Raw genomic sequence first — 72,089 nt, 5'->3', positions numbered from 1 at the left:
GTTGTTTCCAAATAATCCTAAAATTTTGATATTTATACTTTTGAATGCAAAGGATCTGATCTCAAAAGCTTATCTAGAATAAAACAGCAGAATCCATATTTCTTACATTTTTCCTTTTTTAAGTAGAAATAATGATTGGTATTGGACTTGCTAGAATTTTTTCAGAAACTAACTCCAGCTAGGCCATACCTCATACATATATATAAAATTTCCCTTTACATAATGAAGCATTTCTTTAATATAGGACAGGGAAGTTTGTAATATGTTAAGAGCTTTGAATGTTTTAAGTTAGGAACTTCCATAAAAATTTTCTGTAAAAGGAAAACTAATTACTGTAGATTCAAAAAACAGCTTGTTATTTAATGCATAATTTGAGTATCCATCATGCTCTTTTTACTTACTTGATAAAAGAGGATTCAAATGAAATTACAATAAATAATTCATAACTGAGTGTATTGAATGACTGAATACTGCCCCTGCTGCTGCTGCTGCTGCTGCTGCTGCTAAGTCAATTCAGTTGTGTCCGACTCTGGGTGACCCCATAGACGGCAGCCCAACAGTTTCCCCTGTCCCTGGGATTCTCCAGGCAAGAATACTGGAGTGGGTTGCCATTTCCTTCTCCAATGCATGAAAGTGAAAAGTGAAAGTGAAGTCGCTCAGTCGTGTCCGACTCCTAGCGACCCCATGGACTGCAGCCTACCAGGCTCCTCCATCCATGGGATTTTCCAGGCAAGAGTACCGGAGTGGGGTGCCATTGCCTTAAACTTTTAGCTCTGTTTCTTTAGCTTTTATATTTTATGTATAGAAATTCTCAAAAGAATGTTGGTGTTTTGGCAGTGGTGGTTAAATAGTGAGTAATCTATGAACAAAGGAATCAATTGAAGTTGTCAAGCACATTTATTCAACAAATATATAAAAATCACTGGAAGCTTAAATTGTGAGTTCAAATAAATTATAATGCTCAGCTATGTGTGAGTGGATACTATATCACTCCCTTATGTATACATATTCAGAAAAGAGAGCCCTGTTACCAGGTACAAAGCTAACTACTGAAATAATCAAACTCGTGGCAATACAATCTTCATTCCTCTTTTTTGTTTTATTGATGATGGAGCTGTTAGAGATATCACAAAGGGAATATTTCAGAGTTGCAGATGAATAATAAATGTTATCAGTTTGTTGAATATCTCACAACGTGACCAAACTTTATAGGACTTTATATTTAATGTTATTGGAGTTTAAGATAATAGATAATAGATACTTAATGATACAGAATATGCCACCCTAAAATATCCCACTACTTTCTCTTTCAGACATGCTAGAAATATAACCTTGGGTGAATCATTTAATGGCTATTCTATCTGTAAACTGAACATATTGATAGCACTTCTTTGATGAAGCTGTGATGAAGAATAACTCAATAATATAATATTAACATAGTTAGCATATTACAATACAAACATTAAATCTAATATTTTCTATATGTTTTTAACCTACAAGTTTGAGAATGACTTATGAGCAATATAATATACATACACATATAACAAATGTGTATACATGTATAACTGCATGCAGTAAAATAGTTTAGATCTGTTTCTTAATTTATCATTGTGAAAAAGAAAATTGAAGTATTATTATTTATTCTGACTATATTTTAATTCTTTCATTCCAAAGAGATCTCTAGATGTAATTTTTGGGTTCCCTGATCTCTTTGAATATTCCTCGATAGTCTTTCTTCCTTTTTTTTTTAAAACAATTTCATTGAGATATACATCATAAAACTCTCTAAAGCATACAATTTAGAGAGTTTTTCTTATATGTTCAAAGAATTGTGCAACTATCATGTGCTCAGTTGCTAAGTCTTGTCCAACTCTTTGTGACCCCATGGACTGTAAGCCAAACAGGCTCCTCTGTCCATAGTTTTTTTCAGACAAGAATACTAGAGTGGATTACTCTTTCCTCCTCCAGGAATATTTCTGATTCAGGGATCGAACCCATGTCTTCTGCACCTTCTACATTGACAGAGAGATTCTTTACCAATGTATTTTAGAACATTTCATAACTTGAAAAAATAATTCCACTAGAAGTCACTCCTCATCTGTCTCCCTTCTGATTTCAGCACTCAGAATATTATGTTTTAAAGAAATTTTCAAGGTCCAATAATTATAGGATAGTTTCAGGAGGATTTGAGATAACAAATATTGTTCATTTTAAAATTTCATTTTCCTAAGAAGGGATGAGAAAAAGTTATTTATGGGAAATATCTTTCATTTTTATTTCAATTGTTGATTTACAATGTGTTAGTTACTGCTGTACACAAAGTGATTCAGTTATATATATGAATATATATATATATATATGTTCTTGGTTATATTCTTTTCTATTATGGTTTATCATAGGATTTTTTAAAATTTAAACTTATTTCTTTTAATTGGAGGCTAATTATAATATTGTATTGGTTTTGCCATACATCAACATGAATCTGCCACAGGTGTACACGTGTTCCCCATCCTGAACCCCCCTCCCACCTCCCTCCCCGTACTATCCCTCTGGTTCATCCCAGTACACCAGCCTCAGGCATCCTGTATCCTGTATCGAACCTGGACTGGCGATTTGCTTCTTATATGATATTATACATGTTTCAATGCAATTCTCCCAAATCATCGCACCCTCTCCCTCTCCCACAGAGTCCAAAAGACTGTTCTATACATCTGTGTCTCAATTGTTCTCTCGCATACAGGGTTATCATTACCGTCTTTCTAAATTCCATATATATGCATTAGTATACTGTATTGGTGTTTTTCTTTCTGGCTTACTTTACTCTGTATAATAGGCTCCAGTTTCATCCACCTCATTAGAACTGATTCAAATGTATTCTTTTTAATGGATGAATAATACTCCATTGTGTATATGTACCACAGCTTTCTTATCCATTTGTCTGCTGATGGACATCTAGGTTGCTTTTATGTCCTGGCTATTATAAACAGTGCTGTGATAAATATTGCAGTACACGTGTCTCTTTCAATTCTGGTTTCCTCGGTGTGTATGCACAGCAGTGGGATTGCTGAGTCATAAGGCAGTTCTATGTCCAGGTTTTTAAGGACTCTCCACACTGTTCTCCATAGTGGCTGTACTAGTTTGCATTCTCACCAACAGTGTAAGAGGGTTCCTTTTTCTCCACACCCTCTCCAGCATTTATTGCTTGTAGACTTTTGGATCAAAGCCATTCTGACTGGCTTGAAATGGTACTTCATTGTGGTTTTGATTTGCATTTCTCTGATAATGAGTGATGTTGAGCATTTTTTCATGTGTTTGCTAGCCATCTGTATGTCTTCTTTGGAGAAATGTCTATTTAGTTCTTTGGCCCATTTTTTGATTGGGTCGTTTATTTTTCTGGAATTGAGCTGCAGGAGTTGCTTGTATATGTATATATATTTTTTATATAAATTTATTTATTTTAATTGGAGGTTAATTACTTTACAATATTGTATTAGTTTTGCCATATGTCAACATGATTCCATCACAGGTATACACGTGTTCTCCATCCCGAACCCACCTCCCTCCTCCCTCCCCGCAACATCTCTCTGGGTAGTCCCAGTGCACCAGCCCCAAGCAACCAGTATCATGCATTGAACTTGGACTCACGATTCGTTTCATATATGATATTATACATGTTTCAATGCCATTCTCCCAAATCATCCCACCCTCTCCCTCTCCTACAGAGTCCAAATAGTTGCTTGTATATTTTTGATATTAGTTGTGTGTCAGTTGCTTCATTTGCTATTATTTTCTCCCATTCTGAAAGCTGTCTTTTCACCTTGCTTATAGTTTCCTTTGTTGTGCATAAGCTTTTACTTTTAATTAGGTCCCATTTGTTTATTTTTGCTTTCATTTTCAATCTTCTGGGAGGTGGGTCATAGAGGATCCTGCTGTGATGTATGTCAGAGAGTGTTTTGCCTATGTTCTCCTCTAGGAGTTTTATAGTTTCTGGTCTTACGTTTAGATCTTTAATCCATTTTGAGTTTATTTTTGTGTATGGTGTTAGAAAGTGTTCTAGTTTCATTCTTTTACAAGTGGTTGTCCAGTTTTCCCAGCAACACTTGTTAAAGAGATTGCCTTTAATCCATTGTATATTCTTGCCTCCTTTGTCAAAGATAAGGTGTCCATAGGTGCATGGATTTATCTCTGGGCTTTCTATTTTGTTCCATTAATCTATATTTCTATATTTGTGCCAGTACCATACTGTCTTGATGACTGTGGCTTTGTAGTAGAGCCTGAAGTCAGGCATGTTGATTCCTCCAGTTCCATTCTTCTTTCTCAAGGTTGCTTTGGTTATTTGAGGTTTTTTGTCTTTCCTTACAAATTGTGAAATTATTTGTTCTAGCTCTGTGAAAAATACCATTGGTAGCTTGATAGTGATTGCATTGAATCTATAGATTGCTTTGGGTAGTATACTCATTTTCACTATAGTGATTCTTCCAATCCATGAACATGGTATATTTCTGTATCTATTAGTGTCCTCTTTCATTTCTTTCACCAGTGTTTTATAGTTTTCTATATATAGGTCTTTAGTTTCTTTAGGTAGATATATTCCTAAGTATTTTATTCTTTCCGTTGCAATGGTGAATGGAATTGTTGCCTTAATTTCTCTATTTTCTCATTATTAGTGTATAGGAATTCAAGGGATTTCTGTGTGTTGATTTTATATCCTGCAACTCTGCTATATTCATTGATTAGCTCTAGTAATTTTCTGGTGGAGTCTTGAGGGTTTTCTATGTAGAGGATCATGTCATCTGCAAACAGTGAGAGTTTTACTTCTTTTCCAATTTGAATTCCTTTTATTTCTTTTTCTGCTCTGATTGCTGTGGACAAAGCTTCCAAAACTATGTTGAATAGTATTGGTAAAAGTGGGCACCCTTGTCTTGTTCCTGATTTTAGGGGAAATGCTTTGAATTTTTCACCATTGTGGATAATGTTTGCTGTGGGTTTGTCATATACAGCTTTTATTTTGTTGAGGTATGTTCCTTCTATTCCTGCCTTCTGGAGAGTTTTTACCATAAACGGATGTTGAATTTTGTCAAAGTCTTTCTCTGCATCTATTGAGATAATCATATGGCTTTTATTTTTCAATTTGTTAACATGGTGTATTACATTGATTTGCGGATATTGAAGAATCCTTGCATCCCTGGGATAAAGCCCGCTTGGTCATGGTGTATAATCTTTTTAATGTGTTGTTGCATTCTGATTGCTAGAATTTTGTTAAGGACTTTTGCATCTATGTTCATCAGCCTGTAATTTGTGTGTGTGTGTGTGTGTGTGTGTGTATGTGTGTGTGTGTGATCTTTGTCACGTTTTGTTACTAGGTTGATAGTGGCCTCATACAATGAGTTTGGAAGTTTACCTTCCTCTGCAAATTTCTGGAAGAGTTTGCGTAGGATAGGCGTTAGCTCTTCTCTAAATTTTGGGAGAATTCAGCTGTGAAGCCATCTGGACTTGTTTTTTTTTTTTTTTTGCTGGAGGATTTCTGATTACAGTTTCAATTTCCGTGCTTGTGATGGGTCTGTTAAGATTTTATATTTCTTCCTGGTTCAGTTTTGGAAAGTTGTACTTTTCTAAGAATTTGTCCATTTTTTCCACATTGTCCATTTTATTGGCATTTAATTGCTGATAGTAGTCTCTTAAGATCCTTTGTATTTGTGTGTTGTCTATTGTGATCTCTCCATTTTCATTTCTAACTTTATTGATTTGAGTTTTCTCCCTTTGTTTCTTGATGAGTCTGGCTAATGGTTTGTCAATTTTACTTATCCTTTCAAAGAACAGACTTTTGGCTTTGTTGATTTTTGCTATGGTCTCTCTTTTTTTTTTGCATTTATTTCTGCCCAAATTTTTAAGATTTCTTTCCTTCTACTAACCCTGGGGTTCTTCATTTCTTCCTTTTCTAGTTGCTTTAGGTGTAGAGTTAGGTTATTTGTTTGATTTTTTTCTTGTTTCTTGAGGTATGCCTGTATTGCTATGAACTTTCCCCTTAGCACTGCGTTTACAGTGTCCCACAGGTTTTGGGTTATTGTGTTTTCATTTTCATTCATTTCTATGCATATTTTTATTTCTTTTTTCATTTATTCTATGATTTGTTGGTTATTCAGCAGCCTGTTGTTCAGCCTCCATATGCTGGAATTTTTAACAGTTTTTCTCCTGTAATTGAAATCTAATCTTACTCCATTGTGGTCAGAAAAGATGCTTGGAATGATTTCAATTTTTGTGAATTTACCAAGGCTAGATATGGCCCAGGATGTGATCTATCCTGGAGAAGGTTCCGTGTGCACCCGAGAAAAAGGTGAAATTCATTGTTTTGGGGTGAAATGTCCTATAGATACCAATTAGGTCTAACTGGTCTACTTTATCATTTAAAGTTTGTATTTCCTTGTTAATTTTCTGTTTAGTTGATCTGTCCATAGGTGTGAGTGGGGTATTAAAGTCTCCCACTATTATTGTGTTATTGTTAATTTCCCCTTACATACTTGTTAGCATTTGTCTTACATATTGCGGTGCTCCTATGTTGGGTGCATTTATATTTATAATTGTTATATCTTCCCCTTGAATTGATTGTTTGATCATTATATAGTGTTCTTCTTTGTCTCTATTCACAGCCTTTGTTTTAAAGTCTGTTTTATCTGATATGACTATTGCTATTCCTGCTTTCTTTTGGTCTCTATTTGCATGGAATATCTTTTTCCATCCCTTCACTTTAAGTCTGTATGTGTCCCCTGTTTTGTGGTGGATCTCTTGTAGACAACATATATAGGGGTCTTTTTTTTTATTCATTCATCCAGTTTTTGTCTTTTGGTTGGGGCATTCAACCCATTTATGTTTAAGGTGATTTTTGATAAGTATGATCCCATTGCCATTTACTTTATTGTTTTGGGTTCAAGTATATACACCCTTTTTGTGTTTCCTATCTAAAGAAGATCCTTTAGCATTTGTTGGAGAGCTGGTTTGGTGGTGCTTAATTCTCTCAGCTTTTGCTTGTCTGTAAAGCTTTTGATTTCTCCTTCATATTTGAATGAGATCCTTGCTGTGTACAGCAATCTGGGCTGTAGGTAATTTTCTTTCATCACTTTAAGTATATCTTGCCATTCCTTCCTGGCCTGAAGAGTTTCTTTTGAAAGATCAGCTGTTATCCTTATGGGAATCCCGTTGTGTGTTATTTGTTGTTTTTCCCTTGCTGCTTTTAATATTTGTTCTTTGTGTTTGATTTTTGTTAATTTGATTAATATGTGTCTTGGCGTGTTTTGTCTTGGGTTTATCCAGTTTTGGACTCTCTGGGATTCTTGGACTTGGGTTATTATCTCTTTCCCCATTTTAGGGAATTTTTCAACTATTATCTCCTCAAGTATTTTCTCATGGTCTTTCTTTCTGTCTTCTTCTTCTGGGACTCCTATGATTCGAATGTTGGGGAATTTAATATTGTCCTGGAGGTCTCTGAGATTGTCCTCATTTCTTTTAATTCGTTTTTCTTTTTTCCTCTCTGATTCATTTATTTCTACCTTTTTATCTTCTACTTCACTAATCCTATCTTCTGCCTCTGTTATTCTACTATTTGTTGCCTCCAGAGTGTTTTTGATCTCATTTATTGCATTATTCATTATATACTGACTCATTTTTATTTCTTCTAGGTCCTTGTTAAACCTTTCTTGCATCTTCTCAATCCTTGTCTCCAGGCTATTTATCTGTGATTCCATTTTGATTTCAAGATTTTGGATCATTTTCACTGTCATTATTCGAAATTCTTTATCAGGTAGATTCACCCTCTCTTCCTCTTTTTTTTTGGTTTGATGGGCATTTATCCTGTTCCTTTACTTGCTGGGTATTTGTCTGTCTCTTCATCTTGTTTATATTGCTGAGTTTTGGGTGGCCTTTCTATATTCTGGCAGTTTGTGAAGTTCTTTTTATTGTGGAGTTTCCTCACTGTGGGTGGGGTTGTACAGATGACTTGTCAAGGTTTCTTGGTTAGGGAAGCTTGTGTCAGTGTTCTGATGGGTGGAGCTGTATGTCTTCTCTCTGGAGTGCAATGAAGTGTCTAGTAACGAGTTATGAGATGTCAATGTTTTTGGAGTAACTTTGGGCAGCCTGTATATTGAAGCTCAGGGCTGTGTCCCTGTGTTGCTGGAGAATTTGTGTGGTATGTCTTGTTCTGGAACTTGTTGGCCCTTGGGTGGTGCTTGGTTTCTGTGTAGGTATGGACGGGTTTGATGAGCTCCTATTGATTAATGTTCCCTTGAGTCAGGTGTTCTCTGATGTTCTCAGGATTTGGACTTAAGCCTCCTGCTTCTGGTTTTCAGTCTTATTTTTACAGTAGTCTCAAGACTTCTCCTTCTATACAGCATCATTGATAAAATATCTAGGTTAAAGATGAAAAGTTTCTCCACAATGAGGGACACCCAGAGAGGTTCACAGAGTTACATGGAAAAGAGAAGAGGGAGGAGGGAGTTATAGGTGACCCATATGAGATGAGGTGGGATCAAAATAGGAGAGAGCAAGCTAGCCAGTAATCACTTCCTTATGTGTGCTACACAGTCTGGACCACTCAGAGATGTTCATGGAGTTATACAGAGAAGAGAAGAGGGAGAAAAGAGACAGAGGTGGCCAGGAGGATAAAAGGGGAGAATGAAAAGGAGAGAGACAGATCCAGCCAGTAATCAGTTCCCTAAGTGTTCTCCACCGTCTGGAACACACAGAGATTCAGAAAGCTGGGTAGAGAAGAGAAGGGGGAGGGAGGAGACAGAGGCGACCTGGTGGAGAAAAAGGAGAGTCCAAAAGGGGAGAGAGCAGTCAAGCCAGTAATCTCACTCCCAAGTAAAAATTGGTACTAAAGATTGGGTTCCTAAAGGTACAAAATTGATAACAAATACCAAAACCAAAGATTAAAATTCTAGAGTAGAGGTTGGATTTTCAAAAATACAATATTAAAGAAAAGAAAGGAAAAAAAAGTCACAAGTTGCTTAAAAAATAGGGTCTTTTCTTTTTTGCAAAGTAATAGTAGGTTATGAAAATGAAAATTAAAGGAGTAATAGAGGACTTAAAAATTAAAAAACATTAAAAAAAGAATCATCATAAAAATAGTAAAAATACCTCTAGGACTTTGGTGGTGTTGTGGGCAGTGTGGGGTCAGTTTATTTTCGGATAGTTCCTTGGTCTGGCTTATATTTCTCATGATCTATAGGCCTCTTCTTATGTAGTCGGTACTAACTACAGAGTTTTAATTTATTGCACCTGTCACTTCCAAGGCTGTTCACTCTGTTTTAGCTTCTTCTGTTTGCTGGTCTCTTCAGTGTCTGATTTCCTCCCTGACACAAGGGGGGATGGTGGTGGACACTTTTTTAGGCTCACTTGTTCAGTTGCACTGTGGGGAGGGAGGGACTCTGCAAGCAAATAACACTGGTGTGTGCGCGCAGTGTCTCAGTCACACTGGGCCTGCCCCTGCTCATGGCGCATGTGTCCTCCCTGCCCACACTGCTCAGGCTCTGGGTTGCTCTGCAGGGAACTGTCCGAGGCTGGCCCTGGGATGCCTGCACTTCCCCGGTCTAAACCGCTCAGGTTTAGGCACTTTAGTAGTCCTCAGAGGTGCAGCCTCCATTGGGCCTGTGTTTTGTCCCCTTCCCAGGTCCAAGTTGCTCAGGTGATGAGGTGTTTGGCGAGCACTGTCACTGTGACTTATTGCCTCCCCCATCCCTGCTGCTCGGTTTTCTGGGTGTACAACAGGCGCACCTTCTCAGGCAGATGTTGCCGGTCCAGAACCCCAAGAAGTCTTAGTTAGCAAAGAAGCCTGCTTGCAGTTTGGTAGATAATGTCTCTCTGGGGCTGTGATTGCCTCCTTCTGGCTCTGGCTGCCTGTCACCGGAGGGGGATGCTCTGCAGCCGGCTATCTCTGTTCAGTCATTTGTTCTGTGTGTGGGCCTGGCAGTGTCTTAGGTTAGGGCTGGCTTTTAGCGTGGTAGCTATCACAAAGTCTGGTTTGCTAGCCCAAGTGAGTTCGCTCAGAGTTGCCCTCTGGGCATTCAGGCCTGTTCCTTACTCTAAGCAATGCAGCCCGAGCCTCCCTGCCCAGCCCCTGCTTGTTAGTTGTGGGTGCAGGTGTCTGTGCTGCTTCTTTGCTGGGGGAATTACCGTTGGGCTCGTAATCTGTGGGTTTTAATTATTTATTTATTTTTCCTCCCTGTTACGTTGCCCTCTGTGCTTCTAAGGCTCACCACAGACTCAGCAGTGAGAGTGTTTCCTGGTGTTTAGAAACTTCTCTCTTTTTAAGACTCCCCTCCTAGGACAGAGCTCCGTCCCTACCTCTTTTGTCTCTTTTTTTGTCTTTTATATTTTTTCCTACCTCCTTTCAAAGACAATAGGCTGCTTTTCTGGGTGCCTGATGTCCTCTGCCAGCATTCAGAAGTTGTTTTGTGGCATTTACTCAGCGTTTAAATGTTCTTTTGATGAATTTGAGGGGAGAAAGTAGTCTCCCCGTCCTATTCCTCCGCCATCTTAGGACTGCCCCCTGGATATCTATCATAGGATATTAAATATAGTTCACTGTGGTATACATTAAGACCTTGTTTTTGTATCCATTGTACATATAAAAGCTTACATCTACTCACCCCAACCTCTCATTTGTAAGAAACTATTTTTGGTGTGATTAAAAATAAATGATTTCTGTACAATCACACATATTGATATCTTACAACTATAAAGAAAATTATTTTTGCGTTAATATACTTTCATTATTCAAAATTGAAGTACAGTTAATTTTTTACAGGCAGGCAAAGTGAATAGCAATCATATAAATCATATGACTCATGTCTATAACTGATAAGCATCTGTTATCCTTAATATCCAGTAGTGTGATTTTTCCCCATTTACAATAATTTCCTTATAGTAAATTTTGTAATTTACCCAATAATCTTTTATGCTGATGAATTATATTTAAAATTATTAATATATAAATAGCTGTACTTGGGCATATGTGTTTTTAGATATATGATATGCATATGTATCATAGTGGAATAGAAAATCTTGTTTCAATAATTGAGTATGAAGTGTATAATGTATATGCTGCAGTACTTAATATTTATTTTGTAGGTTTGGCATTAATAAGCTATTTTAAATATGCTAGAGTTCTAAAAATTGAATAATCTAATTCTCAATGGTTTCTATATAAGTCACATATTTGTGTGTTTCTTTCCACATGATTAAATGCAAATGTGAATTAATTGTAAAATACTTTTTCCAAGCCACTACAACCAAATAAAAATTCTATGGAAAAGAGAATCAATGAATACAGGAGTGTAAGTTTAAACAGGCAGTCTATTTTCTTGTAAACACACTTCTGAAAATTATTTTTACAGTACTATTCACTTTTGGTCAAGTAATTCAAATGAATAAACACCCGAGTCACTTCATCTCTGATGTGAGAAGAAGCCTTGCCAGAAAATTAGAATAATGGTTCTTTATCAGTCCTGAGAAGGAAGCCTGTGCTAGAAGAGTTTCCCAACTACAGTGTATTGTTAGGTCCAAAATGTTTTCCCTCATCTATATCCACAGTCATTCTCTAAGCCAGAGTAGGAGAAAGTGTTGAAATTTAGCCTGTGGGAATTTGACCCAGTGGCAATCAGTTAAAATAATTTGGTTTAAGGTGTCATGAATGTAACAAAACCAAATCTTGGAAACAAAGTTTTTTTCTTCAAGATTCAAATGGTTCCCACATTAATACATGTATAAGTGTACACGTATGCCCCCCCACACACATCTCCTTTTGGGGAAAAAAAAAAAAAATATATATATATATATATGGCCAAATAGCCAGTAAATATCTCTTCACAAATAGATTGTTTACAAAATGAAGCAATATTTGACTTGCAATTTTTCTTTATCAAGCTCTATAACAGTAAGTTCAAATGCATAATCTACTAATAATTTTCGGGCTCTGTCTAAAGCAAATTTACACACTGGTATTTTTTTTTTTTTTTTCGTTTTATGGACCAAACCCAAACCATTAACAAAAGTATTAACTCTAATTGTTATTCAAAACTATTTGTTAAAATTCCACATATTATACTGTGAAACAAAGCTAACATATAAAATAGTTTCTTACATAACAATATCAGAATAGACTGTAACAATAAGAATATTTAAACCAATATTTCAGTTTTGTATTCATACTTTGACAGTGAATTTTTCAACTAATTAAATATTTATATAAGTCTATAAAGAACATGTTCGATTGCATTTAAATATCCAAATATAAATTATTAGATGAAATACTGATTTTTATATGATAATAGCTTACCTGATAGCTCAGTTCATAAAGAATCCACCTGCAATACAGGAGACTCTGGTTCAATTCCTGGGTTGGGAAGATCCGCTGGAGAAGGGATAGGCTACCCACTCCAATATTCTGGCCTGGAGAATTCCAGGTACTGTATAGTACATGGGGTCACAAAGGGTCGGACACGACTGAGTCACTTTCAGAAAAAAAATAAATAAATAAATAAAAAAGTCATCTTTGGGCTTCCCTGGTGGCTCAGACACTAAAGAACCTGTCTCCAATGCAGAAGATATGGGTTTGATCCCTGAGTCAGGAAGATGCCCTGGAGGAGGAAACAGCAATCCACTCCGGTATTCTTGCCTAGAGAAGTCCATGGACAGAGGTGCCTAGGTGCCTACTGTCCATGGTGTCACAAAGAGTCAGACATGACTGAGTGACTAACACACACACACGGTCATCTTTATTGGGTATAACTGAAAGGCAAAACAGTTATATACACAATTCTGGATAAAAGTTTTAAGGCTAGTGTATCTCTCACTCTATGGTTATGAATATATAGCTGTCCAAATTGGCTTCTAAAAAACCAAGTGCTTAAAATTCTCAGGCCTTGCTATTTTCTTAATGACTCAGGTCATTCAACAAACTTTTCTTTAGGGCAGGTACTTGTGGTGGGATTTTTGTAGTTCTTACTAACCAGTTTCGCCAACAAATATTAACTGTGAAATACTTCTGCAACCATAAAATTTCCACTATAAATGCCAATTGGAAACTTGTATTTGATCTGTTTTAAAGCATTTATGTAATCAAGGAGGGTACATTATGTGTTTTAAAAACATTGCTAACTATAATGTTATTAGTGGGTGAATTTAGCTTTCAATCACTGGTACATCAGGATTGTTTTTACTCCATGACAGCAATATATAAGCATCATAAAATTTAACTTTTATATTTTCAGAAGCAAATATAGGAAAGATGATTTTTAAAGAAAACTTTTGGTGTCTGGTTTCCCTGGCTTCCCTGGTGGCTCAGATGTTACAAAATCTGTCAGCAGTATAGGGGACCCGGGTTTAATTCCTGGGTCAAGAAGATCCTCTGGAGAAGGGAATAACTACCCACTCTAGTATTCTTGTTTGGAAAACTCCATGGACAAAGGAGGCTGTTAGGCCACAGTCCATGGGATCACAAAAAGTCAGACAGGACTGAATGTTTTGCCTTGGAAATGAACCAAGATCATTCTGTCATTTTTGAAACTGCATTTCAGACTTTTTTGAGGACTCTATACATTTCTGACTCTATGAGGGCTACTCCATTTCTTATAAGGAATTCTTGCTCATAGTAGTATATATAATATTCATCTATATTAAATTTGCCCATTCCCATCCATTTTAGTTCATTGATCTTAAAATGTCAATGTTCACTCTTGCCATCGCCTGTTTGACCATTTCCAGTTTACCTTCATTCGTGGGCCTAACATTCCAGGTTCTTATTTAATATTGTGCTTTATAGTACTGGACTTTACTTTCACCACCAGACACATCCACAACTTGGCATTGTTTCCATTTTGGTTCAGCTTCCTCATTCTTTCTGGAGCTATTTCTCCACTCTTCCCCAGTAGCATTTTGGACACTTACTGACCAGGAGGTTTCTCTTTCAGTGTAATATCTTTTTGCCTTTTCATACTGTTCATGGGGTTCTCCAAGCAAGAATGCTGAAGTGGTTTGCCATTCCCTTTCTCCAGTGGACCACGTTTTGTCAGAACTCTCCACCACGACCTGTTTGTCTTGGGTTAGTAAATAAAAAAAGAATTAAAAAATAGTATATTTTTACCTTAACAACTTTGCAATATCTCATGACACTGTAGTGATAAAATGCTTGCTGGAAATTCAACTAATACTCCCTGGTAAAAGACATTTTAACCTGGGTGAGCTTCTGTGTCAGTTGCAAATGAAGTCTTTGAGGGAATTCCCATAGAGGTAGAATAATGACAAGTCACTGGAAATCAGATGTTAAACAAACTTTAGCACTGTTGCTCTTCCTCCTGTCTCTTTCAGGCTGCTAGAGGAATGTAGCATGTTAATTTCCAAGGCTGGAGAATAAAATGGGGCTAGGATCAGTTAAAATGCCACAGAACTCACTGTTATTACTGATATTCAGCCATTTTTCATATATATCCATGCTCCCTAGCTTTCTTTGAGCCTTTGGTTTGTTTCCACAGTAGTACTGAGAAAATTGATCTGACAACTTTTGCCAAGGTGGGTTTTCTGGTGGGTTGCTTTTATAGAAAAGGTAATTAATATTATATTCTCACTTTCCCAGTTTTACTGACAGTATCTTGGTGGTTGACGCTTACTCTATTTTCTCTCCTATAATCTCTGTTGTCTCCTGGTGTGTTTAGAACTTTCACATTTATTGTGATTAATTATATGATTGAATGAAACCATATCATCTTGCTAATTGTTTCCTACTTGTTACATTTGGTCAATATTATCTTGGGTGGCCTTGGCCTGATGCAGCTTGAAGCAGGGTTTTGCTTCCTGGCCAGAGATTGAAGTCAAGCCACAGCAGTAAGAGCATTGAATCCTAGACACTATATGACCAGGAAAAGTGGCTAGTGACAAAACCCCAGCCTGTTAGCTATATAGAAATGAATTTCCACATTGAGATGGAAAATAGTGAAACAAAGTGTTTATTAGGAGGGAAAAGTTAAAGTACATGGGTAGCCTTAGAAAGAGTCTTTTGACCTCGTGATAGCTTGAATCACTTTTATGGATCATTTCTTATGAGTTTCCTTTAACAAATCATTTTGCATTTCCTGGTTCTGAGCTCATATTTGTTATGTCTCAGTATCCCCACATGCATGCACATCTTTTAGTTAAGATGGATTCTGGTGAAAAGGTCTATGGGTAGTTGACATCACTTGCCATGAAGTAGAACCCCTTCTCTTTTTGACCTCCAAAGAGCCTTTCTGCGCATGCATAATTGAGGATGTCTCCTTGACTTTGAGAATGAGGAATATGTGGTCTTTTCTCTCTTATCTCTTAGTAGGATCCAGCCTCCTCCATCATCCTGCTTTTATAGGACTTCTGCTATTATGACGGTTTTGTCCAGAGGGGAGAAACTGTTCAGACTGAAGCCCATCTATCTTCTGCCTCAATTGCTTTTCTTTTATTTATGTTAATGAAGTAAGTTTATGTTTCCTATTTTTTTCATCTATTGGATCTTTCATTCTTCCTCTTTTTTTTAAGTTTTAATTCTGGTTGTCTTAAGATTTTTCAATGCACCATTGTTAAATAGTTGAAATTTACTATCAAATAATGTTTCACAATATCTGGTGTAGTGTAAGGGCTTTAAAACATTATGTTCATATTGCCTCTCTACCATTTTTTTGTGTTATTATTTTTAGAAATTTATCTTTCACATGTAGTTTAAACCCACAACATACGAACTCACTCTGTTCTATAAAATGAGTTCTACTTTATATTAATTAAAAGTAGGAAAACTAATTTATATTTACCTTCATTTATGCCATTTCTAGGGCTCTTCTCTGTGTGTATGTGTGTGTCTGGGTGTGTGTTGATCCAAGCTTTTGCTTGGTATTTTGTGTTTTACTATGTGCTAAAGCTGAAGGTCCAATACTTTGGCCACTTGATGTAAAGAGCTGATTCATTGGAAAAGACCCTGATGCTAGGAAAGATTGAAGGCAAGATGAGAAGGGGGTGACAGAAGATGAGATGGTTAGATGGCATCACTGACTCAATAGACAAGAGTTTGAGTAAATTCCGGGAGATAGTGAAGGACAGGGAAACCTGGTATGCTACAGTCCATGAGGTCTCAAAGAGTAGTGACTGAACAACAACAACAAAATTACCTTTAACATTTCTAGTAGTGCTGACCACCTAGCTATGCATTTTCTTTCTTCTTTTTAAAAATCTATCTTTATTTCTCCTTATTTTGAAGCATATTTCATTACATGCAGAAATTTTGTTTGATAGCTTTTAAAAAATTTTAACCTCCAGCTCTTTAAATTATTATTCTATTTTCTTCTCTTTTGTATGCTTTCTGATGTCAAATCTTCTGCAGTTCATACCCTTTTTCCTATGTATATATTCATTTTTTGAGGTTTTCTTTTCAATTTTAGTTTTGTCTTTGGGATTCAGTATTTCAAATATGATCTTTCTGGTTACAGTTTTATTGGTGAGAAAACTTAACCTAATTTGTGTTTTCTGAGTTTCTTGCATTTGCAGTTTGTTAATTATCAAGTTTTAGAAATCCTCGATCATTGTTTATTTACATATTTATTATGTTACATTCTCTTTCAGATATTCCAATAACACTTTGCCAACTGTAAAAAATGGACAGTGTGAGAGATCTGAGTTAAGTTTTACTTGGGGCCATATGAGGACTGCAGCCCAGGAGACATTAACTCAGATAGGTCTGAGAAATCACTCCAAATAGATAAGGGAGAGGGTCAGTATATATGTGATTTTGATGAAGGGAGAGTACATGCGGGCATGTGTTTTTTCCCCAAAACGTTTCTGCTAGTCTAATGAAGCTCATGAGGAACAGTCATCCCCATTAAGTATTTTAGTATTTTTCTAAATATGAGAAGATACAAGAATTAAGCTCATAAAATTTGCTCCTGAAAATATCTAACTATCTGAAAACCTGTCATGCCAATTATTCTCTGAACACAGAGTGCCTCATTTCTGCTCTCTACTCTGAACTCCTTTCAGGAGGTATGAAAATCAGTAGCTACAGAAGCACATGATTTCATCCTTGCAGAGGTAGATGGCAAGTGCCCATGGCAAGTTCCACTTTGTAGGTGACAAGATATATTAAACTGCAGACTCCTTGTTGCCAAATTCAGACTTAAGTTGAAGAAAGTAGGGAAAACCACTAGAGCATTCAGGTATGCCAAAATCAAATCCCTTATGATTATACAGTGGAAGTGACAAATAGATTCAAGGGATTAGATCTGATAGAGGGCCTGAAAATATATGGACAGAGGTTCATGTCATTGTACAGGAGGCAGCGATCAAGACCATGCCCAAGAAAAAGAAATGCAAAAAGGCAAAATGGTTGTCTGAGGAGGCCTAACAAATAGCTGAGAAAAGGAGAAGCAAAAGGCAGAGGAGAAAAGGAAAGATATACCTATTTGAATGCAGAGTTCTAAAGAATAGCAAAGGGAGATAAGAAAGCCTTCCTCAGTGATCAATGCAAAGAAATAGAGGGGGGGAAATAGAATGGAAAAGACTACAGATGTCTTCAAAAAAATTAGAGATAACAAGGGAAAATTTCATGCAAAGATGGGCACAATAAAGGACAGAAATGGTATGGCCCTAACAGAAGCAGAACATATTAAGAAGAGGTGGCAAGAATACACAGAAGAACTATACAAAAAAGATTTTCATGACCCAGATAATCATGATGGTGTGATAACTCACCTAAAGCCAGATATCCTGGAATGCGAAGTCAAGTGGGCCTTATGAACAAAGCTAGTGAAGGTGATTGAATTTCAATTGAGCTGTTGCAAATCTTAAAAGATGATGCTGTGAACGTGCTGCATGCAATATGCCAGCGAATCTGCAAAATTAAGCAGTGATCACAGGACTGGAAAAGGTCAGTTTTCATTACAATCCCAAAGAAAGGCAATGCCAAATAATGTTCAGCCTACCACACAATTGCGCTCATCTCACAAGCTGGCAACATAATACTCAAAATTATCCAAGCCAGGTTTCAACAGTACATGAACCATGAACTTCCAGATGTTCAAACTAGATTTAGAAAAGGTGGAGGAACCAGATATTAAATTGCCAACTTCTGCTGGATCATTGAAATAGCAAGAGAGTTTCAGAAAAACATGTGCTTTTTATTTATTGACTATGCCAAAGCCTTTGACTGTATGGATCACAACAAGCTGTGGAAAATTCTTAAAGAGACGAGAATATGAGACCACTTTACCTGCATCATGAGAAATCTGTTTGCAGTTCAAGAAGCAGAAGTTAGAACTGGACATGGGAAAACAGACTTGTCCCAAATTGGAAAAGGAGTATGTCAAGGCTGTATATTGTCACCCTGCTTATTTAACTTATATGCAGAATACATCATGAGAAATGCCAAGCTGGATGAAGCACAAGCTGGAATCAATGCAGATGACACCACCCTTATGGCAGAAAGTGAAGAGGAACTAAAGAGCATCTTGGTGAAATTGAAAGAGGGTAGTGAAAAAGTTGGCTTAAAACTCAACATTTAGAAAATTAAGATCATGGCATCTGATCTCATAACTTCATGGCAAATAGGTGGGGAAAGAATGGAAACAGTGAGAGACTTTACTTTGGGGGGCTCCAAAATCATTGCAGGTGGTGACTGCAGCCATGAAATTAAAACATGCTTCCTCCTTAGAAGAAAACCTACGACCAACCTGGACAGCATATTACAAAGCAGAGACATTACTTTACCAACAAAGTTCCATCTAGTCAAAGCTATGTTTTTCCAGTAGTCATGTATAGATGTGAGAATTGGACTATAAAGAAAGCTGTGAAGTGTTACCTCATTATGGTTTTGATTTGCATTTCTCTGATAAAGAGTGATGTTGAGCATCTTTTCATGTGGTACATATACACAATGGAGTATTACTCAGCCATTAAAAAGAATACATTTGAATTAGCTCTAATGAGATGGATGAAACTGGAGTATATTATACACAGTGAAGTAAGCCAGAAAGAAAAACACCAATACAGTACACTAACACATACATATGGAATTTAGAAAGATGGTAATGATAACCCTGTATGCGAGACAGCAAAAGAGATGCAGATGTATAGAACAGTCTTCTGGACTCTGTGGGGGAGGGCGAGGGTGGATGATTTGGGAGAATGGCATTGAAACATGTATATTATCATATGTGAAACGAATCGCCAGTCCAGGTTCGATGCATGATACAGGATGCTCGGGGCTGGTGCACTGGGATGACCTAGAGGGATGGTATCGGGAAGGAAGTGGGATGGAGGTTCAGGATGGGGAACACAAGTACACCCATGGTGGATTCATGTTGATGTATGGCAAAACCAAAACAATATTGTAAAGTAATTAGCCTCCAATTAAATTAAATAAATTTTAAAAAAGAACTATACACTAAAAAAGAAGAAGAAGAAGAAAGCTGTGAGCCAAAGAATTGATGCTTTTGAACTGTGGTGTTGGAGAAGACTCTTGAGAGTCCCTTGGACTGCAAGGAGATCCATCCTGTTAATCCTCAAGGAAATCAGTCCTGATTATTCATTGGAAGGACTGATGCTGAAGCTGAAGCTCCAATACTTTGGCCACCTGATGCCAAAATCTGACTCATTGGAACAAACTCTGATGCTGGGAAATGTTAAAGGCAGGAGGAGAAGGGGACAATAGAGGATGACATGGTTGGATGGCATCACCAATGCATCACCAATGTGATAGATATGAGTTTGAACAGGCTCTGAGAGTTGGTGATGAACAGGAAAGCCTGGTGTGCTGAAGTCCATGGGATCACAAGGAGTCAGACACAACTGAGCAACTGAACTGAACTGAATATTGTATCATTAAACTAATATTGTACTATGTATCTTGAAAACACTGCTAATTATTTTATTATTTTTCTTGTTTTCTTTAGCTAATTTCTATTTATTTGTCGTCAAGTTCAATTATCCTTTATTTAGACATGTTGATTCCACTGAGGAACCCAATATAGACATACTTTATTTAATATCATAACTCTCATTTCTTAGGAATTTTTTTTGATTCTTTCTTATTGGTCCCTTTAATTTATCAGATGTACCCATGTGAATTTGTATATTGATTATCTTTTCAAGTAATACCATTAACATGTTAGTCACACTTATTTAAAATGTCCTTTTTGATTATTTCAACAGTATGTCATACTGTTACTGCATTAAGTAGTATGGACCCTGTTCAGGCCCTAGGATAATGCACAAAGAAATAAAATCACAACTTGTGTTTACACCCTTCCCATCCTATTATTCTATCGTATATAGCTTGTCCCACACTTTCCCAAATCACTATTTATTTTTTTCATTCAAGATAGTGTCCAAACCTCTACAGCTTTATCCATCACCAGTTTTCCGTCTCTAGCTCTTTCATACTATGTCAATGCAATGGATACCATTATTCTTACTTTTGTGTTTTCCCCCCCCCCCTCAATTTTCCTAACTATTGTTAAAAGTTTAACTAAGGCATGTTAATTTTTTTAAAAAAGTTTATTTGAGCACAAATTGATTCAAATCAGACCGCATCCAATCTACCAGATAGAAAGCTGCTCCAAAGAGCTATAAAACAAGGCAAACTTTAAAGGGCAGAGGAAGCAGAATAAGGAAGCAATATTAGGGAAAAACAAGTACATTTGTTACTACAATTTTTGTTTCCTTTAGTGGATAGTAGGAGCCTATCAGGCAGATTACTTAACTAGTGCTGGTGAAGCAGTTTTTGATTGACTGGTTTAAGATTCCATTTCTGTGAGCACTGAAATTATAGTTAAGTCTTGGTTTGATGATGGGGAGCTTAGCATAAGCAGCTCCATTTGGGGCTTATTTTCTTGATTTAACAATTAATTTCTGGCTTATGCTTGCTTATTCTTTAAGTTTTAATTTAAATATCATCTCCTATAGAAAGTTTCCTTTCCCCCCCTGAGTATATATGAAACAAACTAGGTACTTAATCAGCATTTCTTGAATACTTGAAAAAAAATACAGAACAAGCTTGTAGATATCATGTGTGAAAAATCCAAGTACAGGTATAGAGACCCACTGCAGTACTCTTGCCTAGAACATCCCATGGATGGAGGAGGCTGGTGTCCATGGGGTCACAAAGAATTGGACACGACTGAGCGACTTCACCTTCACTTTCACTTATGAAGGTTTAAGCAAAATTATTCTGTTTTTCCCATTAATGTGGGTTGCTTGTTGAAAGCTTTTGTAAGGTTCAACATGGAAAAACACATTCATACCTTCCCCCACAAAAAAAAAAAAAAAAAATGAAGAAGAACCAACCTCTATCCAGTTCCAGCAAGAGGATCCCATCAATTTAGTTTTGAAAAGCCTACACATGACCCAGTGTGATTCTCCTGAGGTCATGTGGTTAAGGGGTAAAGGAAGTTATTGATTTGTTCAGACTTGTTTAGTTGGGTCCTCTGCTAATCCATTCAGTTCAGTTCAGTTCAGTTCAGCTGCTCAGTCGTGTCCGACTCTTTGCGACCCCATGAATAGCAACATGCCAGGACTCCCTGTCCATCACCAACTCCCAGAGTTCACTCAGACTCACGTCCATCGAGTCAATGATGCCATCCAGCCATCTCATCCTCTGTCATCCCCTTCTCCTCCTGCCCCCAATCCCTCCAAGCATCAGAGTATTTTCCAATGAGTCAACTCTTCGCATGAGGTGGCCAAAGTACTGGAGTTTCAGCTTTAGCATCATTCCTTCCAAAGAAATCCCAGGGATGATCTCCTTCAGAATGGACTGGTTGGATCTCCTTGCAGTCCAAGGGACTCTCAAGAGTCTTCTCCAACACCACAGTTCAAAAGCATCAATTCTTCGGCACTCAGCCTTCTTCACAGTTCAGCTCTCACATCCATACATGACCACAGGAAAAACCATAGCCTTGACTAGACGAACCTTTGTTGGCAAAGTAATGTCTCTGCTTTTGAATATGCTATCTAGGTTTGACATAACTTTCCTTCCAAGGAGTAAGTGTCTTTTAATTTCATGGCTGCAATTACCATCTGCAGTGATTTTGGAGCCCCCAAAAATAAAGTCTGGCACTGTTTCCACTGTTTCCCCATCTATTTCCCATGAAGTGATGGGCCCAGATGCCATGATCTTCATTTTGAGAATGTTGAGCTTTAAGCCAACTTTTTCACTCTCCACTTTCACTTTCATCAAGAGGCTTTTTAGTTCCTCTTCACTTTCTTCCATAAGGGTGGTGTCATCTGCATATCTGAGGTGATTGATATTTCTCCTGGCAGTCTTGATTCCAGCTTGTGTTTCTTCCAGTCCAGCGTTTCTCATGACGTACTCTGCATATAAGTTAAATAAGCAAGGTGACAATATACAGTCTTGATGTACTCCTTTTCCTATTTGGAACCAGTCTGTTGTTCCATTTCCAGTTCTAACTGTTCTTTCCTGACCTGCATACAGATTTCTCAAGAGGCAGGTCAGGTGGTCTGGTATGCCCATCTCTTTCACAATTTCCCATAGTTTATTGTGATCCACACAGTCAAAGGGTTGGCATGGTCAATACAGCAGAAATAGATGATTTTCTGGAACTCTCTTGCTTTTTCCATGATCCAGCAGATGTTGGGAATTTGATCTCTGGTTCCTCTGCCTTTTCTAAAACCAGCTTGAATATCAGGAAGTTCACGGTTCACATGTTGCTGAAGCCTGGCTTATACAATTTTGAGCATTACTTTACTACCATGCAAGATGAGTGCAGTTGTGCAGTAATTTGAGCATTCTTTGGCATTGCCTTTCTTTGGGATTGGAATGAAAACTGACCTTTTCAAGTCCTGTGGCCACTGCTGAGTTTTCCACGTTTGCTGGCATATCGAGTTCAGCACTTTCACACTGTCATCTTTCAGGATTTGAAATAGCTCAACTGGAATTCCATCACCTCCACTAGCTTTGTTCATAGTGATGCTTTCTAAGGCTTACTTGACTTCACATTCCAGGATGTCTGGCTCTAGGTCAGTGATCACACCATCGTGAATATCTGGGACATGAAGATCTTTTTTGTACAGTTCTTCTGTGTATTCTTGCCACCTCTTCTTCATATCTTCTGCTTCTCTTAGGTCCATACAATTTCTGTTCTTTATCGAGCCCCATCTTTGCATGAAATATTTCCTTGGTATCTCTAATTTTCTTGATGAGATCTCTAGTCTTTCCCATTCTGTTGTTTTCTTCTATTTCTTTGCGTTGATCGCTGAGGAAGGCTTTCTTATCTCTTCTGCTATTCTTTGGAACTCTGCATTCAGATGTTTTTATCTTTCCTTTTCTCCTTTGCTTTTCACTTCTCTTCTTTTCACAGCTATTTGTAAGGCCTCCCCAGACAGCCATTTTGCTGTTTCGCATTTCTTTTCCATGGGGATAGTCTTGATCCCTGTCTCCTGTACAATGTCACAAACCTCATTCCATAGTTCCTCAGGCACTCTATCTGTCAGATCTAGTCCCTTAAATCTATTTCTCACTTCCACTGTATAATCATAAGGGATTTGATTTAGGTCATACCTGAATGGTCTATTGGTTTTCCCTACTTTCTTCAATTTAAGTCTGAATTTGGCAATAATTAGTTCATGATCTGAGTCACAGTCATCTCCTGGTCTTATTTTTGTTGACTGTATAGAGCTTCTCCATCTTTGACTGCAAAGAATATAATCAATCTGATTTTGGTGTTGACCATCTGGTGATGTCCATGTGTAGAGTCTTCTCTTGTGTTGTTGGAAGAGGGTGTTTGCTATGACCAGTGTATTTTCTTGGCAAAACTCTATTAGTCTTTTCCCTGCTAATCCATTAAGCAAGTGCAAATCCCCTTAGGGCTAGATGATTCTTGCTTCTTGCATTTTCAACTAAATTACTCTGTTTTCTCACCTTGGTGGCTATGTTTGCCTGCTTAGCAACATGAATTATTACTTGTTATTTATGTACCATGTGCAAATGATGAATGCAGCTCTATGTGAACACTCATTAGTGCACAGCTCTTTTGTGTCTGCCACACTTTAACTCATTTTGCCACAGTATAGGCACACAAAAAGCTGAGTTGAACAACGTTCTGAAATACACTTAACATTGACCAAATATAATTTTGTCATTCATTCAGAAATGTAAAATATACTTTTAAAAGTTTATGAAATTAATATATTTTCCTAAATAAATCATGATGGTTAACTATGCCTATGTATGGGGTACATGGTTTGTATGGTAAAACATGCACATTACAAACTTGCTTTGAATTTCTAGGTACTTCTATTACCATAACTGCCCCAGAGCTGCAGGTGCACAGGATATTACACCAAAAGCAAGAATAATGTATGAATTATTCCCTCTTCTAGCTACTTCCCCTCTTTACTTCACAGCCTGATAGTCTGAGAGTAAATAGGACTATGTTCAGAAAAGGACAAGAAAGAAACTTTACAGTTTGTGCCAAATTATTTTAATCCATCTAGAAAGGGGATAAATTATTCCTCTCATCCCCTCCTCCACCTCTGAGCATGAAGCTAGACACAGTTTTTGTGCCTTGGTCTTTAGGAGCTATTTTTCACAAATAAACAGAATGACTTTTGCTGATTTCAACCACTAATTGGTTCAATTTATTAACAATATATTTTTATGGTTCTCTTCCCTTTTTAACATAAACTTAGTGAAATACCCCAGTTTATGTGTTGCTTTCCCACAAAGTGGAAATCTGTTCAGAATTCTCTGTGCATTAGACAAAACAAAACAGATAAATAACACCTAGGCATATTTCAAAAAGCTTCATGGTTTGTTAATGCCAGGCGAGTGTATTCTCCTCTGTTCTGTCTCATCACAACAAAGATTTGGAATGACGGACATTAAAGTCCTCAGTGTGTCACAGCTCTCGGGTCTTGGACAGATCGTGTTATAGCTCTCAGGTCTCAGACAGACAGTGTTATAGCTCTTAGACAAATCAGTGTTACAGATCCGTATTACAGCTTTATTTTATTTAGAAAATAGCAGGAAAATCCATCCTCGAGGTGTGAGGGCATGCCAATGCAAAGACGTGAAGAGAAGAGTGCCCCACCGCATGGGAGAGAGAGACAGAGACAGAGAGCGCACACATGCAGGAGAAACCTCTGGTCCTTTGGCTCCTGTTTGTATATGTTTTTTTTTTTTTTTTGCTCTGCCTGGAACGGTCGTATGTAATTTGGGCTAGCCAGGAGTGCTGTTTGTTCTACTGAGGTCCTCACTCCGGTCCTCGGACCTTCCTGTGACCTTCCTTTGTTCCATTTTCGCAGGCTTTTCCCTTCCTTGTCTTTTAGCCACCACTATTTTGGACTCGTGTTTCTTATTCTAACTACCTAACATTCCCCCTCAAGAGATGGGAGGCCCAATTTTGGGGAATAGGGGCTTAGAGGTCTTTCTGGCTACTTCCTACCTAACATTCCCCCTCAAGAGATGGGAGGCCCAATTTTTGGGAATAGGGGCTTAGAGGTCTTTCTGGCTACTTCCTACTGAACTGGGATGGCAAGGGATATTGGGCCTCCCTCTCTTGCTATTCTCAGGCCTCAGAGTCCTTATAGCAGTGTCCATCTAAGGGTGAGTGATATTTTCCGTGGTTGGCTCTAGTTTTATATATCTTTGTTGAACTGGCACTGCATGTTGTAGCTTGTTGACCTGGGCAGAGATAGAACAGTTTAGACAATTGACAACACATGGAACAATCATAAGCAGCATCAATATGGCATAACAAGGACTAGTAGGGGCATTAGCCAATTTCAAATTCCCATCACCAGGATTGCTCAAGTCCCTCCTTGTTCATGGATCACATGACCTATCTCCTGTCTGTTTGCTGTGTTGGCTGTTTAGAGCTGTCCTGAGAAATCTTATTCCCAGAAACTAGATTTCGGTGATGTATATTAGAATTATACTCATTTGTAGTTCTGAATAGGTATCTGAGGTCTCCCAGGGGCTCACAGGAATATTGAGTGTCCTCTTCTGTTTTCTTCCATGGCTTGACTCATGAGTAGTGAAGCCAGGAGTCATGTCCTGGTACTTTGACTGCTGTGGGGGTAGAAAGTATTACAGGGTAGGGGCCCTTCCATGTGGGCTACAGTTGAGCCTTTGAGGACCCATCTTTCCAGACTTTAATTAGGACTTGTGTCCCTGAAGCATATAGTGGTGACTCCTTAGAATCTTTTGGGTCCTTGTTCACACCCCACAAGCGTATATCCTGTTGGAATTCCCCAATGGCCATGGTATAAGACTGGAGGGTCTGCACCTCTGGATCTAGGAAGAGGTCATTGACATAAACAAAAGGTCTCCCATATAGCATCTCATAAAGACTTAGACCAACCTGTTCCTTAGGGGCAATACAGGTGTGGAGGAGAGCTATTGGTAAAGCCTTCTTCCATCCCAGGGAGGTCTCCTGGGTTATCTTTTTTATCGCTGATTCTAAGAATTGGTTGGCTCTTTCTACTTTTCCTAAAGACTGAGGCCTCCGAACACAATAGAGATAATAAGTGATGCCCAATTCTTTAGAGACTCCTTGGGTGACCTTAGAAGTAAATGTCCCATTGTCACTTTGTCTACCTCGGCAGACCAAATCTTGGAATGATTTCATGGAGCAGTATTTTTACCACCACCTCAGCCTTCTCAGTCCAGGTGGGAAGGCTTTCAATCCATCCTGTGGATGTATCTATCATGACTAATAGGTATTTATACCCTTGAGAAACTGGCATCTGGGTGAAATCCATCTGCCAGTCCTCTCCTGGGTAGGCCCCATGTCGTTGGATGGGCTGGGCCAGCTGGGGTCTTCAAGCTACTTGGGGGTTGTTTAACTGGCAAGTGGGACAAGAGGAGACCACTTGCCTTATAGTTGTCTGGAGGCCTGTTCCTCTGAAGAACCTTTCTAGTAATATTTGGAGGGTCTTTTCCCCTAAATGAGAGGTGTCATGTAAGGAGTTAACCAACTTCCATTGGTGGTTCCCAGGCAGAAAAAGGAGTCCCTCCTTTTGGAACCACCCCATATGATCTTCTTAAAAACCCTCACTCTTAGCTTTAAGAGTATCACCTTCAGTATATGAAGGAGTTTCTGGCAAATTAGTCTGTGGATCTAGGGTGGCCACCCCTATTAGGTCATCATTCTGTAAAGCTGCTCTCTTAGCTGCCTGATCAGCTGCTTGGTTCCCTCGTGCCACTTCCACGCTCCATTTTTGGTGTCATTTACAGTGGTATACTGAAACATCAGTGGGCAGATGGACTTCCTCCAAGAGTCTAAGAATTTGATTGGGGAATCTCAGGTGATCAAGTGTCCCCTTTCTTTCCAAATAGCAGCATGTGCATGTAGCACCAGAAAGGCATACTTGAAGTCAGTGTAAAAGGCTATTCTTTTACCTTTTCCAAGCTCTAAAGCTCGAGTCAGGGCTATGAGCTCAGGTAATTGGGCTGAAGTACCTGGTGGCAGAGGTTTAGCCTCTATTGTCTCAGAATTGGAGACTACTGCATAGCCAGCTCTTCTTTTTCCATCGAAGACAAAGCTGCTTCCATCAGTGTACCAGATTTCCTCAGGATTGGTCAGAGGACGTTCTGACAATCTCTCTCAGGGCTTTGTCCAGTGGTCCAAGGTTTCTAGACAAGAGTGAAAGGGGAGAGAGCCCTCAGGGGTAGGAAGGAGGGTGGCTGGGTTAAGAACCTCACAAGGGAATATAGTGAGGCCTGGATTTTCCATCAGCACTACTTGATATCTGAGGATTCTTTGATTAGACATCCATAAATGGCCTCTCCCATTTAGGATTTGTTTTACTTGGTGGCTGGTAAAAATAGTTAGTTTGCCCCCAAAGGAGAGTTTTAAAGCATCTTCTATCATGATTGCAATAGAATAGCTGCAAGATTTCAAAGGCAGGGGGGCCAGCCTTGGGCGGTTGGATTGAGCCTCTTGGATAAGTAAGCTACAGGCTGGGACTCAGATCCCAACCTTTGAGTTAACACTCCTAAGGCTATTTTCTCTCTCTCACGGACATAAAGTTAGAATGCTTTTTCTGGGTCTGACAACCTCAAGGCAGGTTCCTGAGTTAAGGCCTGTTTTAGTGTAGCCTCTGCCTTCTTTTGAAGAGTTCCCCACATCAGTGGGATTGAATCATCTCTTCCCTTTAAGCTTTCATATAAGGGCTGGGCAATTAGACCATAGTTGGCTATACAGATTCTGCAATACCCAGTTAGCCCAAGGAAAGCTTGCAATTGTTTTTGAGTCGTGGGGGAGGGCAACTGGAAGATTCCTTATACCCAATCAGAGGACAGCCTCCTGGACCCGTGTGTAATCTGAACTCCCAGGTTTGTCTCTACCGTCTGTACCTTAGCACAGGAGACTTTATATCCCCTTTCTGTGAAAAAGTTTAGAACCTGAATTGCAGTTGTTGGGCATTTTTCTCATCTGGAGAGCAGATTAGTAGGTCATCTATGTATTGTAATATTTTCCCATTAGGTTCCAGGTCCAGATCTAGGAGATCCCGGCTAAGTGCCTGTCCAAACAGGTGGGGGCTATCTCTGAACCCCTGAGGTAATACTGTCCAAGTCATCTGTTGATGTTTTTCTCTTGGGGCCTCCCACTCAAAGGCAAAAGATATTGGGATTTTTTAGCCAGTGGTATGCAAAAAAATGCATCTTTGAGATCCAAGACTGTAAACCACTTGGCACTGGGTAGGATTTCTCCCAAGATTACATAGGGATTGGGTACTGTGGGATGGAGGGGGTTACAGCTTCATTTATCATCTGGAGATCTTGAACCATTCTCCAGGTTATGTCCTTTTTCTTTACTGAGAGGATTGGGATGTTACATGGCGAATTGGCAGGGACCAATAGCCCGCAAGCAAGGAATTTATTTATTAAAGGCTGTAGTCCCTCCCAAGCCCCTCTTTTGAGGGGATATTGTTTCCGGTTAGGAAACCGAGTGGGATCTCAGAGGACAATGATGGCCGGTTCAGTTTGGTGGGCTTGTCCAGGAGTCCCCTGGTCCCACACCTGGGGGTTAATTTTGTCCTCCCATAGTTTTGGTCCCTCTCTATTGGAGAAGGTGTAATGGGTTCTTTAGTAGTAACCAGAAGCTGTAAGGCTCTAGGGGTTGAAAAGCTTCCCATTACAAGGGTGGTCCCCAGTTTAGTAAGTATATCTCTTCCCAGTAAAGGAGTAGGACACTGAAGGACCTCCAGAAACTGGTGGGAAAATATTTGTCCATCCCAGCAACAAAGAAGTGCTCGAAAGAATCTTTTAGTAGTTGTTTTTCCTGTAGCACCCAAAATGGTACAGGTTTGGGAGGAGAAGGCTCTGGAGTAGGAGATCAAGACAGAGTAGGTAGCCCCCATGTCAACCAAGAAATTCTTGGACCTACCTGCCACATCCAGTTGCACCCTTGGCTCCAGCCCCATGATGGTTATCTGTGACAGGTGGGCTGGCTGGAGCGGGCCACTTCAGTCCTCTTGAACCATCATGAGGGAAGGCTTGGTGCTTGACCCTGAGGCTCTTGGGTCTGGAGGGCAGAGCGCTGCCCAATGTCCCAGTTGATGGCATTTGTAGCAAGCTGTTTTAGGAGACTTGTCACAGTTCAGACACTCTTTGGCCCAATGCCCCGCCTATCTTCAGATTAGGCACTTGCCTCGTGCCTTGTCCTTCCAGGACTCGGGGTTTGCCATAGGCTTCCCTGGAGGGTGGCCAGCATCTGGGCATGCCTTGTCTCTTTCCTTCTCTCCCTCTCCCGGTCCTTGGCCTCCTTCTCCTGTTCTCTGTTATAAAAGGTATTGGCGGCTGTCTGGACCATCTCATCTAAAGAGGAAGCAGGGTCGTGTTGCTGTAGCTGTTGTAACTTAATTCTGATATCTGATGCACACTGGGACAGGAATTTGTCCTTTAAAATCACCTATCTCTTGTAAGAGTCTAAGTCCAGATTGGTAAACTTTTGGAGTGACTCTTTTAGCCTTTCCAGAAAGGCAATGGGGTTCTCATTGGGCTTCTGAGTTATTGCTGAGCCTGGGTACAGTCCAACAGGTAATAGGCTTCCTTCTATTTCCATGCGTGGACTTCCTTAGGGGTGAGTCTTTCTGAGGCTTCTCCTACCCAGTACTGTTGCAACCAGAGAGCCAGGCATCCCCAGGCAGGCTGAGGCATGACAGCCTCTTGGAGATTGAATCCCCTGGCAGGCCGAGGTGTGATGACCTCCTGGGAATTGGGTCCCTGGGCAGGTCAAGGCGTGACAACCTCCTGGGACCCCTGGACTGGCAGATCCCCAAGCAGGTCGAGGCGTGACAACCTTTCAAGGACCTGATCCCTAGGCAGGTCAAGGCAGGTTGACCTCCTGGGACCCCTGGACTGGAGTTGGGCATCCCCGAGGTCTCCAGCATGACCAGTGCTGGGTAGGATTAAAGGGTTGTAATCTTAACTCATTGCTGGTTTGTCCACTGCGGATGGGAAGAGATATCATGATGTAAAGCAAACCAAGCCTGTGCCCTGAGACTGATAAACAGTGAAACAGTCATAAGTTTTATCCTCTTATTGCTCTAAGGGATTGTAAGTCACTGATTTCCTCCCCTAGTCCTCCATAAGAGCAGGTTACAGTGTCTCCAATGGTAAACATTTCGTTGTCATAGACCCACTTTAGGTAATAACAGAAGTACTGACAAAGGAGCGGGTTATCTGGCCCTCTTAGGGGCATTAAAGTATTTTAATAATAGAACAGGTGGAGCAACGTTGCCCACAAGGGGCAGGGTCCTAATTGTAGGAGTTAGTAATTGGCTTAAGAACAAATTTGTTAAGAGGCAACAGAACAGATGTTCTGGATAAAAGTGGAGTGGAGATTTGATCCAGGGATATGTTTGTAACTTTAGGAGAAGGGTGGCAAAGGTTTGGGCCCAAACCACCTGCAGGGCTAACTCCTAAAGTGGCAAACATTATCCCTGGAAGCCAAATTGCCTTTGAAGGGATGCCAGCTGTTAGACTTCTTGCAGTCATTGTGTGCCTTTTGCCCACCCTAGTGGGTTCACTGAGAGATGTTGTTGTTGCACATGTTGTAGGAAACATGGAAGATGAAGGGCTGAATATATCTAGAGTGGATGGATATTATACAGTATTTCCCTCCCAAAGGCCAGCTATTTTCTTGTTGTCCCTACAGAAGATTGTGGAGGCAACATTGTGGCCTCGACAGGGCATGAAACAGGAGGGAAGGGGGTAGAGCACAACCTTTGAAAGAATGACAAGAGCATAATGTAAACCAATTAAAATCAATTGGGTCCAAGATGACAAGTCAAATTCAAGTAAACTTTAATCTCAAATCCGTAAGCCAAAAGACAGGCCTAGAGGTGGCAGGACAGCTCCAAGGCACTGTCAAAAGACTGAGGAGTGGGTGATTCCCCAATGATTGGCTCCTCTTTTTATATGATTTTTCATCTCCCTGGGACTGCCCTATGTAAATTGGGCTAGCCAGGAGTTCTGTTTGTTCTATCTGAGGTCCTCTGGTCCTCAAACCTTTCTTTGACCCTCCTTTGTTCTATTTTCGCAGGCTTTTCCCTTCCTTGTCTTTTAGCCACCACCATTTTGGACTCCTGTTTCCTATTCTAACTACCTAACATTAATAACACAATTGTTACTGAGTTACTAACACAAGAAATAGAAACTCTTTCTATCCATTATGTGTTTACATGAAGACATGTTTGCATTTTCAAATATAGAGTTTGATTTCCTGTTAATAACTTTGAACTGGTTTGAATAACTTTGTAAAGAAAAATCTTTGAGTATTTATTCTGAATAAGTTCTTGTTTTATTTAGGTGAATCTGGGTGAGAAGAGAAAGTACAGAATATTCTTGTTTTTGCATTGTACTGAGTAATTTGATATTTGTTGAAAATGATTGTGTTAGTTGCTCAGCTGTGTCTGACTCTTTGCAACCCAATGGAAGGTAGCCCACCAGGTTCCTCCGTCCATGGAATTCTACAGGCAAGAATATGAAGTGGATTGCCATTCTCTTCTCCAGGGGATCTTCCCAACCAAGGGATTGAACCCAGGTCTCCTGCATTGCAAGCAGATTCTTTACCATCTGAGCCATCAGAGCTACTGAGGCCACTATTCATAGACAATGTGGCCATACTTGGACTACAGAAACAAGTTCTTTGCTTAAATAAGTAACAGGTTTCTGTAAGCTTCCTTTGGGCTGATTTAGGACTCCCAGCACTATTACTTATCTCTCTGTTACAAAGTAAATCACTCTCCTGTAGGCAGACTGAGAGTAGGAGCCTGAAGAAGAGCCTATTGTAAAACTTCAAACGCATGTATCTCTCCCGGTTTCCATTTCAATACCTTCTGTCCTGATTGTTGAGTCTCTTTTAGTAATTTATATAAAGGTTGAACCAGCTCTCCATATCCAGGAATCCAAATTTGGCAGTAGCCAGTTATGCTGAGGAAACCATAGAGTTGTCTAATGGTGTCAGAAAGAGGATGTTGTTGAATATGATTACATGTAAATATTGAGAGAAAAAAAAATGTTTCTTATTTTCTTCTAGTTCCACTAAGTGCAATTATAAAGATCTTTGTAAAGACTAGTTGATTTTAGGTTCTCATGGACAATTCTCAAATATACACAAGCCAGTGTCCTCCCTAAGGTGTACCATTCTGGCAAGTGGATTATTTTGAGCTAAGGCAATCAAGACACTATGGACTTAAGGAAAACAATTGGTCCTCCCTTCAGTTCAGTTCAGTTGATCAGTCATGTCCGACTCTTTGTGACCCCATGAACTGCAGCACACCAGGTCTCCCTGTCCATCACCAACTCCCAGAGTCCACCCAAACCCATGTCCATTGAGTTGATGATGCCATCCAACCTTAATTATCCCTTAATTATCTATAATAATTTAAATTGGAGATTTTTCCCAGAAAAAGATTTATTACCATAGATAAATTTTATCTAAGTGGTCTCATCTGTATGGCAGGACAAATATATAGTTACCAAACATCTGCTCTTTTATTGTCCTGTGAATGGTCTGCCTGTCCTTGAAAGTCCCAAACCTATCCTGTTTATTAACTCAAGATGGCATATATACCTCATTTTACTTTCTTATCTCTGAACATCTCATGCATATAGGTATGTGGAATTCCTATACATACAAAATTAAATTTTGTTTTCTCTTGTAAATCTGTCTCATGTCAATTTAATTCTTAGACTAGCCAGAGCAAACTAGAAGAGTAGAAGAAAGTTTTCTTTCTTCCCAACAGTTGGCATAGCCAGTGAGGATAAACTTCCTTGCCAAGACTCTGGTCCCTTTGAGATCACTGCAACTGAGAAATCCTGGAATATTTGACAATCACTAGTAGAAGGTAAGAGTTCCTGCTACACTAGTCTCCAGGATGGCTCCCTGCTGCAGAATTTATTGGAAATGAGAGTGGTGAGAGTCTTTTTTTCCCCCCTAAATTTAAATTGTGCTTAGACACTCAGTCGTTCCTGACTTTTTCTGGCCCCATGGACTGTAGCCAGCATGGGATTCTCCCAACAAGAATACTGAAGTGGGGTGCCATTTTCTCCTACAGGGGATATTCCCAATCCAAGGATTAAGCCTGTGTCTCTTAGGTCTCTAGCATTGGCAGGCAGATTCTTTATCACTAGTGCCACCTGGGAAACAAAGAGAAAATATTTATGGGCCTACTTACTTAGACTTAGCATTTGGCTTTATTGATCCATCTCCTTCCAGGTATGGTTTCTGTTTTTCTTCACCTGTTTCTCTTTGTCTTGTTCTATGTCCTGAGAGCTTAACTTTATGATCAGTGAGAATATTCCCTCTTGCCCCCATCATTTGAAAGGTGCCTATAATCAGTGTGGTCAGTCAAATAGACTGGGATTTTTAAGAGGTATAGCCAGTTGGTCAGAAGCATGGGTAACATCCTGAGAAGATTTATTGAACTTACATTCTCAGCATCCCCTAACAGGTCTTACAGACGCTAATAAAAACATTAGGTTAATTAGTAGAAAGGAAAGAGACTGAGAGAGAGAGAGAGAGAGAGAGAGAGAATTTATTTCGGGTGGCCTTGGCCTGCAATGGCTTGGAGAAGCTTGAGTCTTTTTCAAAGATTTAGGCTGGGTCATGGTGGTGAAAGTGCCAGATCCTAGACACTAGACCAGTGATCAGTGACAAGGGACCTGAACCTTTGGTTTTGTAGAAAATAATTTCCACAAAGACAGAAAGTAGTGAAGCAAGTAAAGTATATATTAGGAGGAAAAGAGTACAGTATGTGTGGATAGACACACGAGCAGACTCAGAGAGGGAGAGAGTTGCTAAGTCGCAATCTCATAGCAGATTGAATTATTTTCACAGGGCATTTCTTCTGGGTATCCTTTGGCCAATCATTTTTGTTTGCCTGGTTCACAGTCCATATTTGTTATATCTCAGGAGCCTCCCACATGTGTACAAGCATCTCTTAGTCAAGATGGATCCTCTCGAAAAGGCATCTGGATAGAACATCCCTTGATATGACTCTCCTTTGTCCTTCAAAGAGGTTTTTCTGTTCATGTGTGGTCAGGGATGTCTCCTGACCTCAAGAACAAGAAATATGTGGTCGGGGCAAAGCCCAGCCTTCTGCCTTAATCCTTCTCCCTTAATCATCCCCGTATTTTTGTCTTGGAGTTTCTGTCAGTAGAGAATGAATCTCCGATTGCTTTACAGATGCATGGCCCCATCTATATTCTGCCTCAGAGTGACCAAAATGGTGAGTAGAAGGACTCTGAGCTTACCTCCTCTCTCCAGCACACCGAAATCACAACTAACTACAGAACAACCATCAGGGGAAAAGAATGGGACCTACCAGAAAAGATATTCTATAACTAAAGACGTGAGGAAGGAACCATAATGAGATCAGTGTATGTGTGTGTGTGTGTGTGGTGGGGTGGATTCATGATATAATGAAATATCCTGACCTTCAAGTGAGTGACTGCAAGCTGGAGAATAATTATATTGCAGAGGTTCTTTCACAAGAGTGAGATTTCTGACCTCCACTTCAGGTTCCCAAGCTTGGGGATCTAGCACCAGGAAGAGAAGCTCCTGTAGCATTTAGTTTTGAAGGCCACCATGCTTAATCGAAAGAATTCCATGGGATTGGTGGAAATATATATCATATCTTTATCCATTCCATCCATGAACATTTAGGTCGTTTCTATGTTTTGGCTATTGTAAATAATGCTACTATGAACACTGACACGCATGTATCTTTTCAAATTAGAATTTCCTGTGGATTTATGCACAGGAGTGGGATTGTTGCATCTTATGGTAACTCTATTTTCAGTTTTTTAAAGGAACCTCCACAGTTTTCTACAGTGGCTACACCAATTTATATTCACACCAATTGTGTAGAAGGGTTCCCTTTTCACTACCCCGTCTTCAGCACTTATTAATTGTAGGCTTCTTAATGAAGGCTATTCTGACTGGTATGAGATAATACCTCATGGTACTTTTGATTTGTATTTCTCTAATAATTAGCAATACTGGGCATGTTTTTGTGTGCCTATTGGCCATGCATATGTAGAAGTTATTCTTTTAAAAGGCAAATTTACAGTTATAAAGAGAATCTCCATTTGTAGGGGTTTTTCTCCAGAAACTCTTATCTACACTATCTGCAATTTCTAAGAATGAAGGAAAAATATAGGGAAAGGGGACGTTTTATAAATACAAACTTCTATAGAAATACCCTTGCCCAAAAATCTGGTTCAAGAAAAAAATTAAAGCAAAAGATATAAGGTCTCTAATATCTAACTGTATGGCTATGTATGTATGTTATAGATAAGGTATTCTACTTTTAGATGGTTTATCAAAATTTAGTATAAAAATTCTATTTAATTAGCTTGAAAGCAAACAAGCACTATATAAATTGAGTATACCTTCAAAAATATGGTAGAAATTAACCCGTGTTTTTCTTTTTTATTTTACATAATCTAAGATAATTTTCTGTAATAAAAGCTAGTTAAAGTTTTTTGGTATAATTAATAAAGAAATATCTTTAGAGTAATCAGCATGAAGTATAATAATTTGTTCTACTTAGGTTTATTTAAAATAAATTTATCTTATGTCTGTGCAACTTTTTTCCAAAAAAAAAAAAAAAATGATGATGGCTAACTGCTTTAATTTCTCTTAAAATCTTTATAAGGAATTTCAACATAATTGTTGAGAATAAATGAATTAAATGGATATAAATGATATAAAAAAAGTTTTTAGGTGAACCCTTAAACAACTATTACTTTATATGTCTGCTCTAATATTTTCCCAAATCTCTCTGGTAAGTTATATCATTAGAATTTTGGTAAATTAAGTAATGACTTAATTTAAATTCATTGAATATCTAGATCATTTTCAAATATGATAAAACACAGAATCATTCATTATTTAATGTAGGTTTACCTACTTTTTGGCTTTTTATTGCAGAAAAGCTAAAGATAAATGAGAATTTGTTAGTAAACATGTCGTGCCACCTTGAGCATTTGTACCATAAAAAAAGACACATGCTTTGAGAATTTTGGAATTTATTCATTTATTTTCCTATAGAATTCTGTTCTAACAAGTAGTTCACATGTGCTTACCTCTTAAGTTCTCACTAAAAAGTAAGGTTTCTAACATTTAAAAATTCAAATGAAAATATGTAACTAAGATAACTGGAAATAATAGGAGATACAACTGTATGCAAGGAAAGCAAGTTTTTGGTTTAGAGAAGGTATAAGATATGGAGATGTGTTTTGTGAGAGAGAGAGAAACAAGGAGAGAGAGAGAGAGACTAAGACATATATAAGACTAAGAGATAGAGACTAAGACTTATGTCAAATCAGTCAAAATTGCATGAATTTATTATAAGGTTTATGCAATCTCTTGTTTTGCCTTTGAAGTCTTTCACTGCCACTTTGGACAAATAGATAATTAAGTATTATTATGAAAATAATAATTTGTGATCCTATTAGTAAAGCATCCAAAACTTCTTATATTTTTACAAACTTTCCAAAATCATATTCTAAATGAAATCTTTTCTAACTCTAGCTAACTTAGGGATTTTTCAGAGGTCCCCTGAAACTTCTCAAAAGATGTGTTCTCTCACCTTATTAAAACAAACAAACAAACAAACAAACGCTACACTAATTAGGGTTGTTTGATATGTTAAATTACATGAGACGCACTGTCAAATAAGTGATGCTAAAATCTTCTTAGATTATGTCTGTTTGTATATATGTTTTTAACTTAAATGTTACAGAAATAATATTAAATTCCCAGAAATCTGATCCATTTTGCTGATATGTCTTGAGGTAATGTTATCTGTCATATTTCTAGTTACTGATATAATATATTGTATGTCACAGAAATAATCAAAATCCCTTGTCAATTGTGTTATAATTAGCTGTCATCAACTATTTAGCCGTGGTCGTTTTCAAGTATTTTTACAGACAGTTATTATTTTATCTGATACTTTTATAAATATGTTTCATTTCCAGAGAGACTTAGAAGAAGGACTTTGACAAGTACTCTTAAATTTAGGCTTCTGATACCTTTCAAATCATAAAATTGAACTGGGCAATAATTACAGAACTCCAATGGAGAAGCTGATAGCTCCATAAAATTAAAAAAAATCAAGATCAAGAATTAATTATATAGGATTAAATAAACTGATGAGGGTGATTGCAGTTTCCATGACTTATTATTGCTGATTCTTTAATGCTTTAATTTCCATATACAGGGAACTTTTCCTATTAAGCTAACTATGACTTAACAGTAGTATGGCAAAGTGTAGCTTTGTAAGCAGAATTTAAAAATGTATCTTTTCCTCCCTACCTGATATCTCCAAAATTCATAAATTCATAGTGAGTATTCTTATTTTCTTGATAATATAGTTATCTGCATAAGTTCAATAAGAATCTGTTTTTCTTATGTGTGTATGTGTGTGTGTGTTTGTGCTCAGTCATGTCCGACTGCAATCCCATGGACTTTAGCCCACCAGGCCCTTCTGTCCCACAGGGCACAACTGGAAACCAATTGCATTTCTAAGGTTTTAACTAGAATGCTAACTAAATTTAACAGACATGTGCATAGACTCAGATATGACCAGACAGCTTAAAAGGAACTAAAATTTACTTTATGGAGCCAATAAAGCTCTTTGGAAAAACAGCTTAATACATTGTTTATAGGGTTCGCACCAGCCTTGCCAGGTAAGTAAGGAGGTCACTGAGTGGCTGGATGGCAACAGGCATGAAGATTATTCACATATGAGTTGTTATGGTGATTTCTCTGAAATGTATATAAAGTGTTCTATCCTAGCTTGCATGGCTTCAGAAAAAGAGCAGACAATTTTGGGTACCTTGAGAGAATAATTCACCCAAATCTACTGGTATTGCAGGTAAGTCTGATAGCAAGTTCTTGGCTTGACTTCTTGCCCTCTAAAAGCATTTAAAAGTTCAACCTGGAATTTCTCATAAAAAAACTCTGGCAAAGCAGATTAAAAGATTTGTTGTGATCACCATTGTTCTTGATGTATTATGTAAATAATGAGACTCAGCTTATTGAAACAATTTATTTTGCAAGCCAATTAGTCTTGATTTAGCTCTTTTTGGTTAAAAAAAAAAAAACAGTGGGGAGGGTAATTTTAGAGAGGAAAATTATTTTTCACTAATATATTTTTACTGACATTAGATTCTATAACTGGCCATTTTCTTTTAAGGTTTGCAAACTGGACTGGGTCTGGAATTCTACTTGTTTCCTCCAATATTTGGCTACAACTCTCCAAACTAATTTTTTTCTATTTTTTTCCACCTTCCTGACTTGAAATACTTAAGAAATAAATATATTATTATTTTTTTGAAGCTATGCAAACTAAGGTTGGACAGCTTGTTATAAATTTCAGAGAAATTACCACAACAGCTCTTGTATGGACAATCTTCATGACTGTTGCTATGTGGCCACTCAGAAAGATCAACAGGGACATTCAAACTGCAAACCAGAAAAAATGTGTCAGATTGTCAGTGCCTGCCCTCATCTGAAGATGCTTTGAGACAGACATTTAGAAATTTTCTCAACTAATTGTCTTCAGAAATAAGAAACTGGGATTATAGTTTATTCCAATCTTTAACCACTACTTTTTTTTTTTGTTGTTAGTATGGATTTTTTTTTCACTTTATTTATTTATTTATTTTTGGAGGCTAATTATTTTACAATATTGTATTGGTTTTATCATACATTGACATGAATCTGCCACGGGTGTACATGTGTTCCCCATCCTGAACCTACCTCCCACCTCCCTGCCCATCCCATCCCTCTGGGTCATCCCAGTTTCCATAAAAATGCCTCTTTTTAAATACCTGGTTGCTTGAACCATAGGTCTAATTTCGAGAGCTCATTTGCATCACTACCTTCTCAAGTGAGAAGAATAGCATTTTAACTGAACTGATCTACTCTTAGGCCTAAAATGCCATTGAATGAAATGGAGCAATCTACCAGCTTAACTTCTGAACTGTGAATATTCTAGGGAAATTTCATAAGAGATAAATGTAGGGATTTAGAACAAACTTCCCCAAGATGTTCCACTTTGACATGTGGATTATTTTCAGCTAAAGTCAATAGAAACACAGTCTAGAAAAGACTACTGTCCATCCCTCAACTACTTAGTAGAATTTGATTTAGAGATTTTTTTCCCAGGGGGAAAAAAAAAAAAAAACTTTTCCTAGAGATAAATTTTATCTAAGCAGCCCCGTCTTTAAGTCACGGCAAACATTTAATTACCAAACATCTGCTCTTATTTTCTCCTGTAAATGACTCTCCTGCATTTGAAAGCCCCAGACGCTTATCCCATTTATTAGTTTGCTGCTGCTGCTGCTGCTAAGTCTCTTCAGTCGTGTCCGACTCTGTGGGACCCCATAGATGGCAGCCCACCAGGCTTCCCTGTCCCTGGGATTCTCCAGGCAAGAACACTGGAGTGGGTTGCCATTTCCTTCTCCAATGTATGAAAGTGAAAAGTGAAAGTGAAGTCACTCAGTCGTATTCAATTCTTAGCGACCCCATGGACTGCAGCCCACCAGGCTGCTCCACCCATGGGATTTTCCAGGCAAGAGTACTGGAGTGGGTTGCCATTTCCTTCTCCAATTTCTTAGCTTAAGATGGTATATATGCCTCATGTTACCTTTCTGTCTCTGAACACCTCTATCTGTGATATTCCTGCATGTATGAAATTAAATTGGTTTTTCTGTTAATCTAGCTCATGTCAATTCAATTCTTAGATTGGCCAGAACCTGGTAGGGTAGGGTAGAGGAAAGTTTACTTTCTCTCTGGCAAGTAAGTTTGAGCACAATACAATCTCTTAAATAGTTCTGGAATTGCCTAATGAATTAACACATAAATAGATGAGTGGATTCTATATGTGGGTTGTAAACTATGAGCTGGATATTACAGAAGCAACAACACGGAGGAAGTTGAGACTTGGGAACTGTTAACCAGAAGCAACAACATGGAGGAAACTGAGACTTGGGAACTGTTAACCCTTAACCTGGATTTTGATATTTTTGATTGTCATACTTTATATATAAGCTTTGATACAGTCCTTTTGTCAAGCAATAGTGATTGAACATAGTGCAATACAGAGTAGAAGTATTCCTCTTTACCTCCTCAATCTAATATAAAAACATGTAGGTTTTGCCTCCTCTTTGGGTCTTCATTTCTAATGGAGACCCTTGTGTCATGTAAAACTTGTATTAAATAAATGTGTATGCTTGCTGTACCAGGAAAAGGGGGATAACTCTAAATCTCTAGAAACTCTTATCAATGGAGAAAGAAATTACTTAAAGCTGCATAACATTATTCTTGTTTACTGTGCTTTTCTTAGTAATCTCCCATAACTGACTTCCCACTCCCAACATCTTTTGTCTTTATATTTAAAGCAATGTCTTTGGCCATTTTGGAGAGTTACTCAGTTTTCCTGGATGTCTCCCATGTATACAGTCTATTAAAATTTTATTCATTTTTCTCCTGTTAATATGTTTTATGTAAGTTAAATTATTAGAGTAGTCAAAGAATCTAGAAGAGAAGAGTTTTTTTTTTTTTTTCACTCCTGCTATGCTACAGAATATAACACTGAACAAGACTTCATCAAGCTTAGTTTTTTCTTTTTTTTTTATTGTTGTTGTTCAGTCACTAAGTCATGTCTGACTCGTTGTGACCCCATGGGCTACAGCAGGCCAGGCTACCCTGTCCTTCACCATCTCCTGGAATTTGCTCAGATTCATGTGCATTGAGTCAGCAATGCTATCTAAACATCTCGTCCTTTACTGCCCCTTTTGCCCTCAATCTTTCCAAGAATCAGGGTCTTGTCCAGTGAACTGATTTTTTTGCATCAGGTGGCCAAAGTATTGGAGCTTCAGCTTAGTTTTCAGTTCAGTTAAGTTAATCCATCATGTCTGACTTTGCGACCCCATGGATTGCAGCACGCCAGGTTTCCCTGTCCATCACCAATTCCCAGAGCTTGCTCAAACTCATGTCCATTGAGTCACTGATGCCATCCAACCATCTCATCCTCTGTCGTCCCCTTTTCCAAGCATCAGGGTCTTTTTCAGTCAGTCAGTTCTTCACATCAGGTGGCCAAAGTATTGGAGCTTCAGCTTCAGCATCAGTCCTTCCAATGAATATTCAGGACTGATTTCCATTAGGTTTGACGGGTTTGATCTCCTTGCTGTCCAAGGAATCTCAAGAGTCTTCTCCAACAACACAATTCAAAACCGTTAATTCTTCAACTTAGTTTTGGAAATACATAAAAGCAGAAAAAAGCAGCACTTTTCCTACATTACAAACAATAATTTAACTCAATATTTCACTTTTTCTACTACATTTATAGTTTTGTTGCTTTTGATAATGATAATTTTATCTTTGTCTTTTAATGAGTTTATTCATATTGATGAATTAATATGAAAACAGAACAAAAATCTAATATTCATTAACTGCTACTTTCCTGTATCTCAAAGAGAAATACAACTAGGGATAATCATTGCAAAACTAATTTCTATCAGGAGATTTAAGATAACCATCTTGTTTTTAGGCCAACATAAAACTTATTACTATGGGAGTGAATGAAAATTATTATATGGAATTTTTTGAATTCTCATGGAAAATAAATCATATTATTGAGTTACATTAAAATAGTTATCTTACGGAAAGAGATGAATATGATCTGTGCACATATACTGCTAGGTACAAATAGATTTGGGTCATTTAAGAGTTTTAATTAGGGAAATAAAAATACTTGTCCTAGATTGTTGTATGTATTTTCCCTGATAGAAGAGACTTGATGAACTTCAAGTCCACATAAAAATGCTTCTAATTCTGAGTTCTTACTGTATATCTGGAGTGGTTTATTTCCATTTGATATCAATTTGAAATATATACAATTTAATGACTATCATTAAATGCATAGTATATCCTACATGCAGAGTACATCATGAGAAACGCTGGGCTGGAAAAAGCACAAGCTGGAATCAAGATTGCCGGGAGAAATGTCAATAACCTCAGATATGCAGATGACACCACCCTTATGGCAGAAAGTGAAGAGGAACTAAAAAGCCTCTTGATGAAAGTGAAAGTGGAGAGTGAAAAAGTTGGCTTAAAGCTCAACATTCAGAAAACGAAGATCATGGCCTCTGGTGCCATCACTTCATGGGAAATAGATGGGGAAACATTGGAAACAGCATCAGACTTTATTTATGGGGGCTCCAAAATCACTGCAGATGGTGACTGCAGCCATGAAATTAAAAGACACTTACTCCTTGGAAGGAAAGTTATGACCAACCTAGATAGCATATTCAAAAGCAGAGACATTACTTTGCCAACAAAGGTTCGTCTAGTCAAGGCTGTGGTTTTTCCTGTGGTCATGTATAGATGTGAGAGTTTGACTGTAAAGAAAGCTGAGTGCTGAAGAATTGATGCTTTTGAACAGTGGTGTTGGAGAAGACTCTTGAGAGTCCCTTGGACTGCAAGAAGGTCCAACCAGTCCATTCTAAAAGGAGATCAGCCCTGGAATTTCTTTGGAAGGAATGATGCTAAAGCTGAAACTCCAGTACTTTGGCCACCTCATGCGAAGAGTTGACTCATTGGAAAAGACTCTGATGCTCGGAGGGACTGGGGGCAGGAGGAGAAGGGGAAGACAGGGATGAGATGGCTGAATGGCATCACCGACTCAATGGACGTGAGCTTGAGTGAAACTCCAGGAGTTGGTGAGGGATATGGAGGCCTGGCATGCTGCAATTCATGGGATCGCAAAAAGTCAGACATGACTGAGCCACTGAACTGAACTGAACTGAATGACTATCAAGTGACATCCTATTTCATAAGACATAACACTGTTCAAAAACAATATATAAATTCACACAGAATCTCTGTAAGAAATGTCAATGGTATTCTTTGTTACTTTCCAACAGTACAGCTTCAATGATGTTACCAACAACTTATTCTTTTAATGTCCTCTGTTTACATTTAAATGTATCAGAGCTCTACTAAGAAGAGAAACTGTTCAGTACTGTCTTGTTTCTCAACCTGCCGACTATGCCAGTTGTATTACTGATCTTGTTCATGATGCCAGTCGTCTCACTGTTCACACTGTTTGCATTGTTTGCTGAAGCCAGGGTAGCCAGGCGAGGTGTGAGCTAAAAGGCTGGAAGAAGACTCAGGGAGCAATAGGAACTGCAGACACGTTTATCCTCCCCTGGCTGATGCAGCAGCCATAGGATAAGTTCAGTTCAGTTCAGTTCAGTCTCTCAGTCGTGTCAGACTATTTGAGACGGCATGGACTACAACACACCAGTCCTCCCTGTCTATCACCAACTCCCGGAGTTTACCCAAATTCATGGCCACTGAGTTGGTGCTGTCATCCAACCATCTCATCCTCTGTCATCCCCTTCTCCTCCCATCCTCAATCTTTCCCAGCATCAGGGTCTTTTCAAATGAGTCAATTCTTTGCATCAGGTGGCCAAAGTATTGAAGTTTCAGCTTCAACATCAGTCCCTTGAATGAACACCCAGGACCAATCTCCTTTAGGATGGACTGGTGGATCTCCTTGCAGTCCAAGGGACTCTCAAGAGTCTTTTCCAACACCACTGTTCAAAAGCATCAATTCTTTGGCACTTAACTTTCTTTACAGCCCAACTCTCACATCCATACATGACTACTGGAAAAACCACAGCCTTGACTAGACGGACCTTTGTTGGCAAAGTAGTCTTTGCTTTTTAATATGCTGTCTAGGTTGGTCATATGTTTCCTTCCAAGGAGTAAGCATGTTTTAATTTCATGGCTGTAGTCACCATCTGCAGTGATTTTGGAGCCCCAAAAAATAAAGTTAGCCATTGTTTCAACTGTTTTCCCATCTATTTGCCATGAAGTGATGGGACCGGATGCCATGATCTTAGTTTTCTGAATGTTGAGCTTTAAAGCCAACTTTTTCACTCTCCTCTTTCACTTTCATCAAGAGGTTCTTTAGTTCTGCTTCACTTTCTACCATAAGGATGGTGTCATCTGCATGTCTGAGGTTATTGATATTTCTCCCTGCAGTCTTGATTCCAGCCATAGCATAACCTAACACAATATAACCTCTCTCCTGGCTGACACAACAGCTGTAGCAGTAGACATGCTATATTCTCTTCACTCATAGTTGACTCAATGGACACAACCATGATGCAGGAGTAATTGCTACTGCTTTCTAGGTGGAGCTTATATATCCCTAAAGCACAAACTAGCTCTTGACCAAGAGAGTACCTTGTGATGCACATGCACAGTGATATAAGTGATCTCAGCTATTATATAATCGTTATTTACAAAGCATGGGACAAGAGCAAGTGGCCATAGGGTGAGAGAGCCTAACCACACCATCTTGGCTAATTTACTCTTTCCCTACAAGTATTAAATTCTTTGCTACTTCTTGGTAGGCAGAAAAGGTTTTAGCTGTTGTTGTTGTTAATAACATATACTTATACTGTGTCATATGTTTTACTTTCATTATCTTGTTATTGTAATTATTTTATTGATTTTAACTACAAAAACTACTACCAGTTCATTAATCCACATAGGAAACTTTGCTTGCAATTATGTCATTTATGATTAAGGTACCATTTTCTGAAATAATATTTGGTCAACAAAAAATTGCAAAAGGAAGTGAGTTATAAAATTTTTACAGAGTAAACCTCAAAAATGTTAATTTCTTCATAAAACAAATGTGCTTAATATATAATTATTTGGCAAGATGCCACAGAATAAGTACAGACATTTATGCTAATATTTATCAATTTCTCATGGCAGCAGATGAAAAACATAAAGCTTAGCTGAGAAGGGTAAAATAAATGAATACATCAAAAAGTATCTAAATAACTACTTTATTTTTCTTTTGAAAGATTATTTATTTTAGTTAATTTTGATAGTTATTATTATAGTTTTTAATATAATTTTTTTCAAGAAAATCTTATAACTCAGAATAGTATCTTTTCTGAATAAATCATGGTATATTTCAAATATCTCACTCAATTTATCAGTCTTGTTAATCTTTAAGAAATATTGGCTACAGATTATTTGTGAAATATTTTGGCTTAGTTTTCCTTCTCTATTAGTACTATTCAAATTATCATTTGAGTTTAAGGGTTGAAGTAATTGATTTTGTGTTGTGAAGACTAAAATTCTTAAAGCTATGTCAGCTGAATCTGAACAAAATGCTTAACTTGCTTGGATATATAAACATGTGATTCTTCATTTTCACATTATTTCCTGTAAGATGGCTTAGCGATTTGCAATGTCTCTAAAATTGAATTCATAGCTACCTAAAGTATTGTTTTTCAGTCTTATTATAGTTTTATCTCACCAACAATTTAGGTTGATTTTCAGTTGTTTAAAAATAGTCTGTTTTTTTAAATACTTCAAGATGGCAAATGAAAAGTTTGGAAACAGAAGGACCAAGATAAAGTCTAAATATATCAATACATAAATTTGTGACCTTGAAGAATATAGTCACATCTTCTAATATTTTGTTTTTCTATTTACAAAGTATTATTTCTTCAGAGATTCTCTTGTTCTTTTTTTAAAAATAAATTTATTTATTTTAATTGGAGGCTAATTACTTTACAATATTGTATTGCTTTTGCCATATATCAACATGAACCTGCCACGGGTATACAAGTGTTCCACATCCTGAACCCCCCTCCCACCTTGCTCCCCATACCATTCCTCTGGGTCATCCCAGTGCACCAGCCCCAAGCATTCTGTATCATGCATTGAACCTGGAGTAGCAATTCATTTCATATATTTTTTGAGGGGTGTCATGATTGGAAATACTCTTTGCAAATGATTGCTGGTATGGAGAAGGCAATGGCAAATGGTTACCATACAAAATAAACGTGCAAAAATATTGTAACTCCATAGCCTTTTTGACTGTCTTTTCTGATGTGGGCAGAGCACATACACTCTCTCTCTATTTTGAAAGTGTTTAGCTCAATCTGCACCATATAATTCAACATTCAGATTGCCTACTTAGGCTTTCTTGTTGATGGCATAGAGGCGTAAGAAGGCAACAATCAAATATGTTAAAATTCAGCCAGTCTATAATAATAATATTGATTTTTTAAAGTTTTTTTAGAAAATTGTTAACTCTTTTGCTGTGTATGTATTTAATATGTGGATTTCTTCATTACTAGTACCCAGGTCCATCAGGTACTATTATGCACTGTTAAACTCTTAGTTTCAAAGACTGGAATATACTCTAATTATTGACATTTGGCACCTTTGCTACTATTGCTTTATTGAAGTCATACGAATCAATCTAATACCAGCTTGTGTGCTGATAGTTATTGGCAAAATATCTTTGAATGATCAATTATTTTATATTTATTTACTTTTTAAATTTAAATTTATTAATGCAATATTTTAATTTGTTTAATTAATGATCTTTTATATGATTTTCCCATTACTGAGTATAAGTGTTCTTAGTAAAATTAAGCTCATAAAAATAGATTATTTGAAGAACCACACCATTACATTCCTGATTTCTTAACAAACATGTCCATTTGATAAATGAATAGAGGTTTATTCATCTGATCCTATTATGGTCAGTTTAGACATAGTATTGAAATATGAAATTTTAAACTTTGTCTTTTATGTGAGGATGGTTTTAGATAATTTAGTGCCTAAAATTTGTAAATGCTTATAGCAATACAACCAATTGTTCTGTAATCATTGTGTTTACTTATATCCAGTAAATTACATGAACATTTTAACCATGTGGGAAATAGAAGCTGAAGCATAATTACTGATTTACTAATATAGCTAGAAGATATCTTTAATTAGGAAGTTGCTGGGCAACTAGGGATTATAATAATTACTTCAGTCAATAGCTAATGAATAAAAGTTGTTGTAACTGTTCTAAATACATTATATTAAAAATTATATTTTATGTACCTTACACTGTCTCAACAGATTTCACCATATTTGTGACTTTGTACACATATATGATGTCTTTCATAACCTATAACTTGCCTACTTTTTTATTTTGACAGTTTAATTTTTTCAATACTCCTAAAACTTTTAATACCTAATGTTCAGATAACTTTTCCTTGTATATAATAAATTGCACTTAGATCAAGAGACTTTTCAAATTTTCTGAGCAGTAAACGGCAACCATCAATTGTATTTTGAATAGATTATTACAGTATATTCAAAGAATATAAGTATATTGAGTTTTGAAATAAAACATAAGCTTATGTATATCCAAAGATAATTTATAACTATATTTTTCTATTTCTCATATACAATTAATACAAGAAAAACTGAAATGTCCTGCTCTCAGAATTTATTATCAAATTGAAGTTCTTTCATTGTAGCAGAGATCTTTAATTCTCTAAGTGGTTTTTCAAAAATACAGTGTTTTTTTTTTGTTTTTTGCATTCTGGATTATTGCATTTTATTTTATTTTTTTAAATTTTATTTTATTTTTAAACTTTACAATATAAGAAAAGTAAATGATTTGAAGAAATATGTTTGTGATAAACATAAAACTCAGGTTACTTGAAAATTTATTTGAAGTCATTGTTTAGATCAAAATATTGTCTAAGAATTTCTAGCTCTGAAACAAAATATGAAATAAACACTGTTTTGATTTTGAATGTTTTAAGAGAGAATTTTTTTTTTTTTCTCTCTTGGGAGATTATGTACTTTACTGAGAAGTTTGCTTAAACCTACTTAGCTTTCCATTGGTGCTCTAATAAATTACCATAAACTTGGTGGTTTAAAACACTAACTTACTGTCCTATAGTTCTGAATGTCAGATGTCTAAAATGAATATCATTGTGTTTGTAGACCTTTGTTCTTTTCTAGAAGCTCTAGAAGAGATCCATTTCCTTGACTTTCCCAGCCTCTAGAGGCCGCCCCATTCTTTCTCATGAAAGTGAAAGTGAAAATTACTCAGTCATGTCTGACTCTTTGCAACCCAATGGACTTTATAGCCCATGTAATTCTCTAGGCCAGAATACTGGAGTGGATAGCTTTTCCCTTCTCCAGGGGACCTGCCCAACCCAGGGATCCAGCCCAGGTCTCTCACATTGCAGGTGGATTTTTTACCAGCTGAGCCACCAGGGAAGCCCAAGAATACTGAAGTGGGTAGCCAACCCTTCTCCAGCAGAACTTCCCAACCCAGGAAGCAAACCAGGGCCTAAGAAATAAACAGACATTTCTCCAAAGAAGACATACAGATGACTAACAAACCCATGAAAAGATGCTCAACATCACTCATTATCAGAGAAATGCAAATCAAAATCACAATGAGGTACAATTTCACACCAGTCAGAATGGCTGCTATCCAAAAGTCTACAAGCAACAAATGCTGGAGAGGGTGTGGAGAAAAGGGAACCCTCTTACACTGTTGGTGGGAATGCAAACTAGCACAGCCACTATGGAGAACAGTGTGGAGATTCCTTAAAATACTGGAAATAGAACTGCCATACAACTCAGCAATCCCACTACTGGGAATACATACCAAGGAAACCAGAATTGAAAGAGACACGTGTACCCCAATGTTCATTGCAGCACTGTTTATAATGGCCAGGACATGGAAGCAACCTAGACGTCCATCAGCAGACGAATGGATAAGAAAGCTGTGGTACATATGCACAATGGAGTATTACTCAGCCATTGAAAAGAATACATTTGAATCAGTTCTAATGAGGTGGGTGAAACTGGAGCTTATTATACAGAGTGAACTAAGTCAGAAAGAAAAACTTCAATACAGTATACTAATACATATATATGGAATTTAGAAAGATGGTAATGATAACCCTATATGTGAGACAGCAAAAGAGACACAGATGTATAGAACAGTCTTTTGAACTCTGTGGGAGAGGGCGAGGGTGGGACGATTTGGGAGAATGGCATTGAAACATGTATATTATCATATGTGAAATGAATCACCAGTCAAGGTTTGATTCATGAGACAGGGTGCTCAGGGCTGGTGAACTGGGATTACCCAGAGGGATGGGATGGGGAGGGAGGAGGGAGGGGGATTCAGGATGGGGAACACATGTACACCCATGGCAGATTCATGTCAATGTATTGCAAAACCACTACAATATTGTAAAGTACTTAGGCTCCAATTAAAATAAATATATTTATATTAAAAAATAAACAAACAGGGTCTCCTGCATTGCAGGCTGATTCTTTAACAGCTGAGTTGTCTCATGACTCCTTCCCATATCTTAAAAGCCAGGAATCACAGTTTGAGGCCTTATCACATTGAATCACTCCATCCTTTGTCAGATTGCCATCTCTGACTTTGACACTACTGTTTCTTTCTTTCCTTCATTTTTATAATGTCCGACTGTGCAACCCTATGGACAGCAGAGTCCTTAATTTTTATTTTTGTTTTCTCATTATTAGTGTTTAGGAATGCAAGGGATTTCTGTGTGTTAATTTTATATCCTGCAAATTTACTATATTCATTGATTAGCTCTAGTAATTTTCTGGTGGAGTCATTAAGGTTTTCTATGTAGAGCACCACGTCATCTACAAACAGTGAGTTTTACTTCTTCTTTTCCAATTTGTATTTCTTTAATTTATTTTCCTTTTCTGATTGCTGTGGCTAAAACTTCCAAAACTATGTTGAATAGTAGTTGTAAGAGTGGGCACCCTTGTTTTGTTCCTGACTTTAGGGGAAATGCTTTCAGTTTTTCACCACTGAGGATAATGTTTGCTGTGGGTTTGTCATATATAGCTTTTATTATGTTTAGGCATGTCCCTTCGATTCCTGCTTTCTGGAGGCTTTTTATCATAAATGGATGTTGAATTTTGTCAAAGGCTTTCTCTGCATCTACTGAGATAATCATATGGTTTTTAACTTTCAATTGGTTAATGTGGTGTATTACATTGATTTGTGAATATTAAAGGAACCTTCCATCTCTGGGATAAAGCCCACTTGGTCATGATGTATGATTTTTTTAATATGTTGTTGGATTTTATTTGCTAGGATTTTGTTAAGAATTTTTGCATCTATGTTCATCAGTGATATTGGCCTGTCATTTTCTTTTTTGGTGGCATCTTTGTCTGGTTTTGGTATTAGGGTGATGGTGGCCTCATAGAATGAGTTTGGAAGTTTACCTTTCTCTGCAAATTTCTGGAAAAGTTTGAGTAGGATATGTGTTAGATATTCTCTGAATTTTTGATAGAATTCAGCGATGAAGCCATCTGGTCCTGGGCTTTTGTTTGCTGGAAGATTTCTGATTACGGTTTTGATTTCTGTGCTTGCAATGTGTCTATTAAAATTTTCTAATTCTTCCTAGTTCAGTTTTGGAAAGTTACACTTTTCTAAGAATTTGTCCATTTCTTCCAAGTTGTCCAGTTTAGTGCCCTATAGTTGCTGATAGTAGTCTCTTATGATCCTTTGTATTTCTGTGTTGTCTGTTGTGATTTCTCCATTTTCATTTCTAATTTGTTGATTTGATTCTTCTCTTTTTGTCTCTTGATTAATCTGGCTACTTGTTTGTTTATTTTATTTTTCTTCTCGTTGAACCAGCTTTTAGCTTTGTTGATTTTTACTCTCGTCTCATTTGTTTCTTTTGCATTTATTTATGCCCTATTTTTTAAATTTTATTTTATTTTTAAACTTTACAATATTGTATTAGTTTTGCCCAACATCGAAATGAATCCGCCACAGGTATACCTGTGCTACCCATCCTGAACCTTCCTCCCTCTTCCCTCCCCATACCCTCCCTCTGGGCCATCCCAGTGCACCAGCCCCAAGCATCCAGCATCATGCATCGAACCTGGACTGGCAATTTGTCTCATGCATGATATTACACATGTTTCAATGCCATTCTTTCAAATCTCCCCACCCTCTCCCTCTCCCACAGAGTGCACAAGACTGATCTATACATCAGTGTCTCTTTTGCTGTCTCGTACACAAGGTTATTGTTACCATCTTTCTAAATTCCATATATATGCATTAGTATACTGTATTGGTGTTTTTCTTTCTGGCTTACTTCACTCTGTATAATAGGCTCCAGTTTCATCCACCTCATTAGAACTGATTCAAATGTATTCTTTTTAATGGCTGAGTAATACTCCATTGTGTATATGTACCACAGCTTTCTTATCCATTTATCTGCCGATGGGCATCTAGGTTGCTTCCATGTCCTGGCTATTATAAACAGTGCTGCGATGAACATTGGGGTACACGTGTCTCTTTCCCTTCTGGTTTCCTCAGTGAGTATGCCCAGTAGTGGGATTGCTGGATCATAAGGCAGTTCTATTTCCAGTTTTTTAAGGAATCTCCACACTGTTCTCCATAGTGGCTGTGCTAGTTTGCATTCCCACCAACAGTGTAAGAGGGTTCCCTTTTCTTCATACCCTTTCCAGCATTTATTGCTTGTAGACTTTTGGATCGCAGCCATTCTGACTGGCATGAAATGGTACCTCATAGTGGTTTTGATTTGCATTTCTCTGATAATGAGTGATGTTGAGCATCTTTTCATGTGTTTGTTAGCCATCTGTATGTCTTCTTTGGAGAAATGTCTATTTTGTTCTTTGGCCCATTTTTTAATTGGGTCATTTATTTTTCTGGAGTTGAGCTGTAGGAGTTGCTTGTATATTTTTGAGATTAGTTGTTTGTCAGTTGCTTCATTAGCTATTATTTTCTCCCATTCTGAAGGCTGCCTTTTCACCTTGCTAATAGTTTCCTTTGTTGTGCAGAATCTTTTAAGTTTAATTAGGTCCCATTTGTTTATTTTTGCTTTTATTTCCAATATTCTGGGAGATGGGTCATAGAGGATCCTGCTGTGATGTATGTTGGAGAGTGTTTTGCCTATGTTCTCCTCTAGTGTTATAGTTTCTGGTCTTACATTGAGATCTTTAATCCATTTTGAGTTTATTTTTGTGTATGGTGTTAGAAAGTGTTCTAGTTTCATTCTTTTATAAGTGATTGACCAGATTTCCCAGCACCACTTGTTAAAGAGATTGTCTTTAATCCATTGTATATTCTTGCCTCCTTTGTCAAAGATCAGGTGTCCATATGTGCGTGGATTTATCTCTGGGCTTTCTATTTTGTTCCATTGATCAATATTTCTGTCTTTGTGCCAGTACCATACTGTCTTGATAACTGTGGCTTTGAAGCCTGAAGTCAGGTAGGTGGATTCCTCCAATTCCATTCTTCTTTCTCAAGATAGCTCTGGCTATTCGAGGTTTTTTGTATTTCCATACAAATTGTGAAATTATTTGTTCTAGCTCTGTGAAGAATACTGTTGGTAGCTTGATAGGGATTGCATTGAATCTATAAATTGCTTTGGGTAGTATACTCATTTTCACTATATTGATTCTTCCAATCCATGAACATGGTATATTTCTCCATCTATTAGTGTCCTCTTTCATTTCTTTCACCAGTGTTTTATAGTTTTCTATATATAGGTCTTTAGTTTCTTTAGGTAGATATATTCCTAAGTATTTTATTCTTTTCGTTGCAATGGTGAATGGAATTGTTTCCTTAATTTCTCTTTCTGTTTTCTCATTATTAGAGTATAGGAATGCAAGGGATTTCTGTGTGTTGATTTTATATCTTGCCGTTTTACTATATTCATTGATTAGCTCTAGTAATTTTCTGGTGGAGTCTTTAGGGTTTTCTACGTAGAGGATCATGTCATCTGCAAACAGTGAGAGTTTTACTTCTTCTTTCCCAATTTGGATTCCTTTTATTTCTTTTTCTGCTCTGATTGCTGTGGCCAAAACTTCCAAAACTATGTTGAATAGCAATGGTGAAAGTGGGCACCCTTGTCTTGTTCCTGACTTTAGAGGAAATGCTTTCAATTTTTCACCATTGAGGATAATGTTTGCTGTGGGTTTGTCATATATAGCTTTTATTATGTTGAGGTATGTTCCTTCTATTCCTGCTTTCTGGAGAGTTGTTTTTTTTTTTTTTATCATAAATGGATGTTGAATTTTGTCAACGACTTTCTCTGCATCTATTGAGATAATCATATGCTTTTTATTTTTCATTTTTTTAATGTGGTGTATTACATTGATTGATTTGCAGATATTGAAGAATCCTTGCATCCCTGGGATAAAGCCCACTTGGTCATGGTGTATGATCTTTTTAATAATTTGTTGGATTCTGATTGCTAGAATTTTGTTAAGGATTTTTGCATCTATGTTCATTAGTGATATTGGCCTGTAGTTTGCTTTTTTTGTGTGGCATCTTTGTCAGGTTTTGGTATTAGGGTGATGGTGGGCTCATAGAATGAGTTTGGAAGTTTACCTTCCTCTGCAATTTTCTGGAAGAGTTTGAGCAGGATAGGTGTTAGCTCTTCTCTAAATTTTTGGTAGAATTCAACTGTGAAGCCGTCTGGACCTGGGCTTTTGTTTGCTGGAAGATTTTTGATTACAGTTTCAATTTCCGTGCTTGTGATGGGTCTGTTAAGATTTTCTATTTCTTCCTGGTCCAGTTTGGAAAATTGTACTTTTCTAAGAATTTGTCCATTTCTTCCAAGTTGTCCATTTTATTGGCATATAATTGTTGATAGTAGTCTCTTATGATCCTTTGTATTTCTGTGTTGTCTGTTGTGATCTCTCCATTTTCATTTCTAATTTTATTGATTTGATTTTTCTCCCTTTGTTTCTTGATGAGTCTGGCTAATGGTTTGTCAATTTTATTTATCTTTTCAAAGAACCAGCTTTTGGCTTTGTTAATTTTTGCTATGGTCTCTTTTGTTTCTATTGCATTTATTTCTGCCTTAATTTTTAAGATTTCTTTCCTTCTACTAACCCTGGGGTTCTTCATTTCTTCCTTTTCTAGTTGCTTTAGGTGTAGAGTTAGGTTATTTATTTGACTTTTTTCTTGTTTCTTGAGGTGTTCCTGTATGGCTATGAACTTTCCCCTTAGGACTGCTTTTACCGTGTTCCACAGGTTTTGGGTTATTGTGTTTTCATTTTCATTCGTTTCTATGCAAATTTTGATTTCTTTTTTGATTTCTTCTGTGATTTGTTGGTTATTCAGCAGTGTGTTGTTCAGCCTCCATATGTTTGCATTTTTAATAGTTTTTCTCCTATAATTGAGATCTAATCTTACTGCAATGTGGTCAGAAAAGATGCTTGGAATGATTTCTATTTTTTTGAATTTACCAAGGCTAGATTTATGGCCCAGGATGTGATCTATCTTGGAGAAGGTTCCATGTGTGCTTGAGAAAAAGGTGAAATTCATTGTTTTGGGATGAAATGTCCTATAGATATCAATTAGGTCTAACTGGTCTATTGTATCCTTTAAAGTTTGTGTTTCCTTGTTAATTTTCTGTTTAGTTGATCTAATCATAGGTGTGAGTGGGGTATTAAAGTCTCCCACTATTATTGTGTTAGTGTTAATTTCTCCTTTCATACTTGTTAGCATTTGTATTACATATTGTGGCGCTCCCGTGTTGGGTGCATATATATTTATAATTGTTATATCTCCTTCTTGGATTGATCCTTTGATCATTATGTAGTGACCATCTTTGTCTCTTTTCACAGCCTTTGTTTTAAAGTCTATTTTATCTGATATAAGTATTGCTACTCCTGCTTTCTTTTGGTTCCTATTTGCATGGAAAATCTATTTCCAGCCCTTCACTTTCAGTCTGTATGTGTCCCCTGTTTTGAGGTGGGTCTGTTGTAGACAACATATGTAGGGGTCTTGTTTTTGTATCCATTCAGCCAGTCTTTGTCTTTTGGTTGGGGCATTCAATCCATTTAAGTTTAAGGTAATTACTGATAAGTATGATCCCATTGCCATATACTTTATTGTTTTGGGTTCGATTTTATACACAATTTTTGTGTTTCCTTTCTAGAGAATGTCCTTTAGTATTTGTTGGAGTGCTGGTTTGATGGTGCTGAATTCTCTCAGCTTTTGCTTGTCTGAAAAGCTTTTGATTTCTCCCTCATATTTGAATGATATCCTTGCTGGGTACAATAATCTGGGCTGTAGGTTATTTTCTTTCATCACTTTAAGTATGTCTTGCCATTCCCTCCTGGCTTGAAGAGTTTCTATTGAAAGATCAGCTGTTATCCTTATGGGAATTCCCTTGTGTGTTATTTGTTGTTTTTCCCTTGCTGCTTTTAATATTTGTTCTTTGTGTTTGATCTTTGTTAATTTGATTAATATGTGTCTTGGGGTGTTTTGCCTTGGGTTTATCCTGTTTGGGACTCTCTGGGTTTCTTGGACTTGGGTGATTATTTCCTTTCTCATTTTAGGGAAGTTTTCAACTATTATCTCTTTAAGTATTTTCTCATGGTCTTTCTTTTTGTCTTCTTCTTCTGGGACCCCTATGATTCAAACGTTGTAGCGTTTAATATTGTCCTGGAGGTCTCTGAGATTGTCCTCATTTCTTTTAATTTGTTTTTCTTTTACCCTCTCTGATGCATTTATTTCTACCATTCTCTCTTCTAATTCACTAATCCTATCTTCTGCCTCTGTTATTCTACTATTTGTTGCCTCCAGAGTGTTTTTAATTTCATTTATTGCATTATTCATTATATATTTACTCTCTTTTATTTCTTCTAGGCCCTTGTTAAACCTTTCTTGCATCTTCTCAATCTTTGTCTCCAGGCTATTTATCTGTGTTTCCATTTTGATTTCAAGATTTTGGATCAATTTCACTATCATTATTCGGAATTCTTTATCAGGTAGATTCCCTATCTCTTCCTCTTTTGTTTGGTTTGGTGGGCATTTATCCTGTTCCTTTATCTGCTAGATATTCCTCTGTCTCTTCATCTTGTTTAAATTGCCGAGTTTGGGGTGTCCTTTCTGTATTCTGGCAGTTTGTGGAGTTCTCTTTATTGTGGCGTTTCCTCACTCTGTGTGGGTTTGTACAGGTGGCTTGTCAAGGTTTCTTGGTCAGGGAAGCTTGTGTCGGTGTTCTGCTGGGTGGAGCTGGATTTCTTCTCTCTGGAGTGCAGTGAAATGTCTAGTAATGAGTTATGGGATGTCTATGGTTTTGGGGTGACTTTGGGCTGCCTGTATCTTGGAGCTCAGGGCTGTGATCCTTGTTGCTGGAGAATTTGCTTGGTATGTCTTGCCCTGAAACTTGTTGGCCCTTGTGTGGTGCTTGGTTTCAGTGCAGGTATGGAGGTATTTGATGAGCTCCTGTCAATTAATGTTCCTTAGAGTCACGAGCTCCCTGGAGTCAGGGTTTGGACTTAAGCCTCCTGCTTCCAGTTATCAGTCTTATTTTTACAGTAGTTTCAGAGCTTCTCCTTCTATACAACACCATTGATAAAACATCTACGTTAAAGATAAAAAGTTTCTCTACCATGAGGGTCACCCAAAAAGGTTCACAGCGTTATTTGGAGAAGAAAAGAGGGACGAGGGAATTAGAGGTGACCCGAATGAGATGAGGTGGAATCAATCAGAGAGTGGGCTATCCAGTAATGTCTTCCTTATGTGCACTCCACAACTGGACCGCTCAGAGTTGTTCACGAAGTTATACAGAAAAGAGAAGAAAGAGGAAGGTGACAGAGGTGGCCAGGAGGATATAAGGGGAATGAAAAGGAGGGAGACAGAACCAGCCAGTAATCAGTTCCCTAAGTGTTGTCCACCGTCTGGAACACACAGAAATTCACAGAGTTGGGTAGAGTAGAGAGGGGTTAGGGAGGAGACACAGGCGACCTGGTGGAGAAAAAGGAGAGTCCAAAGGGAGAGAGAGCAGTTAAGCCAGTAATCTCGCTCCCTAGTGAAAAATGGGTACTGAAGATTGGGTTCTTAAAGGTACAAAATTGGTAACAAATACATAAAAGCAAAAATTAAAAATCTAGAGTAGAATTTGGAATTTCAAAAATACAACGTTAAAGAAAAGGAAAAGAAAGAGTAAAAAACGAACAAACAAAAACAAACAAGGTCGCAAAAATTATAAAGAAAATATAGGTACAAAATTGATAACTAATACCAAAAAGCAAAAGTTAAAAATCTAGAGTAGAGTTTGGAATTTCAAAAATACAATGTTAAAAAAAGAAGAAGAAAAAGAAAGAGAGATAGAAAAAAAAAAAAAAAAAACCAAACAAGAACAAACAACGTCATATAAATTATAAAGAAAATACAGGTACAAAATTGATAACAAATACCAAAAAGCATAAATTAAAAATCTATAGTAGAGTTTGGAATTTCAGATATACAATGTTATTTAAAAGAAGAAGAGAAAGAAACAGAGAAAAAGAAAAAGAAAAAAGAAAAAAAGGGTCACAGAAATTATAAAAAAAACTATAGGTACAAAATTGATAACAAATACCAAAAAGCTAAAATTAAAAATCTAGCGTAGAGTTTGGAATTTCAAAAATACAATGTTAAAGAAAAGAAGGGGGAAAAAAAAAAAAAGGTCAAAAAATTTATATAATATATATATATATTAAGTTTGCTTTAAAAAAATAGGGACTTCTTTTTTTTTGCAAAGTAATCGGTTGTAAAAGTGAAAATTAGAGGAATAATAGAGGACTTAAAAATTTTTTTAATTAAAAAAATAAAAAAAAGAAAGAAAGAATGATCGTACAAATAGTAAAAATACATCTAGGACTTTCTCAGGTTTTGTTGTGAGTATTGCGGGCTCAATTCATTTTTGGCTAGTTCCTTGGTCCGACTTATATTTCTCAAGATCTATAGGCCTCTTCCTATGTAGTTGGTACTAACCACAGGGTTTTAATCTATTGCCTGTAGCTTCCAAGGCGGTTCCCTCTGTTATAGCTTCTTCTGTTTGCTGGTCTCTTCAGTGTCTGGTTTCTGCCCTGACACAAAGGGGACGTTGGAGGACACTTTTTTTTTTTTTAGGCTCACTTGTTCAGTCGCGCTGAGGGGAGGTAGGGAGGGATGCTGCAAACAAATAACACTGGCGTGTGCTCGCAGTGCCTCAGCCACACTGGGTCTGCCCCCTGTTCACGGCGCCTGTAGCCTCCCTGCCCACGCTGCTCAGGCTCTAGGTTGCTCTGCTGGGAACCATCCGTGGCTGGCCCTGGGTTGCCTGCACTTCGCAGGTCCAAGCCGCTCAGGTTCAAGCACTCGGGTAGTTCTCAGAGGCGCAGACTCTCGGTTGGGCCTGCGTTTTGTGCCCTTCCCAGATCCGAGCAGCTCAGGTGATGAGGTGTTCGGCGTGCGCAATTGCTGCAACTTATCGCCTCCCTGCCCCTCGGTTATCTAGGTGTGCACCGGCGCAATTTCTCAGGCAGATGTTGATTGTCTAGACCCCCAAGAAGTTTTAGTTAGCAAAGAAGCCTGCTTACAGTTTTATAGATAATATCTCTCTGGGGCTGCGATTGTCCCCTTCTGGCTCTGGCTGCCTATCACTGGAGGGGGATGGTCTGCCGCCGGCTATCTCTGTTCAGTCCTTTGTTCCGTGCACAGGCCTGGCAGTGTCTTAGGTTAGGGCTGTCTTTTTGCGTGGTAGATATCCCACAGTCTGGTTTGCTAGCCCAGATTATTTCACTCAGATAGCGCTCGGGGTATTCAGCCCGCGCAGTGCATCCCTGCCCAGCCCCTGCTTGCTAATGGTGGATGCAGGCGTCTGCGCTGCTTCTCCGCTGGGGGAGTTACCGTAGGGCTCGCAATATGCGGGTTTTAATTGTTTATTTATTTTTCCTCCCTGTTATGTTGCCCTCTGTGCTTCCAAGGCTCGGCACAGATTCGGCAGTGAGAAGGTTTCCTGGTGTTTGGAAACTTCTCTCTTTTTAAGACTCCCTTCCCAGAATGGAACTCTGTCCCTCCCTCTTTTGTCTCTTTTTTTTGTCTTTTATATTTTTTCCTACCTCCTTTCGAAGACTTGGCTTGCTTTTCTGGGTGCCTGATGTCCTCTGCTGGCATTCAGAAGTTGTTTTGTGGAATTTACTCGGCGTTTAAATGTTCTTTTGATGAATTTGTGGGGGAGAACGTGTTCTCCCCGTCCTACTCCTCCACCATCTTAGCTCCTCCCCCTTATGCCCTATTTTTAAAGATTTCTTTCCTTCTACTAACCCTGGGGTTCTTCATTTCTTCCTTTTCTAGTTGCTTCAGGTATAGAGTTGTGTTGTTTATTTGACTTTTCTCTTGTTTCTTGAGGTAAACCTGTATTGCTATGAACCTTCCCCTTAGCACTGCTTTTCCTGAGTCTCATAGGTTTTGGGTTGTTCTGTTTTAGTTTTCATTCCTTGTTATGCATATTTTGATTTCTTCTGTGATTTATTGGTTGTTCAGAAGCGTGTTCTTTAGCTTCCATATGTTTGTATTTTTAATAATTTTTTCCCTGTAATTGACATCTAATCTTACTGCATTGTGGTTAGAAAAGATGCTTGGAATGATTTCAATTTTTTGGAATTTACCAAGGCTAGATTTGTGGCCCAGGATGTGACCTATCTTGGAGAACATTCCATGTGCGCTTGAGAAAAAGGTGAAATTCTTTGTTTTGGGGTGAAATGTCCTACAGATATCAATTAAGTCTAACTGGTCCATTATATCATTTAAGTTTATGTTTCCTTGCTAATTTTCTATTCAGTTGATCTATCCATAGGTTTGAGTGGGGTATTAAAGTCTCCCACTATTACTGTTTTACTGTTAAGTTCCCCTTTCATACTTGGTAGCATTTGCCTTACATATTGCAGTACTCCTATGTTGGGTGCATATATATTTATAATTGTTATATTTTCTTCTTGGATTGACTCTTTGATCATTATGTAGTGTTCTTCTTTGTCTCTTTTCATGGCCTTAATTTCAAAGTCTATTTTATCTGATATGAGTTTTGCTTCTCCTGCTTTCTTTTGGTCTCTATTGGCCTGAAATATCTTTTTATAGCCCTTCACTTTCAGTCTGTGTGTGTCCCTTGTTTTGAGGTGGGTCTATTGTAGACAGCATATATAGAGGTCTTGTTTTTGTATCCATTCAGCCAATCGTTGTCTTGTGGTTGGGGCATTCAACCATTTACATTTAAAGTAATTTTTAATAAGTATGATCCCATTGCCATTTACTTTGTTGTTTGGGTTCAACTTTATAAACCTTTTCTGTGTTTCCTGTCTAGAGAAGATCCTTTAGCATTTGTTGAAGAGCTGGTTTGGCGGTGCTGAATTCTCTCAGTTTTTGCTTGTCTGTAAAGCTTTTGATTTCTCCTTCATATTTGAGTGAGATCCTTGCTGAGTACAGTAATCTGGGTTGTAGGTTTTTCTTTTTCATCACGTTAAGTATATCCTGCTGTATTTCAATTTTTCTATTGAAAGATCAGCTGTTATCCTTATGGGAACCCCTTTGTGTGTTATTTGTTGTTTTTCCCTTTGCTGCTTTTAATATTTATTTTTTGTGTTTGATCTTCAGTAATTTGATTAAAATATGTCTTGTGGTGTTTTTCCTTGGGTTTATCCTGTTTGGGACTCTCTGGATTTCTTGGACTTGGGTGACTATTTCCTTCCCCATTTTAGGGAAGTTTTCAAGTATTATTTCCTCAAGTATTTTTCCATGGCCTTTATTTTTGTCTTCTTCTTCTGGGACTACTATGATTCTAATGCTGCAGCGTTTGACTTTGTCCCAGAGGTCCCTGAGGTTTTCCTCATTTCTTTTAATTCGTTTTTCCTCTCTGCTTCATTTATTTCTACCATTCTATCTTCTACCTCACTTATTGTATCTTCTGCCTCCGTTATTCTACTGTTGGTTCCCTCCAGAGTGTTTTTGATCTCATTTATTGCATTATTCATTATTGATTGACTCTTTTTTTTTTTTTTTCAAATTTCTTCTAGGTCTTTGTTAAACATTTCTTGTATCTTCTCAATTCTTGTCTCCAGAAAATTTATCTGTAACTCTATTTTGTTTTCAAGATTTTGAATCATTTTTGCTATCATTATTCTGAATTCTTTTTCAGATAGATTCCCTATTTCTTCCTCTTTTGTTTGGTTTGGTGGGCATTTATTATGTTCCTTTACCTGGTGGATATTTCTCTGCCTTTTCATCTTGTTTAGATTGCTGTGTTTGGTGTGGCCTTTCTGTATGCTGGAAGTTCGTGGTTCCTCTTTATTGTAGAAGTTTATTCCTGTGGGTGGGGTTGAACTAGTGACTTGTCAAGGTTTCCTGATTCAGGAAGCTTTCATTGGTGTTCTGGTGGGTGGAGCTGGATCTCTTCCCTCTGAAGTGCAATGGAGTGTTCAGTAGTGAGTTTTCAGGTGTCTAAGTGTTTGGTGTAACTTTGGGCAGCCTTTATATTAATGCTCCTGGCTATGTTCCTGCATTGCTGGAGAATTAGCATGTCATGTCTTGTTCTGGAACTTGTTGGCTCTTGGATGGACCTTGGTTTCTGTGTAGGTATGGAGGCTTTTGGATGAGCTCTTGCTGATTAATGGTCCCTGGAGTCAGTTTTCTGGTGTTCTCAAGTTTTGGATTTAAGCCTCCTGTCTATGGTTTTCAGTCTTATTCTTACAGTAGCCTCAAAACTTATCCATCCATACCTCACCGATGATAAAACATCTAGGTCATTGAGAAAAGATTCTCCACAGTGAAGGACACCCAGAGAGGTTCGCAGAGTTACATGGAGAAGAGAAGAGGGAGATAGAGGTGACCAGGATGAGAAGAGGGGGAATGAAAAGGGGAGAGAGCAAGCTAGCCAGTAATCAGTTCCCTATGTGCTCTCCACAGCCTGGAACACCCAGAAAGGTTCACAGAGTTATGCAGAGAAGAGAAGAACGAGGAATGAGATAGAGGTGACGAGGAGAGAAGAAGGGGAGTCAAAAGGAGAGATACATATTTGGCCAATAATCAGCTCCCTGAATGTTCTCCACAGCTCGGAATACACAAAGAGATTCACAGAGTTGGGTAGAGAAGAGAAGGGGTAGGGAGGAGATAGAGGTGAACTGGGGGAGAAAAAGGATAGTCAAAAAGGGTAAGTCAAAAGGGGGGAGAGGGCAATCAAGTCAGTAATCACACTCCTAAGTAAAAATGGGTTCTGCAGATTGTATTCTTAAAGGTACACAAATTTTTTTTCTAATTTTATTTTATTTTTAAACTTTACATAATTCTATTAGTTTTGCCAAATATCAAAATGAATCCGCCACAGGTATACATGTGTTCCCCATCCGGAACCCTCCTCCCTCCTCCCTCCCCATACCATCCCTCTGGGCCGTCCCAGTGCACCAGCCCCAAGCATCCAGCATCGTGCATCGAACCTGGACTGGCAACTCGTTTCCTACATGATATTTTACATGTTTCATTGCCATTCTCCCAAATCTTCCCACCCTCTCCCTCTCCCACAGAGTCCATAAGACCGTTCTATACATCAGTGTCTCCCTTGCTGTCTCGTACACCGGGTTATTGTTACCATCTTTCTAAATTCCATATATATGCGTTAGTATACTGTATTTATGTTTTTCCTTCTGGCTTACTTCACTCTGTATAATAGGCTCCAGTTTCATCCACCTCATTAGAACTGATTCAAATGTATTCTTTTTAATGGCTGAGTAATACTCCATTGTGTATATGTACCACAGCTTTCTTATCCATTCATCTCCTGATGGACATCTAGGTTGCTTCCATGTCTTGGCTATTATAAACAGTGCTGCGATGAACATTGGGGTACACGTGTCTCTTTCCCTTCTGGTTTCCTCAGTGTGTATGCCCAGCAGTGGGGTTGCTGGATCATAAGGCACTTCTATTTCCAGTTTTTTAAGGAATCTCCACACTGTTCTCCATAGTGGCTGTACTAGTTTGCATTCCCACCAACAGTGTAAGAGGGTTCCCTTTTCTCCACACCCTCTCCAGCATTTATTGTAGACTTTTGGATCACAGCCATTCTGACTGGTGTGAAATGGTACCTCATAGTGGTTTTGATTTGCATTTCTCTGATAATGAGTGATGTTGAGCATCTTTTCATGTGTTTGTTAGCCATCTGTATGTCTTCTTTGGAGAAATGTCTATTTAGTTCTTTGGCCCATTTTTTGATTGGGTCGTTTATTTTTCTGGAGTTGAGCTGTAGGAGTTGCTTGTATATTTTTGAGATTAGTTCTTTGTCGGTTGCTTCATTTGCTATTATTTTCTCCCATTCTGAAAGCTGTCTTTTCACCTTGCTAATAGTTTCCTTTGATGTGCAGAAGCTTTTAAGGTTAATTAGGTCCCATTTGTTTATTTTTGCTTTTATTTCCAATAGTCTGGGAGGTGGGTCATAGAGGATCCTGCTGTGATGTATGTCAGAGAGTGTTTTGCCTATGTTCTCCTCTAGGAGTTTTATAGTTTCTGGTCTTACGTTGAGATCTTTAATCCATTTTGAGTTTATTTTTGTGTATGGTGTTAGAAAGTGGTCCAGTTTCATTCTTTTACAAGTGGTTGACCGGATTTCCCAGCACCACTTGTTAAAGAGATTGTCTTTAATCCACTGTATATTCTTGCCTCCTTTGTCAAAGATCAGGTGTCCATATGTGCATGGATTTATCTCTGGGCTTTCTATTTTATTCCATTGATCAATATTTCTGTCTTTGTGCCAGTACCATACTGTCTTGATAACTGTGGCTTTGTAGTAGAGCCTGAAGTCAGGTAGGTTGATTCCTCCAGTTCCATTCTTCTTTCTCAAGGTCGCTTTGGCTATTCGAGGTTTTTTGTATTTCCATACAAATTGTGAAATTATTTGTTCTAGCTCTGTGAAGAATACTGTTGGTAGCTTGATAGGGATTGCATTGAATCTATAAATTGCTTTGGGTAGTATACTCATTTTCACTATATTGATTCTTCCAATCCATGAACATGGTATATTTCTCCATCTATTAGTGTCCTCTTTGATTTCTTTCACCAGTGTTTTATAGTTTTCTATATATAGGTCTTTAGTTTCTTTAGGTAGATATATTCCTAAGTATTTTATTCTTTCTGTTGCAATGGTGAATGGAATTGTTTCCTTAATTTCTCTTTCTGTTTTCTCATTATTAGTGTATAGGAATGCAAGGGATTTCTGTGTGTTGATGTTATATCCTGCAACTTTACTATAGTCATTGATTAGTTCTAGTAATTTTCTGGTGGAATCTTTAGGGTTTTCTATGTAGAGGATCATGTCATCTGCAAATAATGAGAGTTTTACTTCTTCTTTTTCAATTTGGATTCCTTTTATTTCTTTTTCTGCTCTGATTGCTGTGGCCAAAACTTCCAAAACTATGTTGAATAGTAATGGTGAAAGTGGGCACCCTTGTCTTGTTCCTGACTTTAGAGGAAATGCTTTCAATTTTTCACCATTGAGGATAATGTTTGCTGTGGGTTTGTCATATATAGCTTTTATTATGTTGAGGTATGTTCCTTCTATTCCTGCTTTCTGGAGAGTTTTTATCATAAATGGATGTTGAATTTTGTCAAAGGCTTTCTCTGCATCTATTGAGATAATCATATGGTTTTTATTTTTCAATTTGTTAATGTGGTGTATTACATTGATTGATTTGCGGATATTGAAGAATCCTTGCATCCCTGGGATAAAGCCCATTTGATCATGGTGTATGATCTCTTTAATGTGTTGTTGGATTCTGATTGCTAGAATTTTGTTAAGGATTTTTGCATCTATGTTCATCAGTGATATTGGCCTGTAGTTTTCTTTTTTTGTGGCATCTTTGTCAGGTTTTGGTATCAGGGTGATGGTGGCCTCACAGAATGAGTTTGGAAGTTTACCTTCCTCTGCAATTTTCTGGAAGAGTTTGAGCAGGATAGGTGTTAGCTCTTCTCTAAATTTTTGGTAGAATTCAGCTGTGAAGCCGTCTGGACCGGGGCTTTTGTTTGCTGGAAGATTTTTGATTACAGTTTCAATTTCCATGCTTGTGATGGGTCTGTTAAGATTTTCTATTTCTTCCTCGTCCAGTTTTGGAAAGTTGTACTTTTCTAAGAATTTGTCCATTTCTTCCACGTTGTCCATTTTATTGGCATATAATTGTTGATAGTAGTCTCTTATGATCCTTTGTATTTCTGTGTTGTGTGTTGTGATCTCTCCATTTTCGTTTCTAATTTTTTGATTTGATTTTTCTCCCTTTGTTTCTTGATGAGTCTGGCTAATGGTTTGTCAATTTTATTTATCCTTTCAAAGAACCAGCTTTTGGTTTTGTTGATTTTTGCTATGGTCTCTTTTGTTTCTTTTGCATTTATTTCTGCTCTAATTTTTAAGATTTCTTTCCTTCTACTAACCCTGGGGTTCTTCATTTCTTCCTTTTCTAGTTGCTTTAGGTGTAGAGTTAGGTTATTTATTTGACTTTTTTCTTGTTTCTTGAGGTGTGCCTGTATTGCTATGAACTTTCCCCTTAGGACTGCTTTTACCGTGTCCCACAGGTTTTGGGTTGTTGTGTTTTCATTTTCATTCGTTTCTATGCAAATTTTGATTTCTTTTTTGATTTCTTCTGTGATTTGTTGGTTATTCAGCAGTGTGTTGTTCAGCCTCCATATGTTGGAATTTTTAATAGTTTTTCTCCTGTAATTGAGATCTAATCTTACTGCAATGTGGTCAGAAAAGATGCTTGGAATGATTTCTATTTCTTTGAATTTACCAAGGGTAGATTTATGGCCCAGGATGTGATCTATCCTGGAGAAGGTTCCATGTGCGCTTGAGAAAAAGGTGAAATTCATTGTTTTGGGATGAAATGTCCTATAGATATCAATTAGGTCTAACTGGTCTATTGTATCCTTTAAAGTTTGTGTTTCCTTGTTAATTTTCTGTTTAGTTGATCTATCCATAGGTGTGAGTGGGGTATTAAAGTCTCCCACTATTATTGTGTTATTGTTAATTTCTCCTTTCATACTTGTTAGCATTTGTCTTACGTACTGTGGTGCTCCCGTGTTGGGTGCATATATATTTATAATTGTTATATCTTCTTCTTGGATTGATCCTTTGATCATTATGTAGTGACCTTCTTTGTCTCTTTTCACAGCCTTTGTTTTACAGTCTATTTTATCTGATATGAGTATTGCTACTCCTGCTTTCTTTTGGTCCCTATTTGCATGGAAAATCTTTTTCCAGCCCTTCACTTTCAGTCTGTATGTGTCCCCTGTTTTGAGGTGGGTCTCCTGTAGACAACATATGTAGGGGTCTTGTTTTTGTATCCATTCAGCCAGTCTTTGTCTTTTGGTTGGGGCATTCAACCCATTTACGTTTAAGGTAATTACTGATAAGTATGATCCCATTGCCATTTACTTTATTGTTTTGGGTTTGAGTTTATACACCGTTTTTGCATTTCCTGTCTAGAGAATATCCTTTAGTATTTGTTGGAGAGCTGGTTTGGTGGTGCAGAATTCTCTCAGCTTTTGCTAGTCTGAAAAGCTTTTGATTTCTCCTTCATACTTGAATGAGATCCTTGCTGGGTACAATAATCTGGGCTGTAGGTTTTTTCTTTCATCATTTTAAGTATGTCTTGCCATTCCCTCCTGGCTTGAAGAGTTTCTATTGAAAGATCAGCTGTTATCCTTATGGGAATTCCCTTGTGTGTTATTTTTTGTTTTTCCCTTGCTGCTTTTAATATTTGTTCTTTGTGTTTGATCTTTGTTAATTTGTTTAATATGTGTCTTGGGGTGTTTCTCCTTGGGTTTATCCTGTTTGGGACTCTCTGGGTTTCTTGGACTTGGGTGATTATTTCCTTCCCCATTTTAGGGAAGTTTTCCACTATTATCTCCTCAAGTATTTTCTCATGGTCTTTTTTTTTGTCTTCTTCTTCTGGAACCCCTATGATTCGAATGTTGTAGCGTTTAATATTGTCCTGGAGGTCTCTGAGATTGTCCTCATTTCTTTTAATTCGTTTTTCTTTTATCCTCTCTGATTCATTTATTTCTACCATTCTATCTTCTAATTCACCCATCCTGTCTTCTGCCTCTGTTATTCTACTATTTGTTGCCTCCAGAGTGTTTTTAATTTCACTTATTGCATTATTCATTATATATTGACTCTTTTTTATTTCTTCTAGGTCCTTGTTAAACCTTTCTTGCATCTTCTCAATCCTTGTCTCCAGGCTATTTATCTGTGATTCCATTTTAGTTTCAAGATTTTGGATCAATTTCACTATCATTATTCGGAATTCTTTATCAGGTAGATTCCCTATCTCTTCCTCTTTTGTTTGGTTTGGTGGGCATTTATCCTGTTCCTTTATCTGCTGAGTATTCCTCTGTCTCTTCATCTTGTTTAAATTGCTGAGTTTGGGGTGTCCTTTCTGTATTCTGGCAGTTTGTGGAGTTCTCTTTATTGTGGCGTTTCCTCACTGTGTGTCGGTTTTTACAGATGGCTTGTCAAGGATTCCTGGTTAGGGAAGCTTGTGTCGGCGTTCTGGTGGGTGGAGCTATATTTCTTCTCTCTCCTTTCGAAGAGTTGGGTTGCTTTTCGGGGTGCCTGATGTCCTCTGCCGGCATTCAGAAGTTGTTTTGTGGAATTTACTCGACGTTTAAATGCTCTTTTGATGAATTTGTGGGGGAGAAAGTGTTCTCCCCGTCCTACTCCTCCGCCATCTTGGCTCCTCTCCCTTAAAGGTACAAAATTGATAACAAATACCAAAAAGCAAAGATTAAAAATCTAGAGGTTAGACTCTTAAAAATACAATATTAAAAAAAAATACAATATTGTAAAGTAAAAAAATAAAATAAAAGAATAATAAAAAATTATAAAAATACATATGAAATTTGCTTTAGATTAGGGTCATTTTTTGGTAAGGTAATTGTAGGTTATAAAAATGAAAATTAAAGTAGTAATAAAAGACAAAATTTAAAAACAAAAGTGATAATAGTAAAATACATCTAAGAATTTCTCTGGAGGTATTGCAGGCAGTGTGGGGTCAGTTCAGTTTCAGATAGTTCCTTGTTCCAGCTTATACTTCTTCTCGAGCTCTATACACCCCTTCAAATGTAGTCGGTGCTAACTACCAGGTTTTAATCTTTTGCACCTGTCACTTCATTAGTGGTTCCCTCTGTTTATTTTGGCTTGTTCTGTTTGCAAGTCTGTTCAGTGTCTAATTTCCTCCTGACACAAGGGGGCGGAGGTGGTCACTTACTTAGTTTCACTTGTTCAGTTGTGCTGTGGGGAGGGAGGAACACTGCAAACAAATATCACTGGCGTGTGTGGGGAGTGCTTGCAGCGTCTGGGCCACACTGGGTTTGCTACCATTCACAGTGCATGTGCTTTTCTGGTCTACACTGCTCAGGCTCCAGGGTGCTCTGCAGGGAAACTGTCTAAAGCAGGTCCTGGGTTGCATGCACTTCCAAGGTCTAAGCCATTTAGGTTCAGTTTCTCGGGTACTCCACAAAGGCACAGACTTGGTTGGGCCTGCATTTTGTGCCCTTCCCATGTCCAAGAAGCTCAGTTGACCAAGTGCTTGGCAAGCGCACTCTCTCCAGGAGGGGCAGTGCATCTTATCACCTCCCCCATCCCAGCCACTCGGTTTCCTGGGTGTGCAGCCAGAGAGCTGTCTCAGGTGTGCTGTGTGTCTCCTCTGGGGAGCTGATATCTAGCTGAGACCCTCCTGGTGGATATCAACCATCCAGGATCTCAGGAAGACTTGGTTAGCAACTGGGGTTCGGCTCACAGTTTGGTGGAGGATGCCATGTCTGGGGCTGAGCTTGCCCCTCTGCCTCCAGCTCTGGCTATCTCCCGCCTGCCTCTCTGCCTCTAACAGGGGATAGACTGGTTCACAGCCGGCTAGCTCTCTTCTGGTGTTTGCTCAGTCCTTTGTTCTGTGAGCAGTCCTGGTTGTGCCTTAGAGCTTTTCCAGGAAAGTTCTCTCTCTCTCTCTCTTTTTTTTTTCCTCTGGCTATCCTAGAGTTTGGTTTTCTATTTCACATTACCTCCCTCAGATTGTCCTCAGGGCATTCAGGCCAAGTACTTACCCTAAGCAATGAGACCCACACCTCCCTGTTTAGCCCCCAATTGCTGGTGGTGGGAGTGGGTGTCTTGGTTACTTCTCCACTGGGAGTTGCAGATAGGTGCATAATCTGTGGGTTTTATTTATTTATTTTTTCCTCCCTTGTTATGTTGCCCTCTGAGATTCCAAAACTCCCCACAGACCCGCCAATGAGAGGATTTCCTGGTGTTTAGAGAATGCTCCTCTTTCACAACTCCCTCCCTGGAACGGGTCTCCATCCCTAACTCTTTTATCTCTCTTTTTATCTTTTATATTTTGTCCTACCTCCTTTCGAGGACAATGGGCTGCCTTTCTGGGTGCCTGGTGTCCTCTGCCAGTGTTCAGAAGTTTTTTTTGTGGAATTTGTTCAGAGTTCAAATTATCTTTCCATGAATTTGTGGGGGAGAAAGTGGTCTCCCATCCTATTCCTCCGCCATCTTAGGACTGCCCCTCATAATTGATTTTTATATATTTTATTTTGCAGTCATGCTGAAGTTGTTTATTAGCTCCAATAGTGTGTGTTTAGCTAGATATAGCATGTGTGTATATCCTTTGAGATTTTCCTTATTAAGCATTGTGTCATCTGCAAACAGTTTTACTTCTTCCTTTCTCCAAACTGGATGCCTTTATATACTTAACTTGCCAAATTGCCAGGCTAGAACTTATAATACAATGTTGAAAAAACGTGAAGAAAGCAAAAATACTTGTCTTATTCCTAATCTTAGTCCATGGGGTCACAAAAGTCAGACACAACTGAGCAACTACAACAATCCCCAATCTTTGAGGCAAAACTATCAGTCTTTCACCATTGCATATTAAATAGTGTGTATTTCATTCTGAGATGCTCTTTATCAGATTGAGGGACTTCTTTTTTATTCAGAATATTCTAAGATTTTTACCATTATAGAATGCAAAGTACTGCCAAAGTTTTTCTTTATGTATTGAAATAATCATGTAGTAATTTTCCTTTATTCTATTAATATGGTAAATTAAATTATTACAACTTTATTTGGAAACAATTGACATACATGTGATTTTGGGTGCACAATGTGAGGAATATATATACATACATACATACATACATACACACACACATATATATAGAGGAACAAATACCACAATAAAGTTAGCTAATGCAACCATTACCTCACATAGTTACCAATATTTTTTTGTGTGGTAAGAAAACAGTGTTTACTATCTCAGCAACTTCCAAGTGTAAAATACATGGTTTTCAACTATAGTTAGGTCCCCAGGACTCATTTTTCTTAGAATAGAAACTGTGTGCCCTTTGATCAAGATCTTTTCATTTTCCCCATACCCAACCCCAGACAATCACCAGCCTACTCTGTTTCTATGAATTTTGCTTTTCCTTAACTTTCCACGTGTAAGGGAAAGTGTGCAGTACTTGTCTTTCTCTGTTTTACTTATTTCACTTAACATAATGTCCTCAAGTTTACCCATGTTATTGTAAATTGCAGGATTTCCTTTTTTTGATGGCTGAATAACATAACACACCTATATTATATATAATTTAGATTACATATAAAATGTTTTGTTTATTGATTCATATGTAGATACACACTAAGGATGTTTCAGTGTTTTAGCTATTGTGAATAATGCTGCCAGTGAACACAATAGTGCAGATATCTTCAAGATAATGATTTCTAAAATTTTGTATATATACTCAGAAGTCCAAAAGTGGAATTCCTGGATCATATGGTACTTCTGTAATTTAATATTTTGAGGACTCTCCATACTGTTTTCTATAGTGGCAGTAGAAATTTACATTTATATCAACACTTCTCTCCTTATCCTAGTCAGCACTTGTTATCTTTTGTCTTTTTCATAATATATATTATAACAGCTATGAGATGATATCTTGTGATTTTGATTCATATTTTTCTGAAGATTGGTAATGTTGAACAACTTTCATGTCCCTGTTGGCAATTTGGATGCCCTCTCTGGAAAATGTCTATTTAGATCCTTTGCCCAATTTTTAATCAGAATATCTGTGGGTCTGTTGTTGAATTCTATGAGTTCTTTATATATTTTGGCTATCAGATATATGATATTCAAATATTTTCTTCCTTTCCATAGTTTTCATTTTTATTTTGTTGATTATTTCCTTTGCTGCTCAGAAGCGCCTTAGTTTGATGCTGTCTTACTTGTGTATTTTCCTTTTGTTGCTTGTGATTTTGGTGTCAAATACAAAGTCATTCTCAGGACTAATGTCATGAGCCTTTCCCCTATGTTTTGCCAGAGTTCCCAGCATACAGGCTTGCTTAGGGGATTTTACACTTGTTTTCTTGTGAACAAATTTCCTTAAAATCTCTGTTGCTGTATAAATTCTGCTCTCTAGAAAATCATGTATAATAACTAGTACTGAGAATGATGTTAGTATAATAAAATTTTATGGATGAGTTTTATGAGTTTCTTCATGGATTTCTGGAATTGGTTCTCTAATCTGATGATATTTATTATTTTTTTAAGAATATTTCTAAATTTGTGTATTTTCAATAAGAATTCCATACCTCACAATCTGTATTCATCAGACAAAATTCACTATTGTTATATTTTCTCTGGGATTTATTAATGAATACTTTGCAATATGAGTCATTAATTTTATTTTTAGTTATTATTATTATTTCATTGGAGGATAACTGCTTATAATTTTTTTTCCACCAAACAACAACACAAATTAGTCTTTAGTGTATATATATTCCCTCCCTCAGCAGCCTCCCTCTCACTGCCCCCATC

The sequence above is a fragment of the Bos grunniens genome, chromosome X (assembly GCF_055505025.1).
Source record: "Bos grunniens cultivar Pamir isolate PY7600 chromosome X, Bosgru_T2T1.0, whole genome shotgun sequence".
Taxonomy (NCBI): Eukaryota; Metazoa; Chordata; class Mammalia; order Artiodactyla; family Bovidae; genus Bos; species Bos grunniens.
Note: the sequence above shows the minus strand (reverse complement) of the source record.